Source organism: Oncorhynchus mykiss, chromosome 2 (genome assembly GCF_057628025.1).
Source record: "Oncorhynchus mykiss isolate SJ-2025 chromosome 2, ASM5762802v1, whole genome shotgun sequence".
Taxonomy (NCBI): domain Eukaryota; kingdom Metazoa; phylum Chordata; class Actinopteri; order Salmoniformes; family Salmonidae; genus Oncorhynchus; species Oncorhynchus mykiss.
In genome coordinates this window covers 39,943,427-40,004,374 of record NC_143023.1, presented here as the reverse complement: position 1 = coordinate 40,004,374, position 60,948 = coordinate 39,943,427, and the positions used below count along the sequence as shown (strand labels likewise).

At 41.6% G+C, this 60,948-nt stretch overlaps 1 protein-coding gene across 1 annotated transcript; it reads right to left on the bottom strand.

Moving 5' to 3' along the window:
- Positions 1-23,462: 23,462 nt before the first annotated feature.
- Positions 23,463-40,643, bottom strand: LOC110489685 (sal-like protein 3). Its single transcript, XM_021562456.3, has 4 exons — positions 39,102-40,643; positions 25,749-28,874; positions 25,201-25,544; positions 23,463-25,042 (listed from the first exon to the last, which is right to left on the bottom strand). The coding sequence occupies exons 1-4, from the start codon at positions 39,181-39,183 to the stop codon at positions 24,602-24,604; spliced, it is 3,993 nt and encodes a 1,330-aa protein (XP_021418131.3). The 5' UTR covers positions 39,184-40,643; the 3' UTR covers positions 23,463-24,601.
- Positions 40,644-60,948: the final 20,305 nt, after the last annotated feature.

Genomic DNA, 60,948 nt, shown 5'->3' with positions numbered 1-60,948 from the left:
AAGAGAAAGGCCATAATGTATTATTCCAGCCCAGGTGCAATTTGGATTTTGGCCACTAGATGGCAGTGTATGTGCAAAGTTTTAGACTGATCCAATGGACCATTGCATTTCTGTTCAAAATGTTGTATCAAGACTGCCCAAATGTGCCTAATTTGTTCATTAATAACTTTAAAAAATTGTGCACTCTCCTCAAACAATAGCATGGTATTATTTCACTGTAATAGCTACTGTAAATTGAACAGTGCAGTTAGATTATTAACTTTAATATATTTGTAGGCCCTGTCAAATTCCCCTATTCCACCCCATCTAGCCCTCCCTTTGCCAGTTGACCATCTGCCCAAAACATGAGCATTTGTAATATGCCCACCTAGGCTGGCAGTGATTCACCAGTGTTAGAGGGGGGGGGGGGGGGTCGTTCCATATCCAGATGCCAAGTGTTTCACATTATCACGTACACAGAGTTACACGTGTATACGTTAACCTACACTACCAGAAAACCCAGCTCCTCCAGCTAGTCACTGCAGCATGCTGTAACACTGAGGTCAGCTCGCTCCAAATCATCATTCTACATCATCACACAAATGGATTAGGGTTAGGGCCATGACCCCTTACTTGATCAATAAGCAAACACAATCACTGCCCTTTTACTAACATCCATGCGACACTGCAGAAAAGGGCTAATGAGGAAAGCTGTAAGCAGTTGTTAATGCAACCAAATACAGGCTACACTAGGCCTTCACAAATGGAAACCGCCTGTGTCTAAATCTTCCAAAAGTGGAATACCTCAAAATGATTGAACTGGTAGAGGTTAACACTTTCTCCCACAGCCGTGTTTCCTTTCTTCATTTTAATTTCTCCTTCTCCTCACTCATGTTAATTCATCCCCCCTCTCCTGTAGGAGTGCTGGTCTGGAGGCCTTGCCAAGGCAGGCGAGGTCACTGCCAATTATATCCATTTAATACCCACTTATGTCTGCAACGACATCTTCTTGCCGGGGTCACGGATACCAGTCAGGTGGATTCGCCCTGCACTTTATCCAATAATCTTAGCGAATATGGCCCGGGATATTGCAAAAGATCAATGTCATTAATGAGGCTACATAGAATGCATTTGATTATGGGCATAATTAAGGTTAAGGCAGGCACGATCAAGGCCTCGTTCTTCACCGTACCCAGAGAGCCTAAACCAGAGAACCTAAAGAAACTGCTGTGACTTATTTAATTCCTCCATAGATGGCAACCACAATAATAGCTATATAGATTTAATTCCTCTAAGAATTTATGAAAAAGAGACATTTATTTTGATCACTTCTGTAAGCCAGACCTAATTATATGTTTGTGAAATAACAGAGTACATTTTAACAAAGGAAAAGGTGCATGCATTATCTAAATAGACACCTATCAACCCGGGCAGTCTCCTTACCTGTGGCAAAAATAGCAGGCGATCTCATTGGCTGTAGTGTGTGTCTGAGGGCCTGTGAAACGCGACACTGGGGAGACTGCATTAAGAGAATGAGCTTTTAATAATTCTGTCACAGGGCCCGGGGAATATCAGACTGGGATCGCTTTACAGCCCAGCTGAAGACCTTGCTAGCTACCCATCTCTCCTGCTGGACTCATTAAACCCACTGATGACTTTATCTCTGAGCCGTCAAGATCACTTTCCCCCCCCAATAGAAACCTGTTTGACTTTTTGAACCGCCAGACACTTTAGGAGGGATATTGTCTACCTGTGATCTCTTGCCTAGTACATGGCAAGAAGGTAATATGAACCAAACATAATAGTGGTAATAGTGGGATGAGTCATCTGTTTTTTCCCAATGACCGCTTTTTCAAGAGGCCAAAAGGGGTCCACTGAATGGACTGAAATATTGCCCAGAAATGCCCTCATTGGACAGAAAGGTGGACACCTGCCCATGTCCATCAGCAAAAGCATACAATTTTATGGTATGCTTGGAGAGGAAGTTTAAGTAAATTATTATATGGTTTCAGAAATATACAGGCAATACAAACCTCTTCCCTGGGACCAGTGTCCTTGGAAACCTATTACGAGGGTTGTGACAAGAACAGCCGAAATGACATGACTGAGGAGCATTTCTGTGGCTTGTATTGGATTGCAGTGCCCTGAAACACAAGCCCGTTTGGTAACAGGGTACAGCCACTTAAGATGGCCGGATAGCCACGATGATGGACAGTTTAATTTTTTATATAATATAATCTTTGGGTCATACCATTCATCAGGGGGGAAAGGGGAGATGCAGAGGTCTGAGGACTGGCATTAGAACATTAGAATTTTTGAGACAGAATTAGAAGATCCATTTGATTTGTTCTTACTGAATACATACCAGGGACTAAGGTAATTAAAAATCTCTACCGTCGTACAACATTGGTAAACACTGTTTGGCACAGTATGTAACAGTGTCAGACATGAGATCGTGGAACTGATCATTGTTATAGGTTTTGGTTTCCCCATTTCTGTTTTGAGGTTGGACTTTAGCACGTATAGCACGTTAGCACGTTGTGCGCACCGATTGGTGTCACTTCGTTAGTCAGTATGTGTTACACCTGTGCTGGCTTGTCCAGCTCGTTAGTCAGAAGGTGTTTCACCTGTGATGGCCCAGGTGATATTTAAGAGTGGCTGGCACAGTGCTCCAGTTGTCTTGAGAGAGGTGGAGGGTCAACAACTTTAGTTAGCACTCTCTAGTTGATGTTTAGAAAAACATTCCTTTATTTGCGCTTCCCTGTTTTTGGTTTGCTCCAGATTGTGGTTTGCTTCCTGTTTATTATTATTTTTATTTCACATTTATTTAACCAGGTAGGCTAGTGAAGAACAAGTTTTAAATTGCAACTGCGACTTACAAATTGCAACTTGCAACTTACAACAACAGAGTTACACATGGAATAAACAAACATACAATAATACAGTATAAAAATATACAGCGTGTGCAAATGAGGTAGGATAAGATAGGTAAGGCAATAAGTAGGCCATGGTGGCAAAGTAATTACAATGTAGCAATTAAACACTGGAATGGTAGGATGTGCAGAAGATGAATGTGCAAGTAGAGATACTGGGGTGCAAAGGAGCCAGATATATAAATAAATACAGTATAGGGATGAGGTAGATCGGATGGGCTGTGGATAGGCCCAGGGATGGGCTGTCAGCTGCTCTGACAGATGGTGCTTAAAGCTAGTGAAGGAGGTAAGAGCCTCCAGCTTCAGAGATGTTTGCAGTTCATTCCAGTCATTGGCAGTAGAGAACTGGATGGAGAGGTGGCCAAAGGAAGAATTGGCTTTGGGGGTGACCAGTGAGATATACCTGCTGGAGCGCGTGCTATGGGTGGGTGCTGCTATGGTGACCAGTGAGCTGAGATAAGGCGGGGCTTTACCTAGCAGAGACTTGTAGATGACCTGGAGCCAGTGGGTTTAGTGACGAGTATGTAGCGAGGGCCAGCCCTTTGGTGACAAAACGGATGGCACTGTGGTAGACTGTATCCAATTTGTTGAGTGGAGTGTTGGAGGCTATTTTGTAAATGAAATCGCCAAAGTCGAGGATTGGTAGGATGGTCAGTTTTACGAGGGTATGTTTGGCAGCATGAGTGCAGGATGCTTTGTTGTGAAATAGGAAGCCGATTCTAGATTTAATTTTGGATTGGAGATGTTTAATGTGAGTCTGGAAGGAGAGTTTACAGTCTAACCAGACACCTAGGTATTTGTAGTTATCCACATATTTTAAGTCAGAGCCGTCCAGAGTAGTGATGCTGGATGGGCGGGCAGATGCGGGCAGCGATCGGTTGAAGAGCATGCATTTAGCTTTACTAGCATGTAAGAGCAGTTGGAGGCCACGGAAGGAGAGTTGTGTGGCATTGAAGCTCATCTGGAGGTTAGTTAACACAGTGTCCAAAGAAGGGCCAGAAGTATACAGAATGGTGTCGTCTGCATAGAGGTGGATCAATGAATCACCAGCCTGCGAGAGCGACATCATTGATGTATACAGAGAAGAGTCGGCCTGAGAATTGAACCCTGTGGCACCCCCATAGAGACTGACAGAGGTCCGGACAACAGGCCCTCCGATTTGACACACTGAACTCTATCAGAGAAGTAGTTGGTGAACCAGCAATGATTTGAGAAACCAAGGCTGTTGAGTCTGCCAATACGAATGTTGTGATTGACAGAGTCGAAAGCCTTTGCCAGATTGATGAATATGGCTGCACAGTAATGTCTCCTATCAATGGCGGTTATGATATCGTTTAGGACCTTGAGTGTGGCTGAGGTGCACCCATGACCAGCTCTGAAACCAGATTGCGGAGAAGTTATGGTGAGATTCAAAATGATCGGTAATCTGTTTGTTAACTTGGCTTTCAAAGACCTTAGAAAGGCAGGGTAGAATAGATATAGGTCTGTAGCAGTTTGGGTCTAGAGTGTCTCCCCCTTTAACTTTGTCTTTAACTTTTCCCCTGTCTTTAACTTTGGTGTCGGTTTTTCTTTTGTTTGTCTCTTAGTGGGAAAATGTTGTGTGCACTCATGGTGGGCTTATTTTAGGTTTCAGTTGTTGCTAGTAAAATTTCAGTGAACACCTCCTGGAGTGTCTTTCAGAACCCCTCCTAAAAACCATGCCTGTTTCGTTTTTGGTTGTTGTCAGTGACGCTTTATTTCCCCCTTCTGTTTGAGTGACATTATTTGGTTTTCTTGCTGGGGAACGTAACATCATGCCTTGACGTTGTAACACAAACCAGGTGCACAGATAATGATAGACTCCTTTCTGTGTTTGCAAACATTGCCGCAAGAGGGCAATGTGCCCAAGTTGGTGGCAGAACACGGGAGTTCTTATAGAACACCTGCAAAAAAAGCCTCTATTTACATGTTCATGTTGCATTCATTTTGGATTATAATTAGATTTTAAGGCTTGTGTGAATGTCCTACTTAATATAATGTTTGCGTCGTCATCGCAAATCAACTGCACTATATGTTAAAAGCATTTCATCTTCAACCAGTAAAATGTCTATTTGGCTAGCTTTTGCTACAGCCTATGTCAATGAGTGTTAGCATTCTAGCTAACAACTGCTGCATCCAAAATAATTATTTTGCAAAGATCACAACCAAATCATAGCGACTGTTCAAGCAAGAATCAAAACATCATTGTGAGCGTATGAGAACCCCAAAAAGTTATTTTGTTTTAGAAGTCATGAAAATGTAAATCTAGGCATTGTTGATTGGGATCAGATGGTAATGGCTTTCTTACTGCAGCCAAGAGTCACACGCATCTTTACGTGACGTCAGTGTGTCCTGTACTGGAAAGGGCTCTGTTGCCATTACACATTTTGTGTCTACTTATATAACCTCTATAACCATAATACCAAATGTTTCATCCAGGGCCAGCTCTAGCCTAAAATGTTGCAGTTTTAAAAAACGTAGCGATTTTATAACAAATGTCATGCAATTCTAATCATTTCTCCATGGGGCAGAGAAATGCTTTGCTGTTTCATTTCTATACATTTTGTAATGACCTATGCCATGTTAATGTGATATCTGAGTGAGAATGACTACGGCCTAGTCAGTATTCAGCCATGATTACTACGCGTTTAGATTGGTAGGTAGTCTAGCCATCTATCTAAAAATTGTTAGCTGACATGGCTAATTTAGTGACTGTCAGTGACTGACATAACTAGAGAGAAACTGCTGATTTTGAAATTGCACCTGTGCTACCTATGTGGTTTGAGGAGTTCGAGGGTCAACTCTGAGTTCAACTCGGGAAAACCGGCAACAGGAAAGTGGTTCACCTTTTATTCAGTTACATTTATATGGTAAATAGTCCTTCAGAACTAACCTGCATCCGGGCAGGCTAACTCAGGACTAACTCCGTTTATCCTAAACGAAGTGTCTGAGCCATGAGTTGAGCACCAATTCAATTGGATATCCTCCCTCTCGTAAAGATTGCGTAATCACCCCCTTCATTTGAAGAAGACGACTGAATAATATTTGTATTAATCAAAAGTTTTTGTTGTGTGTAAAAAAAAGAAAGAAAGTCATGTTAAAATACCTATCACGTTACACATTTAGACAGAATGCATTTGAAACGTCACTCACAGTAAAACTTGTGTATGACTTAATACAATTATTTTATAGTAGTGGGATAAAAGTTGCTTGTGCAATTGATAAGCACACCACATACGGCATTAACAATAAGTAATACAATAAAGATGGCCTATTTCACACCACAGAACTGCTGAATTTTCTAAACTTTCCTTTCATTGTGATTTTAGTACAAATCAAAATGTGGCACTGACTCGCACATGGATTGATGTTTCAGCATTGTCTCAATGAAGATTTCAGCGTTCCTCTTGTCACGTGCGACATGTACGCCCAGTTACAAGCCTGCTAAAGTCAGTGGCATGTGGATGAGAAATATCCACCGTAGTAGTGCTGATGAAGCCTGAGATGTAATGTGAAGCTAACTGAAGCTGCCTAGATTCAGAAAACCCTGAGTAGATCCATCTTAAATTGTAGTATACCACTCTCAATAGTAAGTTGAGACCCCAACTAAGTTCTTAAAAAAAAAAAAGAGGGCCCCCCATCTGGGGGCCCTAAGCAACCGCTTATGTTGCTAAAGCCTGGAACCGGCCCCTGGTTTCAAATCCTTTCAAGTATTCTTTTTTTCAATTGAAGTCCATATGTTCCTTGTAGATTACAGTAAACACACTTGACGGAAAATGGCAGGGGAAAAAGTGCTGCATGATGTGTAACTGATTTTAGTTTATTGCAGATTACCAAACCACAGTAAATGAACACGTTAAGACCCATCTCGGTTACCCATCAAGCTGCTGTATAGCCGCTATGTTAAATGTAGGGGGTAAGCTCATATATCTAATTATACAATAGCCAAAGATTTTTTTGTTAATGAAATGGAAGGAGTGTAATTGAAAACGTCAACATAATTATTGAGGCAGGTAGCCTAGTGGTTAGAGTGTTGTGCCAGTGATCGAAAGGTTGCTAGATCGAATCCCTGAGCTGACAAGGTAAAAATCTGTCGTTCTGCCCCTGAGAAAGGCAGTTAACCCACTGTTCCTAGGCCGTTATTGTAAATAAGAATTTGTTCTTAACTGACTTGCCTAGTTAAATAAAATAAAATAAATTGTTTAAAAAAATTGCTTGGCTGGTGCTGGCTTCGGAAAATTGCACATATAGGAAGGGTTCCCAGCAGGGTACCAATGAGTTATGAATCATAGCATTTTCAAAATGTTAAACTACACACGCACACCAGAGTGGAGTCAAACAGAACAGCACATTGTTTATGATAGACCCCATAGGTATAATATATTCCATTAGGCTACAATGTCAAGTTTATAGGTGGTATTCTTAAAATAAACACAATTAAAATGTCATCTTAATGTGCTTTTACAACACAATTGCTGTGACTTAATACAATGTTGCATCGGTTATTACTGTGTAGTGACATAGGTTTCCTGTCAATTTAAACCAAAGTGATAGCCTATTAAGTTTTATTTAGCCTCAAGAAAAATATCAAACACACGTGGAAAAGGGGTAAGAACTAGTGAGGACATGAAATACAACCTGGGCCATCCTTGCGTCCCTTTATAACGTAAGTAGAGCAGTATAGACATAGTTAGCCAGGTCAAGTAGGTACATGGCAGCACGGCTAACAATGTTTGTCACAACTTCGCTGTTTCCTGCCCGAGCCCAAATGAGAGAAGTCAGAGAAATATGGAATTACCATGAGTTATTTATGACATTGAAACCTAAGAGCTTCCTTTATGAAATCATCTCGGAGTGATGGGGTATTACTTTTCATTGTGGTGCATCTGATATCATTTCAAATGGGTTAACATCAAAGTCAATTGTGTAATGTATGAGTAGTTTTGCACACATTCAATCAAAATACAGATTTGTATCTTGCGTCACCCTGATTGACTTGAGCGGATTGTTGTGTAACAGATACAGAGGCTGTCATGGTCATTATGGATTTTTCTATTTAAGCAACAAGATCCGGAAAAAAGTTCAAACTGACGTCACTGCCAGAGGAAATGTGATGGACTATGAACGTTGGCTCAGATATTAAATGGAAAAATTGTACTTGAAGGAGAACACTTTCACATTATGTTTGAATATTGTACTTTCTCAAAGCACAATGCATGGACATATCAATACTGTCAAAATACCATGTTTGTTATAGCTTTCATTTCTAAGGAGGGACGAGAGAGACTCTATGAGAGGGAACACTGTTAATTACTAGATTATTTGTCAAGAAAAAAATCTTATGAAGAAATAAGACTTGTACTTTATTTTTTTTTAAAGGCAATAAGCACACTTCTCCCCTCCATCCCTTTCCCATTATAATGCTAGTCTTGCTATTGCAGCAGGTGTACACCCTATAATCAGCGTGGAAAGCCTACACCAAGCACAGAGACATACAGGGGGATGCAATCAATGGCACTCCATAGTTAATGAACTTTCTGACCTTTAGGAAAATGTACACTGCTTAACCAGATTCGGTGTATTTAATAATTCAGTTGGAGGGAGAGAAGCAACACTGCACTCAATAAAGTGAAGAATGTTCGTCTTGCTAAAGACGTACATGGTTGACATGTTATTGCTTTAACCAGACCATTTATTTATATTTTATCATTATGGACCCATCCGCTTTAGTGCATTTTAATTTAAAGAAAAGACTAAGTGGATCTCAAGCATTTGCTTAGCATTAAACTAATGGGAAAATCTATGTAGGAAATTAAAAACCCAGTGAGGGTCCAGCACATAAGAGAGCATTTTGGATTTTTAGTATGTGAGCCGTGACAAGCTCCCAGAATCTCCATGTATGAGATTTACTACCATTACTACACTTAAACAACAGTCAGAAACATGCGGTGATGCACCGCGCTTGATCTGCCATTGAGATCTTCTGAATGAGAGATCATCGAATGCATTATTGACGAGCTTCAGTTTTGAGTTTCATCTCTAGAGGAAATTATAAGGTGTAATGCAATGGCCTGCTGTGATCATGGGGCAGCAGGTAGCCTAGGGGTTAGATCATTAGGCCAGTACCCGAAAGGTTGCTAGATTGAATCCCTGAGCTGACAAGGTAAAAAATGTCGTCCTGCCCCTGAACAAGGCAGTTAACCCACTGTTCCTAGGCCGTCATTGTAAATAAGAATTTGTTCTTAACTGACTTGCCTAGTTAAATAAAATAAAAAATAATGGATGGCTGTGTGCCGGCTCACACACAGGCTGCTATTGTGGCAAACTGTTGCTGCTCATACATTCACTGTATAACGGAATGTCTTTAGTTAGACGGTTGTGGTAAGATCAGTACTCAATCTGCAGGCCTCCACCACTAGCCATGCTCTGGCCAAATTCTTCTGTCATTTCAGAAACCTCCACCTGTTGCATGTGGGCAGAAGGTAAACCTACTCTTCAGTTTGTGGTTTTCACTGAAGCAGAAGACGGTTAAAAGGAGCCGTGCTGTTTTCCCCTGGTGGCGCCAATGTCATGTTACCCTAAGATTATGATGGAGAAAATGAAAACGGAAAAGATCATTATCAGCAAGGTAGTCAGTTGTATTACTAAAGCAACTGGGCAAATAGCAAAACACTTTAGACCTATGTCAGACACAGTGTGTATGACTGTACCCTAACAAATTGACTCTTTTACCATACAGTACACCCCATATATACATTATGAAGCAAACTAACGAATTTCCTCATTGCCAAGAAAATATTTCAGAATTCAAAGAGCACATTATGCCATTGGTTTGTTGTTATTGCTCAGTGCTTACATGTTTCTTGGCTTGCACATGTGATCAATATCTGGAGGCAATTCTAAGCGTGATCAGTTTGGATAGATTATTGCCTGAAAGGGGGCTTCTGCATTGATTCCCTCATGTCAATCATTGAGTGGCTCTCAAATTTCCAGACATCAGCAAGTAATGCGCAATCATTTGGCCAGTGGATTTTAGAGCACTGTGGATTTACACATAACAGATAAAGAATAGGAAAATACAAAGCCATGTCAGGTTGGGGCAACACAATGGTGGTAGATGTGGTGCTATCCCAAAACATTGTCAAATGCTTTAAGACCCAGTGAAAAACACTATGGAAATGCAATTCCTTCTTCGTTCAAGTCATCTGAAGAACTCAGTCTTATCATGTCTTTATAACCTCAGCACAGGTCAATAACACCCTTCCTCTTAAAAATAAATGACAAAAAAAGAGGGGGAAAAGGGAAACATGAAGTGGTGTTTGTATTGGCCTCCCTACCCACTCCCCTGCCATGTGCCAAAAGTTTGGCTACTTCCTGAGTCATGGGAGAGATTATTTGCACAAATGAAAATATGTTTAAATAATGGAAATTGGGATCAAAGTGTCATTCTGCTTGAATGATTCCTGTTTTTAATCCCTAAAAACTAAGCACATGGAAAGTACTGGAAAGCATTCAAATGGTTGGCTGTGAAAAATCCAATTTGTTCATTAGAGGTGAAATCAATGTGGCGTTTCATGTGGAGATACTACCGTGATAGTCAAATTGTGGTGAGGCTATATGCCAATATCATAGTCAAAAGCACTCATTATCAAACCAGTGCATAGGAATAACAAAAACAAGTTCAAAAATATTTGGAGACAAAATATGGAATACATACCTGGAATTTGATGATATTACAAAAAAACAGTAGATTTCACACACATACTGTAAGGACTCGTAGATCAACAACAAAAAATGTGCTTATAGCCATCAAGACATGCAATTACTGGGAACTCTATAGTCCGATACAAACAACACGGCTAAACTGGACGATTTAAAAACTGAGATTAATCGATATGTATCATTCTCTAACTCGATTGTAAAACTCAATTTTCTCATAATGGCCCCTGCTAATGAGGAAGCTCCAGCAGGTCATGTGACTAGAGTGGGCCTAATCATTGGAGTGTTACAGTAAGTCATGACAGTTTATTGGCGTAAAATTCCATAATGGCACCAATCAATAGCCACGAGGAGGCTTTCACGCCAACTCCCGGATTTGACATATTTGAATAACTACTACAGAGGGAGAATGAGGGGCAGTAATTGAGGCTCATCGTCAGTGAGAAAAGAGACGATAGCATCTGATGTGATTTTCATGCTAATTTGACAAAGTTGACAAATTATGGACTGACATTGGTCATGTATAGGTGAAAGACCTGGACTGTAATCATGAAAAAAAAATAAGAACAGTGCCCCCTTTTTAGTGTCAAATCTAGGTGACCTCTTGAGCCACTTGTACTTATACACCAAGGAGTTGTCCGTTTCATCATCATGAGACTAAAAAACAATGACGGAATGGAGATTTAATTTCTTCATGAACAGTACATATTTTGCATACTACCGTTTTTCAAAAATTTTGGGATACCTTGATGCCCAAGGGAGGTGGACCATAGACAGAAAGGTTGGGTGAATAACTGATTCAATTAAGGTCCTCAACCCCCTCTGATGCCCCTAACCCCCTCCCTGAGTACCATGGGAATAAGGTAGGGCTGGAGGGAGCCGGGGTGGGAGATAAAAGGCCACATCAGAATGATGATCTCTATTGATCGGCAACCTTGGCCCCACAGAGGAGGTCCAGCATTCGTCACGTCGAAGCTGAACCCAATAGCTGATCCACGCTGCCTCTGATGGATGGAGCCTGCTCTCCAAGTTTGTTTAATTGATGACATGTTCCTTTTGAGGTGGACCACCACTATGTTCTACTCATTCATTGATTTTCCAAAACACATTTTTTTCCTCTTTTCTCTCCTTTTTTTTCATGACCGAACTGCACAAGATAAACTCCCCACTTTGACAAGCCCCCACACCAAGTGGTGTATCCTTCAAGAGGCTCACGGCCAGCCAGTTAGATCCTTGAGCACCACTGATGAATGTACCTATTTGTTAGTGTGGAGGCCTGCTTGGTGTTTCCACTTGAAAGTATTATGAGAATTGATTAAAAGGAAAAGTTTTTTTTCCCCCTCTTCTCATATCTCTATTCCCCAATCATGGATAACTGAGTCACTGATGGTGAGGCGCAAGGCTGAGTTGAGATTAATCTGAAGCGTAAACTCACACGCATGCACATGTCACATGTTGCCCTCCTTTATATTTTCCCTTTGGTTTGCAGTGATCTTTAAGTTATTTAGTGCCTTAATTTATACTTTTACATGATTGTCTATGTTGTTGTGTTTCTCCCTCTTGTATTTCCTAATTGATTTGTTGTAGACTTATCTCCTTTGGCTGGTCTCTTGGCCATCTTAACTACCCACCAGCAGCATGGATTATCTCTGGGACTGAACGTATGGCTAGTGTTAGCCAGACAGTGTTGGGGAGTAGTGAACTACATCTGGCTCAACTAGTAGTAATTTAACTACATTTTGCAGTAGCATAGTGGTAGTTGAACTAAATGAATATCTTGATAGTGTTTTCAGTAGTTAATACAGTAAGTAAACTATTTTCTTAAGGGTAGCTTTAGTGTAGCTTAACTTCTTCCAGTGTGAAGTAATTGGTAGCTTGGAAAACTCAACTTTCACAGTAGCTTCCCCAACACTGGAAACAGAATTGCTTACAGCTGCACTGTGGTCAGACAAGCTTCCTGTTTAGATTAAGACACTGTGGAACCGGGCACGAGATATGGCTCGGAAAATGTACCTCTATCCAGGGATGAGAAATGCGTTTCCCCCCGAATTGTCCCATTATCCCAACTGTTACACCGAGAAGATTGAATGACTTCTTGTTTTTTAGTAAATTGTCGTTTTTCATCCTTATGCTAGCTAGCAGTACCCACAGCAGCCATTATGGAATGGCACGTCGTGTTGAACATCAAAGGAGCTGAATGGCTGATAGCATAAGCCACAGCAGGCCTTTTGGAATGGAGGTATCAGCCATTCAGCTCCTTTGATGTTCAACGCGATGTGTCATTCCATAATGGCTGCTGTGGGTACTGCTAGCTAGCACAAGGACAAAAAAGGTACAATTCCGAACCATATCTCGCACCTGCTCCACTGTGTCTTAATCTAAACAGGAAGTCTGTCCCCAGTGCCAGCTGTAAGCCAGCATAGGGTCGGAATCTAGTCTTTCTAGGTTGGTGTGAATGTGTGTGTGAATGGTGTGAACCAAAGAATGTTTAATTAAAAATCCTTGAAACCTGTATAACCTTTACTATGTGGTGGCCTGGGATCTCAGAATCCGTTTTTGACACACACACGTACGTACATACACACACGTACACACACATATACAGTCCATGTGGAGTATCAGTTTCAGATGGGGAATACCTCACCGCAGTGATTGGCAATAACATGAACTGTTTTATTTACGTAAAAATTCCCGAAGTAATTTGTTCCATTTCAATTCCGAGTATATTTTCCTTTTCAAATTAGGTAATTTACAAACGCATGTTTAAAGTGTTTTTCACCAATTATTTGCTGAGACATTTTCAAGTTCTCAAGCCTTTGAGGCCTCTTGTACTCTAGCTACAGTTGAATACTGTTGATTTGTCCACCACAAACTAATCTTATGAAGGTAAAGTAAATGAGAAAACTTTGTGAAATAACACCATCACATTATGCTACTGTAAATGTGCACACTCTGGAGAGAATCTAACACTTGTGTGAGGAAGTAATCCTTACCTGAACACATCACTAACCACTGTGTGTAGACAATGGTATATGATCAAATACCTAAACATTCAAGTGGGAGCAGGTATCAAACAAAACAGTGAATTGTGTTGTGAAACTCCAGCGCAGTTGTCCATCAACGTTTGGACAGAGAACCCGATATGAGCAGCTAATGTGTTGGACCTGTTTAAGAGGCTGACATGTAACCATGCCTAAGAGGTTCTTAACAATCCACACAGGAAAGAATTTGAATTGGTAAATCACACAATCCTATACTAGGGGATCTGGAGTGCGTAACTTTGTCATCTCGAGGGCCGCTGTGAAAACTAACACTTACTAAAGCAGCCAAGCGACCAGTCAAGCGGCAGCCTTTGGCCTTCTGAGGGAAATTCCAGCCTGAGGGGAGATTCAGAGTTTCCAGAATATTATTCAATGGTATTGTCAGAGAAGGCTAACTATCTGGGCAACAATGCCAACCAGAGAGAGGGGGTAGTCTCTCTTTCTATTGAAACAGGTGATGCAGGCTGATTCAGGCAAAACACAAACTAAAGCAGGAAGTACCAGTGACTCGCTCAATACCGAAGTGGTCAGATGTTGCGGATGCTATGGTACAGGACTGTTTTGCTGGCACAGAAAGGGAATAAGTTCTGGCATTCATCCAATGGCATTGGTAGTATGCCAACTCAGTCATCGGCTTCATTAAGTGCATCAACGACGTCGTCCCCACAGTAACATATCGTACATATCCCAACCAGAAGCCATGGATTACAGGCAACATCCGCACCGAGCTAAAGGCTAGAGCTGCCACTTTCAAGGAGCGGGACACTAATCCTGACGCTTATGAGAAATTCCGCTATGCCATCAGACGAACAATCAAACAGGCAGTGTCAATACAGGATTAAGATTGAATCCTACTACACCAACTCTGACGCTCGTCGGATGTGGCAGGGCTTGCAAACTATTAAAGACTACAAAGGGAAACCAGGCCGTGAGCTGCCCATTGACACGAGCTTACCAGACAGGTAATTGCCTTTTATGCTCGCTTTGAGGCAAGCAACACTGAAGCATGCATGAGAGCACCAGCTGTTCCGGACGACTGTGATCACGCTCTCCATAACCAATGTGAGAAAGACCTTTAAATATGTCAACATTCACAAGGCTGTGTTGCCAGATGGATTACAAGGATGTGTAATCAGAGCAGGCGCAGACCAACTGGCAAGTGTCTTCACTGACATTTTCAACCTCTCCCTGACTGAGTCTGAAATACCTACGTGTTTCAAGCAGACCACAATAGTCATGTACCCAAGAAAGCAAAGGTAACCTGCCTAAATGACTACCGCCGCATATAACTGCCATCGGTAGTCATAAAGTGCTTTAAAAGGCTGGTCATGGCTCACATCAACACCATCATCCCGGAAACCCTTGATCCACTCCAATTTGCATACCGCCCTAACAGATCCACACTAACCTTTCCCACCTGGCATTCAACACCATAGTGCCCACAAAGCTCATCACAAAGCTATGGACCCTAGGACTAAACACCTCCCTCTGCAACTGGTTTCTGGACTTCCTGACGCGCCGCCCCTAGGTGGTAAGGGTAGGCAACAACACATCTGCAACGCAGATCCTCAACACGGGGGTCCCTCAGGGGTGCGTGCTTAGTCCCTTCATGTACTCCCAGTTCACCTACCACTGCATGGCCAATTACGACTCCAACATCATCAAGTTTGCTGACGACACAACAGTGGTAGGCCTATTCACCGACAACGATGAGACAGCCTATAGAGAGGAGTTAGGAGACCTGACAGTGTAGTGCCAGGACATCAACCTCTCCCTCAACGTGACCAAGACAAAGGAGCTGATCGTGGAGTACAGGAAAAGGAGGGCCGAACATGCCCCCATTCACATCGACTGGGCCGTAGTGGAGCGGGTCGAGAGTTTCAAGTTCCTTGGTGTCCATATCACCAGCAAACTATCATGGTCCACACACACCAAGACAGTCGTTAAGAGGACACGACAACACCTTTTCCCCACTCAGACACTCAAAGTTCTACTGCTGCACCATCGAGAGCATCCTGACCAGTTGCATCACCGCCTGGTATGGAAACTGCTCGGCATCCGACCGTGAGGTGCTACAAAGAAAAGTGCGTATGGCGCAGTACATCACTGGGGCCAAGCTTCCTGCCATCCCAAAAATTGTCAGACTCCAGACACCCAAGTAATAGAATGTTTGTTCTGCTACCACATGGCAAGCAGAACCGGAGCGACAAGTCTAGGTCCAAAAGGTTCATAAACAGCTTTTACCCCCAAGCCATAAGACTGCTGATCAATTAATCAAATGGCCACCCGGCTAATTTAAATGGACTATTCCCCCCCAAAATTATACTGTTGCTACTCGCTGTTTATTATCTATGCACTTTACCCCTACCTGCAAGTACAAATGACCTAGACTAACCTGTTCCCCCGCACATTGACTCAGTACTGGTACCCCCTGTATATATCCCCATTATTGTTATTTATTGTTACTTTTTATTTTATTTTTTACTTCAGTTAATTTAGTAAATATTTTCTTAACTCTATTTTATTAAAACTGCATTGTTGGTTAAGGGCTTGTAAGTAAGCATTACCTGTTGTATTTGACGTGTGACAAATAACATTTTCATTTATTTGATGATCGGGGTCTGACTGCAGGTCACATGAAAAGGGTGCATTGTTCAAGCTCTAGCGGCATACTCTGAGGTTTTCCATAGGGACGGTCATATCACTTAGGATTACCCTATGGACCATTCCATGTCTTTGTAGTTTAACCTATGTAACAAGTCCAGTGTTACCAAAACCATTTTAACTAGCCTACTAATATTGTCGCACTCGCTAAATCTAGGGGTCTTAGGCCTAGTTAACTGGTCTGTAACCTGATTTATTAAGACATGCATCTATGTGAGAAATCAACATATGCACCTGGGTGTTGAATGTACCCAGGGAAACAGCAACCTTACTTTGGTCCAGGGCCAGCTCTGTCTCTCTTGACCTCTTGGTCAGCCAGTCTAAGCAGATTATTATTTGTTCAGAAGGCGACGACACATAAATATGTACAAAAGGAAAAAATACCCAAGTCATGCCCAAACTAAAGACAAAAAAAATAAAAAATAAATGGCTCTTGGCCACCAAACAAAACCAGCCGCCTCGCGGCTTGCATGCTGACGATCACCTTACCCATAAGAGTCTAAGCCCTGTCTAAGTCAGGGGAGACGGGGGGCGGGGGTTCTACTAAACTATATTGAATTTAAGGTCATACCAAGGATTATGTTTCTATTTGATTTAGAATTTGAAGACCCCTTGAAGTATCAATTTAAAAAAAAAATATATATATATATATATATATATATATATATATATATATATATAAAAACTCTGCTAGTAGCCCATCCAAACACATTGAATAACAGATTCACTACATGGAACAGATTCCCCCCCCCCAAAATAAACAAAAAAAAAATCTAAAAATGAGAGAGCTATAAGAAAGATCAGGAAACATTTGTTTGTTTTATTTGACATGCATTTAACTCCTTATTTGTGTCACTAAACAGTCTCCATAAATACTTCCATACATTTTTTGACTGGTACTGGGAGACCTTCAGACGAGTCTTGAGGCCTGTGGGCATTCTAGAGAAAAACCGATATGTAGGTGTTCGTGAGAGTCTCACCTTTACACAGAGGGGTCATGTTAGTGTGTAGCCGAAACTGTTCAGACGTGACAGACAGAAGTTGGCAGATTGGCTGTACTGAGTCCCAAGACGCTTATCTCATCGTGTTCATGAGAGTCTCATCTTTCCATAAAGGGGTCATAATAGTTTGTAGGCCAAACCGTTCGGACTCTACAGATTTTGTGAGAAGACCGATTTTCGGGCTGTCTCATGTTCAGACCTTAGGGGGTTAATTGGCAGCACCTGATGTGCTTATCAACCCGGCTCAACACCTGGACCAGGTTGCTGCTGCCCCCTGGGGAAATGGAGTGTGGAAGTGTATCCTAGATAATGTTTGTTTTTGCTCTAAAACTAACTTTACCCCCATATCATAACAGCAGTAAAATCAATTAAAAAAAACAGGCATGCTATCAGGGAAAATGGGTTCCCGACTAAGATTTGGCATCAACAGAGTGCACAAACAACAAAAGGAAGGGAAATTGTGCACAAAAAAAACATACTTTTTTTCCGATTTAAAGCACCTATCTAAGATCCAAGGGCCCTGAGAATAGGATTGGATAACTGTCGGGCAGATTTACTCGCTTTGCTCTCGACCACTGCATCATCGTAGGGCCCCCTGCCTCTGGATCAATGGGGATATTTACTGCGCCTGTTTCAGGGAGACTTTCACAGTAGGCAGGGCATTAAACAAACACAAGACAGGCCCTGTCCCAATGACAGGACGCTCTGTCTGTCTAATTGTCTGTCTCTGTCTGTCTGTCTGTCTGCCTACACTGTGTCACGCCCCAAATGCCACGCACATTCACTTAAACGGGTATTAGACCAGCAGGCCGGAGATGGGAGGGCGCTAGGCTATTATTTCAACACGAGACAAAAGACAGTCTGAAAGAAACAGAGAGCGTTTCACTAATAATGCAGGCGCATTTCACTCATAGCCGCGGACTGATATAGCCGTGTGTAGCGCGGGCGGCTATGGTTTCACTCCAGTTTGTTCAGGTTTTGGTAAAACTGCAGATTGTTTGAGGAGACCGGGTTCTAAAGTGTGACGAATGGAGTGACAATAGTGCCATTCTGACACATTTACCTAAACGGTTATACAAACAGTTATACAGCAACAATTATCTTGTATTTGTTAACATCCATAGTAGCTGGTAAACATTTGGCACAACCAAGTGAAAATTCCCTCGCACAAAATGTCAAGTTTATTAAACACTCACTGGTAATATATCTCAGTCTATGTCATTGCAAAGTAAATCATGTTATGATATTGGGTTTATGGGAGTATCAAATGTATACTGAATTGCTAGTTGTGTGTTTTCAACCTCTGCCCTGAATCCCCACGTAACCTCCTGCTCTGCAGGCTGGTGCACCATAATTGAAATCACTTGAGGTAAAATGGCCGTCCTTCACAAAGTGCTTTTATGAAGGTTAAAAAGGCAATCAGCAGTTCAAACAATAACTGCCCCATTACCCCACCACTGTTTTGGTCAAAAGCTGAGGGATCAGGCTGGAGAAATGTAAACACTCTCAAATTCCTTGACCTCTCTCTGGCTGGATGCAAGGACTGACCATCCATGATATCAAAATGATAGTTTAACTATATTTTGAGGCTATACATTGTTTGTTTACATTTACGTTGTTTACAGACATTGGACTAAAGCAAGCTTATATGTTGGGTTCTGATCTCATCAGACATGTCTAAGTTATATTCTTGAAGAATCAATGGGTGTATATATAATTAATTTACAAGTTTTTAAAAAAGCATGCACCAATCGCAGATTGCCCCTTTAAGCTACAGCCTATTGAATTATATTATAAAATGCCATACAACTGCTACTACCCAGGACTTGAACAAAAGTCTATATTTTTATGTCCTGTCTGGAAAATTAAGAATTTTCACTTGGTAATTGCCAGCGCATGAGCTCAAGAACGTGTGGAATGCTGTCCTCAAAAATTTGCCCAAAAATTATCTGACAGCGGTGACAAAATGCAGTTGGGAAATACTTTGCGGCATTCATTTCCACACCAGCACCAAAGTGCACCTCAGGGAAAATTCAACTGACAGTCACAAACAGTTGTGGTATACCCCTGTACAACAAATAAATAGACCATGTGTCGATTAAGGTTGAGAAGAAATCCTATTACGTGTAATAATTATTGTCATGTTGAATGTGGTTAAACTCCTTGTTAACGTGGGGGCTCTGGGTAAGCATGCTTTCAGCCCCTATACTGTCACTCATCGCTAGAGAAAATGATTACATCCAGTCGCCAAAGGCTGATATGCTAATTTGTGAACTTGTTTTACAATAGGTGTTCTATTGTGCTCTGTCCTCACATATTACTTGTTATATGAGTACATACATTTTTCTGCCCTGAGGCCCTCTGATTGGATCAAGTCATTATCATGTCTGCAGCCCCGTAGTCATAGCCATCAGCTGCTTAGAGAGAGGATGCTTGTAAGAGGGAGGGAACAATTATGGCCGAGACATTAACTTCATTTTCATGGACACTGTGGTGTATACATGAGGGATAATAAAAAAAAAGCTGAAATCAGATAATCGTATTTGTCATTTGGAGCTAGTTAAGCGGTTTTATTTTGGTCAAATGCATCATTTCTTTTCATGTTGAGTTGAACGATGTTCTTTTATTAACCGCAATGGAAAATGTGTTTAAAATAGTGTTAGCAATTCACCTAATATTGTATTAAGGAAGTAAAATGGCTACATTAGCGTCCTTCATATCTGCATGTCCTATTGGCAGAGACAAGGCTATGACAGAGAAACATTTGTTCCTCTTGAAATAAGTGCAAATGGAATTTGTTTAACAGGTTTAATTCAATATTTTTTTCTAAATGATCTGTCTGCAAGTGCGTGATAATGTTGGGTTTAATTGTATCTCAAAATAGAAAAACATGATAATAAAGTGTTCATGACTGCGCATGAAGAAAATGACATCCAACCTTGCCTACAACACAGACATAACTGGATAGGAGGGGTATTTAAAATGAGTTGAAAACAAAAGTATCTCAACACTGGAGATTCAATCGCACACCAGCACAGGCAATGTTCATTCTCACCAGATGGCCTTTCTGTGTGATCATCAGCAGTGTGTGCGTGCGTTTGTGTGCGTTCGTGTGTCTGTGCCTGCATGTGGCCCATGTGTGAGGATTAGTGTGACACTCCAGGGGGCGATGCTGGGCGGCCGATCACCAGGGCTCGCTTTCTCTGTCACACACACACACACACACACACACACACACACACACACACACACACACACACACACACACACACACACACACATCATTCTCATTCTCACACATACACACCACAGCAATATGAAGGAATGCATATTGAATGTGATCAAGTAGAGAGAACTTGTCACTACACTGCTGGTAATAGAGGAACATCAGCTTAACATGCAGAAATCTTTCCCTCTGGTACAAACAGAGGTTTTTCATATCTGCCATCGATCATGTGACCTGTCATTGCTGTCATGCCACACTAACAAAGGTATATTCTCTGTGACAAAATGTAATATGTCTGTGACAAATACTCGTTTGGGGCCATGTCATCGCTAAAGGGGAGTGAATCAGTGTCCCACTCCAGCTACATCTGCTAAGGAAGCAGACAATATGCTGATTGCCAACAGAACTTGCTCAAACAAATAGAATAATTTCCAATGGAAATTATTCAACAACAAAAAATCCTTACTTTATTTGAAACAAGTGTATGGAAAAATTGAGAAATTATGTATTATTATTATATCCTGCAGTACTTTGAAACTTAAAAGTACCTTTATTTGAAAGACTTGGAGTTGCAAAGAACACTATCATGTCTTGTTTCAATAGTACAGCAAGAACCAGGGGACCCCATAATCTAAAGCTATACTAAGTGGGTCATAAACCAATATAATAAAATAACAAAAATGTGTTTACACACAAGTGGCTGCACTAAAAGCTCTGAAGGATATTTGCCAACATTAATGTTAGAAATCAAGTGATCGGATTTGTAAATATTATAACTTTTCTGTTACATATCATCGGCATGGAACACTAGATGTAAAACTGCATTGTATACACACAACCAAAATTCATTTTTCCATTTCCATGCAGTGAGCAGTAGGACAAGCAGTACTTACTGTTCCTCAGTTCTGAATAATTTCTATCTTCTAACTGTTTCCGAGAGTCACACACACAGGCACACACACACACATTTTCTAATAATCGAATCACTAATCAGTGTGTGTTTTATGCATACACACATTCACATGTGCACACACACATGTGCACACACACACACACTCTATGATTTGTGACTAAATAATCATACATATGTTGCCAATGTTATCAAGCGATATAAACAAACTTTTACATCACCAATCTATTGTGTTAAGATGAGATCATATCTGTGCAGTGTAAGTGTCCTTTTTTTCAGATACAAGACATCCTAGTCAAGGGAAGCTGGGGGACAGATGCTTGCTAATTATATTATTTCATTATTTTATTTTTTTACTCTTCAAGGAAAAATAAATGTTCCCAAATTGAACATGTTCCCTCTCAGCCTCTATCAGGATTTATATACGTCTTATTCACCATCAATGTGAATAAAACATGTGAATCCAGCTCTTAACTGCTATTCATCCCCAGAAGGACACTACTATTTATTTTATGTTCCCAAAATAAAGGGGCCATTTCAAAGGGACCATCAGGAAAATGCTTTTCCATAAAACAGAAGTATTTTTTTTAACATCACCTCAAAGCAGAAGTTCTGTATTTTTACTGGGCCTACTGATTTCACAAACGACACCTTGGGGATGACAACCTACATTAGGGGAAGAACACTTGTTGATACTTGTGATGATGTTGGAAAAGCTACATGAACTACCCTTACATACATATTTTGCCTATGTTATTACAATACAATAACGTGTCTTTTTGTTTCTCAAAAGTCAACGCCGGCAGTATAAAGGAAAGAAATCATAGCTGCTGAGGGGAAAAAAAATGAAACAAAAAAATATTACAGGAACTAAACTTGGAATCATTTAATATGATGGCTACTGTGGTTGTTTTGATATGTTGATTGGCCGTGATCAAATAGAGATGAAATATATGCCTGTTTTGTAAATAGGGTTCTGTTGGGTAAACTCTTATATAAAAAAAGGTATTATCTAGAACCTGAAAGGGTTATTCAACTGTCCCCATAGGAGAACCCTTTGAATAACCCCTTTTGCCCCCCAGTCATGATGGCATGGTTTCTTCAACTGAATAATGGATTGTAATCATTTCTGGGGAGCAGATTCTGTATTTTATTTGATTCTGTATTTTATCCCCTTCTCATTCTTTCTTCCTGGGGGTGGGCTAAAATGTATTTTTTTGTTGTTGTATTTGCATGTTTCTAGTGTTGAGTGTTCTAGCTTGTCAGTGGAACTTACCTCAACCTCAACTAACCTTATTCTACTTTTTAGACGGTGGACCAAAGTTTCAAGTACAATGGTATTTTCCTAGATTTAATTATTAACCATAGCTCAACATTTAGAATGAGGATTAGTGAAATTGACTATGCAAAAAACGAATGACAGGAACTTGACTTACTGCCAACATCAGGCAGTAAATAGTTGTGTCTGCCTTAATGAGAGTAAAGGATCACAAATGGGACATTTCAACTTGTGTTGTGCAAAGGAGTGGTGTGATTTGTCCATCTATAGACTTGATGGAGAAATGCTACACATGTATTACTTTTAAACTTTTAGGAACTTTCTCTGCATCTTTGGGTTTTCTAAAAACATTCAGCACAAAACTGTAAATATAAATTGTTGAACTCGAGGTCTTGGGTTTCTCTCGAACTCCATGTGACATAAAATGTCCAAACTGCGATTAGTACATTACTAATTGCTTATTTGAAATGTTATTTCAAATATGTCTTTCTAAGTAAATATACAGTAGAATGAGAAAGAGGTATATATAAAAAAAGGCTAGACTATTTGACACTTGTTTTTTTTTTTTACTTCATCTAATTCCATCACAACCTTCTAACCCCTTTTGAAAGAAACCAGGAATCCAGCCTGAAAATAAATAAATAATAACAACAGCAAATGTAGAGAAGGAGACCAGTCAAACACGTGACCTGTTCTCTATTATTATTTTTTTTATTGGAGAAGAATTTGATTGAGTGGATGAGGTTGTACTCAGATGAGTAGCATAAGAGGCCGTACCAGAGGGCCACTCTAGTAGGAGTGGTACGCTGAAAACAATTAAAACCATTTGTGATCGACAACTCAGTCAAAGACGAACGATAAGTCACAGACAAAAACGTCTTGTTTAAAAAGTGCATTCACAAACATGACAAATACTCTCAAAGGATGTCTATTTTCATGTGGTACAAAATATGCATACCTGTTATAGAGTTGTCTGTATTTCTATACACATGTATTTCTTTCAAAAGGTTAAAAGCAGGTTTGTGATAATAGCAGCTTCAGATATCTCCGCTTCTTCACTGTGCATCCAAACATGTTGCACATAGTCTTGGCTGGATATCCAAATAAAACTTCACAATGTGTCTCTGTCGTACAACTGAAATGACATGTTGTCTTTATTGAAAGAGATATTTATAAATGAAGTTTGCAGTTTAGAAAAAAAGGATCAATAAAATGCTGGGGTCATTAAATATATTTTCTTATACCCGCTTTTTTTTGTTGTCAATATCATAAATACTAAAGACACAGGACAATATTATAAGACAATGCTGGGAGACTAAATGTAAAGATTAAAATAGTTGAAACATTTTTTCAAGTTTTCTACTTCATGAGAAAAAAATTGTAGGCGAGCGCAGTAACACCATAATTCCAATTTACTTCAGTCCCTTGCTCTTTGTGTGCAAACATAAACATTAGCCAAACAGCAGCTAGTCAGTCTATGCACGTACAAGAGCTCGCTCAGCTTAATTTTAGTCCTTGCCCATCACAATTGAGTCAAGATATTACTTTTCAAAAATAATCCTTAAAAGCAGTCAAACATACTGATTGAAACCAATAAGTACCATGCAAATCTTGCAAGACGACATATTCTCAAACAAGAGACAAAGTATTCTTCGTACGAGCGAAATATCAATGAGGGGTGAATGGGCGAAAGGCAAAGACCTCTAACCAATACTAAATATTATATTTCAAAAACCAAACCAAATAAAAACGTAATCTGTACATAATATAGTACATAAGAGTTCAAACTGGATTAGCAGTTTCTTTCCTTTCCTTAATAATAATAAAGTCCTTAATTGATCCCAATCTCTTTATTTTCCTCCATAAATCGAGCGAAGGGGCGTCTAGCCCCAACCTCCAGAACTGTCTTATCCAGCCCAGTCATGGGAGGGCTGCTACTGGCATTCACCCGGTCCATACGGTCCATACCTCCTGACATGGCCCCTAGCGAGGTCATACCTCCTCCACCCAGGCTGATGGGCAACTGGGGGATGCCTCCATTCTGGATGACGGAGATCTCGTTGTTCTTCATGGCCAGGCCGTTGGTGATGGCGGCAGCATACTGGTTCCAGAAGCCAGGGTCTACGTTCATGGCCCTCGCCGCCAGGTCCTTCTGAAACATCTCGCTAAACTTCATGGCGTCCCCGCCCAGCAAGGCCATGGGGTTCTCCACGGAGAGACGGCGTCCACGACGGGCTGGTGCATTGTTCCACATGTGGGTGCCCATGTGCACCTGCATTCAGTCAACAGGAAACACAAGGAACAGACATTATTATTCAAGAGCCTCTGGTCTTTTTTCATATTCTTTAAATAACTTTATTTTTGAGGCAGACAAATGTACCCTTCTTCTTATACTTTAAATATATATTATTATTATACTCTCTCTCATACCTTCAGGTTGCCTTTAGTGGTGAAGGCTCTTCCACAGATCGAGCAGCCAAATGGTTTTTCTCCTGTGTGTGTGCGCTCATGGATCTGCAGGGCACTAGCTGAGGAGAAGTTCTTCCCACAGTTGTGGCAGTTGTGCTGCTTGGGGGTGCGACGGGGAGTTGGCGGTGCCAGCATGGGGGTGATACTGGGGCTCATGTTGGTCTGGGGTGCAGAAGCGGGCACTTGGATGCCCACGGGCATGTAAGGACCGTCATTCAGTGACATGGGCTTGCTGTGCCTGTGCCCATTCATCTCCATTTTGATCATGTTGGATGCTGTGTTTAGCAAGCTAGAGTTGCTCAGACCTAGAGAGAGAAAACAAAAAGAGGATATGTTTAGTTGGGAGAACGGAGACATATGTTATTCAAATGACACATGTGGAACACCATGTTTTCAGACATTTCGGGTATCATTCAATTAAATTGCGATTTGTATTAATCTAATTTTCAGAGGAAACAAATGAATTAACAATAAATGAACTATATCAAAGTCAGGATCATTGAATATACCTCTATCTCTGCTCAGGAACATCATGTTGAAGTGGTTCTCCTCCTTGATGAAGTGCCTGCTAGGCTGGGTTATGCTAGCAGTCAGGTCCAATGCCCCATTACCTTCAGACACAGGTGCCGGGGATGGGGTATCTGACTTCTCAGATTTCACTGTAGCCATCCCGTTGTTCTCCTGCCCCTCATCTGCTGCAGTGCTTCTGTTATGGTTGAGTGTGGCTGGGGACTTGGATCGATGACTCTCAGGGTGACTGTGAGCAGGGGAGATGGGCTGCATGGACCCTGAGGACTCAGATAGTGCTGGGCTTCCCACACTCTGGCCTTCCAGGTCCCCCGAGGCATACAGCGAGTCATTGTTGAAGAAGTCGTTCTCCCCTCCAAACTGGCCACAGTTCTGCATGGGCTTCAGCCCAAACGAGCGGCTCATATTGACAGAGGAGTCGATCATCTTCATCTGGTTCTCCAGAGCAGCGATGCTGGAGATGACAGAGGTAGGTGGGGAGCGACCAGGGGACATTCCTGAATATGGATGGAGAGGTTTGGATGGGTCCATCATCTCTTCTCCTTCTTTCAGCTCTGCTTCGTCCTCCATAGCTGCCTCCATCTCATCCAGTAGCTCCTCATCATAGTTGCTCATGGCATCTAAGCTCTTCTCATCAAAGGAGAGGTCGGTGTCCATCTCCTGGAGAGACTCAGGCAGAGGGGTGTTGGGGATCTGGCCCCCCATGTGCATGCGGATGTGCTGCTGCAGGACCACAGCGTTTGTGAACTTCTTCTGGCAGATGGGGCAGGAGTGTTGGACCCGAAGAGGGGGCTTGGAACGATGGACCCCAAAGTGCGTTTTCAGATTGCCCTTGGTGGTGAATGCTCGGCCGCAGACCTTACATTTGAAAGGCCTTTCTCCTGTGTGAATGCGGTAGTGCATCTTAAGGGCGCTCTGGCAGCTGAGCACACGGTGACAGATGACACACTGGTTGGGGTCTGTCATCTTCTTGTCGATGTTCTCCACCAGCTGCTGCAGCTTTGAGGTCTCGGACGTTTGCATAGAGTCCAGAAGGCCGCCGAACGGAAACTTGGCCTTGAACTGATCAGAGATCATGGGGAGGATTGTATGGGAGACAGAGGGGGCAATGATAGGTTCAGTACAGCTGCTAGTGGATGTGGTTGCGGTGACCGTGGTGGCGAGGACCACTTGAGTAACGGTGGTGGTCTTGTTCTCACCAGGCCTGGAAGTGGGGAGGTTTGGGGGTAGGTGGATGCCCTCTGGTTTCAGAATGGGAGGTATGTCGCCCCCTAAGTTGGGCTGCGGAGACTGTGAGGTGGTGATCATGCCTGCTTCTGTGAAGAGGTTAGGTGACAGAGAGGCACATTCGCTGGAGGGAGGGGAGGGCCTCTGGGGTGATCTGCTAAGGGGAGTGAGGCTCGGGGAATCACCGTAGCCTCCCATCATACTGGGGAGAGTTGGGGGGAACTGGAGCCCGGCTGAGGTGGGGACTGTGGGGAGAACAGGTTTGCTGTCCAGCCAGGTGGTCACCGGCTTCTCTGGGGGGAAGGACATACCATACGGAATGCCTGAGCTGGTCGGCACGTTATCCAGGTATTCTGGCACGGGATAAGGGTTCATCTGGACATGCGGGTACTTCTCCTTGTGCCTCTGGAAGTGGACCTTCAGATTGCCCTTGGTGGAGAACCGGTTTCCGCATATGTTGCACTTGAAGGGCCGTTCGCCGGTGTGAGAGCGCAGGTGGATCTGCAGGGCACTGTCACTGCCAAACACCTTGGCACAGAACCTACACTTATGCTTGAAGAAGGGGTCCTCGGAGCTGGGCTTGGTGTCGAAGACAGACACGTTGGGGGGCTTTCCCTTGCGGTGCCTCATCAGAGCGGAGAGTGGGTCAAGTGCATTGGCAGTGGCAGCTATACTGGCTAGCGGGTTCGGGAAGATGACACTACTAGATGAACTGTGAGGTATCAGTGGTAGATTGGAGGGACTGGTGCTCAGGAGGCTGTTGTGGCCTAGTGAAGGGGGGCTGCTGGAATTCCTTGGCAGAGCTGTAATGCTGCTGCTCATGCCTCCTCCAGCAGCGGATCCAGCTCCGCTGCTGCTGTGTGTGATTGAAGTCATGCAGGAAGGCAGTAGAGATGACAGCACATTACCACTGGATGGTGGGAAAGAGGAGTTTGCTGAAGTGGTGTTGGGCATCGGAAAATTTGACTGCTGATTACTACTTTGCTGGGTATGGGAGAAGAGGGGCCCATCTATAGCAGAGGTGAGGGAGGAGGAGCCCAGGCTGTTTAGCGGTGAGGGCAACCTGATGGGCAGCTGGTGGACAGGGGGAGTGATGAAGTTGTGTAACTGTTGTAGTTGGTTGGAAGATGACAGCCCCTGGGAGCCAGCAACTGTGTTGTGGTGGTGGTGGTTCTGGGCCAGCTGGGCGACAGAGGGCTGCCTTTGCATCAACGCCACCTGACTGCGGATCTGTTCGATCAGTTGGAGTTGGTGGATCTGTTGCTGCTGCAGCGCCATCAGCTGGTCCAGGATCATGGGGATGGCCAAGGGGGAGACCCCACTGCCGGCCACCGCGGCACAAACACTCTGGGAGAACTGAGCCACTGCCACGCTGGTGCTGTGTAGTGTCTCCAGAGTGACGTTGGTGCTCGGCATGCTGTAGCTCTTCACAGAGGATGGGGCAGGATCGCTAAGCTGAGGTAGAGCACCATCTGGCTCTGGGGAGGCGTCACTCACTTCGAGGTCCACCGGTTTCTCAGGAGACAGCTCCATGGGCTCGTCCTCCTTCTCCAGGGCACTGCCCCCCTCCAGGGCTATCTCTCCGCCCTCATCGTCCTCACCGGGGCTGTGGCTGCTGCCCTCCCCAGCGTCCTCACTGTCTGCCTGGTCACTATGGCAGCTTGGCGAGGGCGATGGCTCTGCAGGATACTCCCGGGAGGGTTCGGTTTCGTTTTCATTTACTATGAGCACCAGGGGGTTCTTGATGCAGCTCGTCAAGTGTTCGCAGAAATCGGACCACTTGAAGAACTCGGCGCAACACTTCTCACACACGTGGGTCTCCTCACTCCCACTGCGGCTCTCATTCCCACTGTCTGAGTCATCCAGCACTTCTCCTGTGGCTGAGGATAGAAGGTGATGGGAGGGAGACAAAAAAGGAGAATTAATGAATAAATAATCAATAGAATTTCAACACATATTCTGTAGAGCAGTTCTGCAAAGATTTAACCTTTAATACATTTTTTATTTATTTCTTTAACGTGACCAAAATCAATATTATTTTCTTTTCTTTTACTCTGAACAAATTGCCCTAGTTCAACAATTCTCAAGACCCAGTTTTGCACATTCGAGCCCTCTCAATAGAGCCCAGCTAATAATTTTCTTTGCGCAATCCATCAAATTATGAGGGCCTATCAATTGTGGATACTGCCGCTTAATGAAATTCCATAGAAGCCATTGATTTCCAATATTTCATACAATTCACAGCTGCCTCGTCTGTTGGGTACAAATCAGGTCTTTGATGGGCCCATTAGGATTCTCCTATGCTATCAAGCCTCGTCATTTCCACCTGAATTTCAAATGCCTGAGCCTCTTCATTTAGCATTACTAAGGTAATGCATAAGCCCTGCATCTAAAGTGAATAAATAAATGCAACCTTCAGCAACTGCTTGTGACTAGCTGTAATGCAATATGGAAGCCTAGTGTATTCTACTTTGAGAGATATTTATAGGATATGTTTCAAATTAAAATGTATGAGACTTGTTGTTGTTTATTTCTCACAGAATGTACTGGGAAATGTTACCCATAATGTAAATGAGGATGTGAGCCCAAAATATTTTAATTGCCAAAAATTGTGCCCTTATGACATCTTTTGAAATGAGAAACATTCTCTTTTTAAATGAGTAACATGCCGCTTTTGTTACTCAGTTAGGTTTGTTCATCTTTCTTCCTCTCTCTCCCTTTTTGAAATGAGACTCAACAAATGACATGCTTGTGCCATAGCAGCAGTCTCTGATTAGTTACACATGTTTAATCACAGTTGTAAGAAACCACTTCCTCTTCCGCATACTGCCGTCAAGTGCCAAGAAAGCCAGTATGTTCACCCGATCATGGTCCTAATTCACACCTGATCAAACCATGAATGCATGCCTCCTTATCTGTTTATTTTATCTCATGTTCAAGTGGACGCATGGCTGTGTGTGTGTGTGTGTGTGTGTATGGGGCGGGCGGGGGGCAGTGTCTTAATTATTCCCATAGTGGGAGCTTGCTACTCTCCTACATGGAAAACTGCATGCCTGCTTTACTTCAGAGACCCCAGCCACAATGACTTGACACCCATAGACACCTAATTAGAACAGCAAGGAAATGTGCAGAGGTTTTCTAGCTCCTTCTACTCAGAAACATAATTTGCTTGTTTTGAAGTGCTTAACATGTGTGTAAAAAAAATCACAAGGAGAGAATTAGTGGGTGTGGATGTGAGTGAAACCTTTGAAAACATCAAATGGTCAAATGTAAAGACATGGACCACCTTTTAGGTTACTATGGTTCAGTGGTTTCTTTCAACCTGAAAATGCATTTCAAGACTATTTATTTCCAATTAGTATATTATGTAATTTAATATGTGTATGTATGTATGTATATATATATATATGTGTGTGTGTGTGTGTGTGTGTGTGTAAGTCACAATAATAATAGAACTTTAAATATTAACATCAAATTTAACTCAATAAAAATAAAAAGATAGTTAATTGTCTGATGATTTGCGAAAGAAAATAAATCAAACAGATCCACTACAAATGCTTTTTCACCCAGTAGCAGGGAGTGAAGATATTAAAGTAGTATTCCCACACAAACCCTAACATAATTCAAAATGCCATCCCAGGGAGTCATGTTTATATTGCGTGTGTGTGTGTGTGTGTGTGTGTGTGTGTGTGTGTGTGTGTGTGTGTGTGTGTGTGTGTGTGTGAGAGAGAGAGATAATAGGGTATTGTAGGTGCTTATGTGTGAGCGTGTTTGCTTGTGAGGGCAAAGGAACAAACACAGGTGAAATGAAAATCAAAGCAAAACCAAACATGGCACTTCTCCAGGGATCCACTCAGCCACAAGTCAACTAATGGGAGGAACATACTAGGACACATGCGTATGGAGTCTGGAGTCTGGTTCGGGTGGCATTTTTTTTGTTCAAAAGTATTTTCCAAATGTCAGAACATACATGTCTTCCATCCCCAATATTAAAAAAAATGTGTCCTCCTTTTTACTATTTAGACAAAAGTTGTGGCCATGGCCAAAATAGGCTGTGGATGAGGGTGTACTATACAGGTGTTCCTGGAACACACACACCAACAACATGAATATAAACTACGTACCTTCCCCTTTCCATAAATTATCCCTCTTTTCTCTCCAAATCAATCCAAACGTTTTACATTTCACAGACTACAGTGGTTCGTTCAACACGCAGAAAACATTGAGAGAACCTATGTTGCTCTGTGCTTCAGTTCATTTCGAAGGGCACGACATCGCCGCCCTGTGTCACGGGCCTTCGTGACGCCTACGTGTCAGTTTAATGAGTCATGAGTGAAATAATTCAGCACTCTTCCTGTAATTTCTGGCCAACGGGATGACTACACTACACCATCAGGGTCCGGTGTCTTTAACTTAATTAATAATCAACAGAAAGGCTTTTGGAAAGGCTATTAGCTCGTCCCCAGGAATACGCTGGGGGCAGAGTGACGCCAGTGGCAGGCATTATTTGATTTCTTCCTGTATGGTGTGACACAATGGCATAAATGAAGATATACAAAATTAAGTTAACGATATGACAACAAACATGACGTGCAGTGGAAGCCAGGCATGAAAGAATTGCGCCAAGTTCATACAGTATTTTTTCCATAAATTGTGTCTTTACATACATTTTTTTTAGTGGTATAGGATACACAGCTTCCATTTGCACAAATGTACCTACGTATACATTTTGTGAAATAGTTATTAACTTCACACGACACCAAAACAAAACTATGAAAAGAGCAATGCCACGTGATTGAAGGCCGAAATCCCTTTAGCCGATCAACGGACACAGGGGCTCATTTCCATAATTTAGGGTGAAAGGTCAATGTTCTCAATGAGTAGGCATTGTAATAAACCGATTTAGTTATTAGCATTTATTATAGCAGTTAATGTCAGTCTCTCATTTCATTCATACAATTTGCTTCGTAAGTGAGTGCCTTTGTTGGCCTATGCCCAAACACACAACATAAATGTTGATGAATAGTGATTTGAGTATTTTAATATCTGTTATAATATCTAAGAATTTTGTTGATTATTTTTTTTGCATGTTCAAGATGAATCTATTGAATGAATCTATTGAGAATTCTCCTTATAGTGAGATTACTGTAAGTCATTGAATTTGAAGGGAAATTATTTTAGGATGTGGATATCACACACTGTACATTTCATTGCATTCCAACAGCATTAAGTTGTAGCGCCTATTCTGGCCATGTCCTTCTGTTCAGAACAATTATATGAACAGGAATCAGAAATTGAGGTATCACTACTTTTCAACAATCCCTTTCTTTGCCACAATGTGTTGGTCTACATAGATGTGTCATAGAAACATAACACCACATTCATTTATTTATTTGATTTACTTTGTGAACTGATTGAAGTCATATGTGTATCATCCATATCCCTATTGCTAAAATAAAAGCAGATGACAGTAGTATAATGCCAATTTTCTATATATATATTTGTTTTGGTTAGTAGGCCTACAATCTGGAATGTACAGTTTGTTACATAGGAATATAATTTCATGACTAAATTTGTGAAGGGTATCGCTGTCTTATTGAGAGAACTAGAGACTTCTTTCTGGAAAGATAAGCATTTGATTTTGGGGTTGATTTTCTCATTCTGGTGCAAATCTTTGCAAATAAAACATATGTGGTAAATGAAACAGATTTTTAGAGATACAAATGAACTGTACTTTTGCAAGCGGAAGTATAATACACATAAGATGTAGGTTGTTATTTAGGCTCTATGCGGCTGAGGCTAGATCTTGTTTAGTGTGTGTGTGTGTGTGTGGGGGGGGGGGGTGTATTGATTTTCTTATAGCATGAGAAAGGAAGGTATTACAAAATCCAATGCGGTTTTCATTTCTTTAAGAGTCTTCCTTTACTCAAATGCAAATATGAAGCTCAACACAATCAATAGAGGGATTGTAAGACTTTGAATCATTGTATCCACTATCTTGCTCGGCAATCTTCGGCATGCTAACTGAAACGGCTAATCTGATCGCTAATATCAAACGAGGTATTCATGCTCTCTACTGATTCAGTGAAAGCCACTGAGCAATGCATTTAGCAAATTATTGAGCAAATTACAAACTCTCCGTTCTTAAAGGTCCAATGCAGCCGTTTTTTATATTAATATCAAATCATTTCTGGGTAACAATGAAGTACCTTACTGTGATTGTTTTCAATTAAAATGGTCAAAAAGACACTCAAATAGATTCTTAGCAAAGAGCGATTTTCCAAGCAAGAATGGTTCTAGGACGGTCTGAGTGGGGAGGGGAAAACAACTGAAAACGAACTGTTATTGGCAGAGAGGTTAGGAACTCTCTTTCTTATTGGTCTTAATCTCCAAATCTCCATCCCACCAAAACAGCCTGAAATTTCAGGTGGTCTTTTCAAAACAGCTCTTACACTAAAATGGCATTATCATAATTTTCTAAATGTCACAGTATTATTCCAACCTCAGTGTGGAAATAAATATAAAATCATGTTTTTGACTGCACTGGGCCTTTAACAATTTCCAGATTCACTAACAGCAGGGCAAACACACACGCCACCCCTTCACCCCAGTCAACATGCAAACACCCGCACGCACGCGCACACACACACACACACACACACACACACTTGCAATTCATATAAACTCAACAATCATGCAAAATAAATAAAAAGCACCTAAAAGGTTTGAAAATATTGTTTATTATACAAGTCACAAAAGCTTTTTACTCAGGAAATTACATTATCTAATTTAAATGCTTCTCCTTTAGCTAAACAAACACTGTTTCTTATGATATCACATGCTTGATGACATGATAACATCGCCTGAACCCTCTACCGAGCACTTCCACTTAGGTCCGAGTTTAGCCTTAATCTCACATCCCCGGACTCGCCAACTCCTCTTCCCCTTTAAAAAGCTTTTTTTTTTTCTCAAGCATTTAGGAGAGCTTAGGATCTTTAAAAGAGAGATGAATCGCTATAGATCCAGCCCAAGCTGTGAGAGAGGGGGGTGAGGAGGAGGGCAAATAAGGATGCCTGCTGGGTTTAAGAATGTTGGAATTCCTGTACGATTTACTTTTTCCATTGCATTATTTTTCTCACTATCTCCCCCCCCCCCCCCCCCATTTCCCTGTTACTTTTACATTCCGTCTACCCTATTTATTTTGTACTACAACTGTCCCATCAAGGTGGCTACGGAGCAGAGGACATTACCAAAATGCCACCCCTCCATAACACACACAGCTGTGACTATCCCTGCTGCCTCCTTCCAAGACGGTGGTGATGTATGTATGCCACGTCTCAAACAGCTCCTCTCTCGGATCTTCTCACCAGCACCGTCACACACATCCCCATCCGCACCTGCAGAGCAGTCCCCCACCAAGCAGAGCTCTCTATTTCACAGGCCTGGCCCTCACGCAGAGTGGTACAGTAATATCCTATCCTCTCTAACAGAGGGGCCTTTGTCACTGCATGCAGATGTGGCCCTAGCCCAAACATTAACGATTTGTTTGTGTAAGCGTATGCAATACATTATTCAATGACGGCGCTCTCTCCGGATGATTGTTTGTCACATGATGTTGCCGAGTTCCTCTTCATCAAGGGGAATTATATTTATTTTGTGTTTTTAAGTGCTAGGGGTTGTAATTAAAAGACAGTCATATTGGGGTTCCATCTTCTTGGAAACATATTTGGCATGGCAGTGTGGGTGGTCCAGAAGCTTCTACCGAAATGGTGAGAGAGGATTAAAACAAAAGCCAAACAAAGCCTCGCTGAAGGGGAAGTGCGGATACAGCCCGTGTTGTCACTGCTTTCAGGACGTTCCCTCACTATATATCATCTTTCCTTTATCCCTTTCAATATGTTTTCCCTCTCTCGGTTCGCTCGTTCATTTGCAAATGTTTAAGTGTTAGCAGACACCCTAACACTCACTTAAAGAGGTTTGACATTATGAATGGTTGGAGAGGATTCACTTTAAATAGTTGTATTTTCAGTTGATAATTGTGTGTGTGTATGCTCCCTCACCCCTGGGGAAAGAGCTCTGAAGGGACTAGATGCAGAGGTAGCAGCATTGAGATGAAAGCCTGTCACTGTCTAGGACAGGGGTAAGCCGCGCTGCCAAGGTCAATGGGACAGATGTTCTAATTGTATTATGAGCTTGACATCGAGCCGCAGCCCCCTGGCAGGGCGAGGTAGGCAAAGGTTAAGTCAGCGAGCTCTATCAAAGCACTTCTAACCAGCCAACTTCAGGGCAAGTGGCTGGGAGGCCTGGGAGGGGGGGGGGGGCAGGCCAGACAGAGGCTTGTTGGCACTGCATGCGATCCTACCTTTTCAGGGCCACCACACAATAGGGCCCTAAAGTGCTACATTGGAAAACCATGTAAACTCCCCACAAAAGCCCTAAGCACAAAAAAAGTCAAATCGAGGCGGGATTTAAATAACTGATAAATCCCAATTGGACACAGGCAGGAGGTGTTAACGCAGGCGAGAGCAACAGCATCATATCTGAATTGCAGAACCAGGAACCCATAAAGATATTACATAAAAATAGATAACTGGATTCATCCAATAACCTTTAGAAAAACATCTACTACTTTATTCCATAGGTATAGCATCTATTTGCTGTAAGCCTATGTTCCATTGCTGTGTTGTGACTGAGAAGTTACACACAATCGGTCAAGTCAGCGACTAACAGAATGGACGTTATGTCCTAACAGTGTACTGAAAGAGGATTGGACCCTCTGAATTCCTTTGTCCAAAAATACACCATTTCAACTTCAGGCACGGTAATCAATAGTGTTGTCAGTAGCTGTACAACGGCAACACGTAAACTGATCACAGTTACGTCATAAAGTGGCACGGTTACTTTAGGTCGTGTCGGCGGAAATGCTGCATTGTAGGGTATCTTATTGAATGGTCTATCACTGTCTTTTGTCCAAAGCTTGAGAAGCCTTCTCTCAGTGAAGCACAGTCTGTCCTGACAACAAGCAAGTCAGTGCATTCTTCCAACAATAGAAAGGATCGTCCATAGCAATCGGCATCAACCTAAAATGTTAAGCAGTATGGCGTCGGTAGTTCTCACACAGCAATCATGTATGGTGTGTGGTCTGTGTGTGTACATGTGTGTGCTTCTCTGCACACACGTGTCTATGAGTGAGTGTAGCGGTGTCTGCAGCCAGGTCACCCATGAAACTAGTCAGTATTGAAATTTACCGTTCGGGAGACATGGACGAATGTCTAATTCTGACGTGAGACTCTGAGAGCTGTTAGCAGCGTGATCCACAGACTGTGTTCATCTTCATCTCTTTTCAAAAGTAAAGACTCACACGACAGAAGGGGAGAGGCGTTCCACTCAAATCTATTTGCCCTAAGAGGAAAATATCCAAGCCAACATCACTGAAGAGAGCTTTCTCATTGACACAGCTGTTTGATATGAGAGAAGGATATGTGAACAGGCCTATGACAGTAGTCTCTTGAGTATGTGTCACATCGAGTACTTCTTTTCTCTTCTTATTGAATTTATTGGAAAGACTGATTTCCTTCCTCCTCCTACTCGCGTAAGCCTCCCTTATAGTTAACGAGGATCATGTCGAAATGAATGTATTCCTTTATAAGGTTATTATTACCCTCTAAAACACAATAGATGGCATATGACAATCAGAACCACGCTATTTTCAGCATATATGCCTGTAATCAATAGATGCCATTTTACTGTCCCTGGTTCTTGACAAACACAAGAGAATGTATTACTAACCTGATATACAGATTATACTTTAATGCTGGCTTAACTCTTGCAATTCATTGCTATAATAAACCAACAAGTGAGGCAAGTGTGATGTATTGTCCAATCAGCTTAGCTAGTAGCTACATTACATTTTTGTGACACTGACTGCCCTATTCATGTGTAACACATGGCATGGTATGATAAGACAATGCATAAATAAATGAATCACAACCCATGCTCAGCATTGTGACTCGATCACCCTAAAATGTTCATATGGAAAGAGGACTGTTATTTGTCCCTAGGGATGACATCACACTGTTTCTATTTTACAGGATCAGTACAATGGATGTGCTGTATGTGCTGGTCAGCGATGGCTCAAGATAATGACAGTTATTTGTCGAGAATACCACGTAAGCTGTATGGATAGTCAATAAGAAAAGCTGACTAACACATTATACTCTTCCTCGATCTAATAGAAAGAGGGAAAATAATATGTTGGTAATTTCAGAATGCTGTTAAAATGACTAGAAAGTTCCTTTGGATTGCGTTAGAAATGTTGGACTCACCCATGGGCACTAGTGGACAAACACTATTTCAGCACAAGAAGAGAAACAAAGAGGTATTATAAATTATCAAATGAATAAGGCCTATTGCATTAAACTTAAATATATTTATATTATTTTTTAAGTTATATAGGAACTTTTCCACGCTGCAGATACTTAAATTGTTTTACAAATAATTATGTAGCTAGATCACGATTCCTGAAATGTAAAATAAATAACAAAACAAACAATGTAAGTAAAATATTGAATGAATCTTTACTGAATAATGAATCATAGACAATTACACATTTATGAATTTACATGTGCATTGGACTACATTATAGACAAATCACGGGACGCTGTCAAAGATTTGTATTCGATAAAGGTTTGTTCAACATTAATATATGGAGGAACAATTTTTATTTAAAAAATGTCCGGATAGGCTATAAAAAAACAAACTGACATGCATTTTCGTTGTGTGTGCTTTGGGTGAAGATTTCACTTTAGTTTTCTAATTAAAATCTTTTACACTCTTCAAGCGCATGCAGCACAGATTACTAGAAAAGAGTGACCCCTTTCACACGGCTAACCCTGTCAACTGATCGTGTAGACATCGGGAGCTATAGGAATCAAACCAAGTGTGATACATTTATGTGAGGGAGTAAACAAAAACATTTCCATGACAAAACATGCTATACACTTAAAACTATCGCAGAATATGCAACCCGCTCCGTTGAATGCCAGGATAGGCATCGACACTGGAAAATAACCTACAGTATGCCGACATAAATAAATCAAAACGACTATGTATTGTCCTCTTTTAGGAAGAAAATGTGATACAATGTAAATACTTTCTCAAAGTCCGAAGCCATAAATATGATGTACAGCGTGGTATGTTCAACATAATTACATTGCTTGCTATTTTAAATGTGTACATCTTGTGTGTGTGTGTCTCTCTCTCTCTCTCTCTGTGTGTGTGTGTGTGTGTGTGTGTGTGTGTGTGTGTGTGTGTGTGTCAGAGAGAGAGAGAGAGCGCGAGACATAGATCCACACAAACTGATGAGGTTGCATTTGAAGAAAACACATTTTTGATCAATATAATACTTGAACGCATATTAAAATAGTTTCAAACTGTATAGTTTCTTGATACGAAAGTGTCTTCAGTGTCTTATGAACCATACTCTGAAACTGGCTCACTTGCACTCGTATAACTTAGTAGGAAATGTATTTGCATGTAAAAACTAAGACACGTATAAAATTGTGTTGTGGGTGTTATCGAATTAACACTGTTAAATGCCAATTTGAGGCCATTGCATTTGCTTGTGTTATGTTGCTTTGTTAGCTAAAATCACAACCAACAACGGTAGGCTATTAAAAGTGCCTTCAAAAGTGTTTTTGATAGTAGCTTAACGTGCTCTGAATAAAGATTGGAATGTCACCAAATGACTTATCTTGTAGTTAAACAGGTAGGCTGGTTCTTGGATTAAGTAAATAAATAGTTCCCAACCCTTTTGGAGGTTGCGTTGGGTTTCACAACATGATGAAACCGGTGGAAGCGATAAGGAGAGCTTTACGCATAAGCAAAGTTTCTCAGGGACCACGACATATAGGTGTACGTACACATTATATTTTAAGTCAAATTAGCGAAATTATAAAGTTAAAAAAAACAGCCGTTTCAACAGAAATTATGTCCCGGTCAAGAGCATGAACAGATGCCTGCTTGTATTCGGAGAAAACAATACATTTGTTAGACTTGGACATGCGTATAAAAAGATTGTCCCATCCGCGCATAGAAGCATGACTTACCATTTTCGGACACCACCCCGGCTATTGTGGGATCCTCGTCCGACTTGAGATGCTGTGGCTTCGCTTGCTTGCGACGGGACATGCTGCTGATACGCTGCGAGATGTTTCTGCTTTTTGCAGATACATCAGCAGCGAGCGAATGAAAAAAAAATGTTCACAAATAGTCTGGTTGCAAAAAATTACGGGAATTAGCTGGTGTTGCTGTTGCGTGGATTGCGCATGTCGGTATATAATTATGATAGTGAATAATGCATTGCGATTAATGGTACTGTGTGAGGGGGATTGGCTGAAGTCCAGCGGACACACACTGGATATGGTAATGAGGGACAGACTAAGCAATTAGCTGCTTCACTCTCAGACTATCTGTCTCTCGTCTCTAGCTATCCACCTCCTCCAACAACACACAAAATCTCGCTTGTTACACCCAGCATTCAGGGGGGTCTACGTCGCGGAAGGTCAGCTTTTCTCCTTTTCTACGGAGCTTAGATTCACCACTGCTGGAGATTCATCGATGCAATTCTTTTCTTGCGTGTATCCCATACTTCAGCCATGCTTTTAAGTAGTATGTTCCACTTGAGTTGTGAACTTGTGATGATTTAGATGACGGAATTCTAAGAGCTTGCCTCAATGCTCATACTTTCCGTCCATCTTTTCCTCCATCTTATTTAGGCTAGATAACTTTTGTCCCCCGACTGAGTACTCCCCCTGAATGTGGCTGTGTGCATCTGAAAGTGTTTTTAATGTCCCTGAAGTGGTTCAGTCTTTTTTAAATCTTCATATAATTGACAGCATCTTCGTTCAAACAACAACAAAAAACTCCTTGCCGATGGACATCAGTCGCCTACACCCGCTAGAAGCGGATGGGACGGATAAAGTTTTTGAGGATGGTTGTGAGTTGTTCCCAGTGCGCCTTGATGATGCAATTCCGTTGTAAAGGGGAATTGTAAAAGTTCGGTTTGATTGCCAGTGGATAAGCAAGGAACATACTCGTTCGAATTGCCACTCAAAGTTTGATGTGCGTCTTCTCAGAATCGGCGCGCCTTGTCGGAGTTATGAAGTATGAAATAGTTATTTGCCTCTATACGCACCTAATCGTTTGTATAATGAGCGTTTATAAAAAAAAAGAAAATACACCCCAACTAGCGCTGGGTGGCTAGGTGTGCTCTTCCCCCTCGTGGTGCTTTGCTCCCGGCTGCGCGTTTGTCTCGAGCTGCTCTCCAAAGTCCCCTCTCTCTTCCGCCAGTTGCTCGCCGAAGACCCCGGTCCTTTCCAAAGAGCTTTAGAATTTTTTTTCTGATCGATCTACGTTCTAATATGTCGGACATGAAAGTCGTTTTCGACTTCACTTGATGGTTCGTAACAGGAGCACTACTCGGGAGGTTTGATGTAGCCGTTGCTGCCCTCGCCTTTAGCTCCGTGTGTGGGGACTGCGCTGTGTGTGAGAGAGTTAAACCTTGGGCTAGGTTCAGCCCATTGCGTTGAGCGACCGCTAGGATGTACCACACCGTTACAGTTAAAGTCAGAAGCTTCACACTAGGCTATGGATTCCACGACGGCGCGATTTGATATCATATAGCCACATGTTTCCAAACATCAAACATCGGCATCATCGGTTTGTCTAAGGTGTCGTAAATAAAATGAATCTGAAAATGGGTCTGACTCTATGCATGTCTGATTAGATTTCGTTTCCCTGTAGCTTCTAACATGAATTTATTGCGAACGATTTGCTCTATATTTTATCATATAGGCCTAGTGTTTTTTTGTGTGTTTTTAAATGTACATAATGTGGAAGAAAACATTGGAAACAAAAATGTTGACACAGAGTTCATTTGTATTTCATTGTACATTTGACACCGTTGATGCTGTGCTGGATGGAGGCCTATTTTGATACACTAATAATTTAAAAAAAAGCATATCCACAAAAAGCAGTCTACAATAACATGTTTGGTGTGTAACGTGTTTTAGTTCAGTTTCAGTTCAAGATAGGCTATAACAAACAATCAATAATGTATTTTCATCTGTGAAATAATATAGCGTGTTTTATTCTCTTCCTCAGTGTTCTCCTGTGTTAAATAAACATGCCCTGGCTACATTTTCTTGCAAATTGTGATTTTCATTGTAGCCTAGTAACCTACTTTGCAAGGGTGGGACTTGGGGTGATGGGGAGGGGTTCATTCGGAGGAAGGGCTGTATGAGTGACAAACACCTGTGTTGCCATATTTTGTCAATCTCTGTATGGTTTACGTCCAACATTTTTTTATTCGATTTTCAAAATTCAGATTGTTTTAATCACGTAGAAAACGGTAAGTAATAATTAATTTAGTTATTTTTCATATCATAGTAGACTGTCAGTTTGTTTCTCTTCCCTGATGTAGAAACGAACACGAATTAACATTTCCCCGTCGTGCATGGATGCCATTCTAACACCTGAATATGTCCTTACTGTGAAATTATACATAGCCCTTTAAATATCCCCCCCCCCCCCCCAAAAAAAAAAACCAACAACAATTACATCAATAAAAGTGCAGTTTTCCTATTGTCCCTAAATCAAACAGCTGCCTATCAGCCAAATGCAAATAATCTGATAATGTGATAATATCTTAACATATGTCAGTTAACCTAAGAAGATTATAAGTGACATTGTTAGGTTATCGTTTAATTTCCTATAGTGCACCTTGTTAGGGGATCCTCTGGGTTTGCTTTCAAGATAGGCCTACCGCTGAGTTTTCCATTGCATTGGACTGGGTCTTTTCCCCTGTGTCTAACATGTAGTGCGATACATTTTCATTGACAACAAGGTCATCCAATGAGCAAATTTGTAAGAAATTCCATCATCCCCTTAGAAGTTATGTCCAAAAGGATGTTATTATCTGGTATTAATAGATGCAGCCCTGAGAAGACAAAATCAGCTATTGATAATTGCAAGGAGTATACCGCAGCTACTGTATTGATCGGCGTGTCCTCCATTCCCCTGGTATAGAGAGATAAGAAGACAGACTCTTTAGAGCAATATCATTTATTTTGACCTATCTGCTTGCTACAGACTTATGATGAATAGCTAGAGTGGCTAAAGTCCTTTATCACAAAAGTTGCCCCTTGATATAATATTGATTCTTTATAACTAGCTTGCCACACAAAAATCAAACTGTCCACTTGGCCATCATCATCATCAATATCATCACAAAGGCAGAGGAATGAAGATCCCCTGTGCCTTCTAAAGGGAGCTCTCACAATCTCATCTCTAATCTTTATTTCGCTGATGATGAAAGGAAAAGAAAAGAGACAAAATGCTATTTAATCCTGTACACACACACACCGTGTGTAGGGAGACACAATTCGATCAGTAGTATTGTCGACTGGAGAGGCTTCTGTTGAAATTGTTAATTCATTTTACGTGCGTTTTTGATTGATGTATCCTGTTGGCGCGCGCGTCTCATCTCCTGTCTCCACAAACGTCAATCTCCAAAAATGACAACACTGTTCAAGTTCAAACCTACCGTAACCTTCTGTCAGTTTCACCTGCGTGAGACTAGCACTGTGGGAGGCACTTGCCAAGTGACTTGGTTCACTGATTCATCACGTTAAAATAACTAATACTCTGGGCCTTCCGCCCACTCCTTCACTCCAAAACGAGATTCCTGTTACCATTCTTATGATGCAGTTATGGCGTTTTCTTTGGAGATTGAGTTGGATATTTATTTAAGGGAGCATCGGGGTTGATAAATGTGTAGCTTAGTTTGCATTGGATTAAACAAATATGGAGATTTAATCAATAACACGAATAGCCTACCAAACACATGCATAACATATAAGTATAACTATTTTGTAAACCTAATATGGGAAATCCAACTCTTCTGCCCTTTAAAACTGTTAGCATAATGATGACTGTATTAGGCCAACAATAAAATGTTTGTTGCACATACGCTATTAACGGTGAACTGTCTGTATCCGCTCCTCGAGGGCGAGTGCACTGGTAAAAGGGAGGGCGAGAATGAGGGAAACAAGAAACACGTAATCACCCAAATAACCGTTTTAGTCCTTTCCCCCTGGATTTGTGTCTTAAGGTAAGAACAGGGCACTTCTACTGCTGGTACTGTATTGTTAACATAAAATGTACCGGCTGACTTTTATTCCATACTCTTTCCAAACACCCTGCGCTGAACAGATAGCATACAGTATATACTTCAAAGGATACTCCGGAGGCCACGAGACTGTTCCAATGGGACTTGAAGGGTAAGTGTTGCTTTACAGTCGTAGTTGTAAAGGGGAGGTAGCCTATTGCATGCATAGTGATGAATAAGAACATTTAAGTAATCTTCGTCATTTATCCTATATAGAGGTGTGGTAACAAACGTGTTTGTATGGGGAGGTCATTTATCTGTTGGAGGTAATACATCATAATTAATCACGGTATTTTGAGGCAAATATCTGAAGTAGTCAGTGTTTCGTTACGTCTGTGAATGAAACCATGCGTAGTCGTTCATGTCTCTTGAGCATATTTGGTAAAGCACAGAAAGAGTTCCCATTGCTGTGATTTCTAATCTGATAGGATGCGTTTTACAAGCCGCCTCCAGCACCAATGCGCATAGTTTTGTCTGGGGCTAAACATTTCATCATAGGCCACAGCTGTGAAGTAAGTTGTCTTGCTGGTCTTTGTTTCTGATATGGAGATGAAATAGATTACTATATCCAATACAAATATTACAGTGGTCTTTTTTATGAAATGCTTTTGTATTTGTTCTTAGCCATCCTCTTTTGTGGATGTATTATATTACAGACCCATACCAGTTCATGTCATGGTACTCCACATGTATTTGTTTATGTTTAAATCTGTGGTTAATGTTTCATTTTGAGGACACCACACCTTAACACCAGCTCTCACAGGCTCACATCAGAATTAGATGTTCATCCCCAAACGTCAAATTTCGAAGTTGTTCTAAAAGTCAAATTTCGAAGTGTTTAAGGTTAAGTTCAGGAATTACCTCAAAGGTTAGGCATTAACTCCGAATGGTTAAGGTAGGTGTTAAGGTTTGGGATAGGGCTTCAAACTAAAATATCAAAAACAACTTTCTAATCAGAGTCACATGCCTAGTCATCTGCCAGCCACATCCACAAAGCCCTAGTGTAACATGGCTGGCTAGTTAGCGGTGATGCGCGCTAATAGCGTTTTAATCGGTGACGTTACTTGCTCTGAGACCTTGAAGTAGTGGTTCCCCTTGCTCTGCAAGGGCCGCGGCTTTTGTGGAGCGATGGGTAACGGTGCTTCGTGGGTGTCAGTTGTTGATGTGTGCAGAGGGTCCCTGGTTCGAGCCTGGTTATGGGTGAGGGGATGGACTAAAGTTATACTGTTACATTGGTGCCGTGACCCGGATCACTGGTTGCTGTGGAAAAGGAGGCGGTCAAAAGGGGGCTGAGTGTAACGGATGTGAAATCGCTAGCTAGTTAGCGGAGGTGCACGCTAATAGCGTTTCAATTGGTGACGTCACTTGCTCTGAGACCTTGAAGTAGTGGTTCCCCTTGCTCAGCAAGGGCCGCGGCTTTTGTGGAGTGATGGGTAACGGTGCTTCGTGGGTGTCAGTTGTTGATGTGTGCAGAGGGTCCCTGGTTCGAGCCCGGTTATGGGTGAGGGGACGGACTAAAGTTATACTGTTACATTGGTGCCGTGACCCGGATCACTGGTGGCTGTGGAAAAGGAGGAGGTCAAAAGGGGGCTGAGTGTAACGGATGTGAAATGGCTAGCTAGTTAGCGGAGGTGCGCGCTAATAGCATTTCAATCGGTGACGTCACTTGCTCTGAGACCTTGAAGTAGTGGTTCCCCTTGCTCAGCAAGGGCCGCGGCTTTTGTGGAGCGATGGGTAACAATGCTTCGTGGGTGACTGTTGTTGATGTGTGCAGAGGATCCCTGGTTCGAGCCTGGGTATGGGCGAGGGGACGGACTAAAGTTATACTGTTACACTAGCAAAACCGAAACCTACTTGAAGGTAACAGTACTCACTGTTGCCCCTAGTGGCCGGCTTCCACGTCCTCTCCCGACATGGATACCGACTTGTATCATGGGTGGGTGACCTGGCTGTGAATGCCAGGTACAAAGACACACATAAGCATATATATACAGACTGCTCAAATTTGTTGGTACCCCTTCCACAAATAACAAAGGATGCACAATCTTCTCTGAAATAACTTGAAACTGACAAAAGTAATTGGCATCCACCATTGTGTATTCCATATTTAATAGAAATCAGACTTTGCTTTAGATTTTTTTTTATTCAACATATTGTAACTAATAAAACAAATCAATTGCATGGACAAAAATGATGGGACCCTTAACCTAATATTTTTTTGCACAACCCTTAGAGGCAATCACTGCAATCAAACATTTTCTGTAGCTCTCAATGAGACTTCTACACCTGTTAACAGGTAGTTTGGCCCACTCTTCCTGAGCAAACTACTCCAGCTGTCTCAGGATTGATGGGTGCCTTCTCCAGACTGCAAGTTTCAGCTCTTTCCATAGATGTTCGACAGGATTCAGATCAGGACTCATAGAAGGCCACTTCAGGATAGTCCAATATTTTGTTCTTATCCATTCTTCGGTGCTTTTAGCTGTGTGTTTGGGCTTGTTATCCTGTTAGAGGACCCATGACCTGCGACTGAAACATAGCCTTCTGACACTGGGCAGTACGTTTTGCTCCAGAATGCCTTGATAGGCTTGAGATTTCATTGTGCCCTGCACAGATTCAAGGCACCCTGTGCCATGCGCAGCAAAGCAGCCCCAAAACATAACCGAGCCTCCATGTTTCACTGTACTGTAGGTATGGCGTTCTTTTCACCTGTGAACATAGAGCTGATGTGACTTGCCAAAAAGCTCCAGTTTTGACTCATCTGTCCAAAGGACATTCTCCCAGAAGGATTGTGGCTTGTCAATATGCATTTTAGCAAATTCCAGTCTGGCTTTTTTATGTTTTTCTTTCAAAAGTGGAGTCCTACTGGGTCATCTTCCATGGAGCCAACTTTCGCTCAAAAAGCGACGGATGGTGCGATCAGAAACTGACCTACCTTCACCTTGGAGTTCAGCTTGTATCTCTTTGGCAGTTATCCTTGGTTCTTTTTCTACCACTCACACTATCCTTCTGTTCAATCTGGGGAAGATGTTCCTCGGACCTTACACTTCTTAATAATGTTTGCAACTGTCGTCACAGGAACATCAAGCTGCTTGGAGATGGTCTTGTAGCCTTTACCATGCTTGTCTATTTTCTTTCTGATCTCCTCAGGCAAATCTTTCCTTTGCTTTCTCTGGTTCATGGTCAGTGTGGTGCACACAATGATACCAAACAGCACAGTGACTACTTTTCTACATCTAAATAGGCTGAATTACTAATTACAATATTGGAGACGTGTGATACTAATTAAATGAACAAATTAGTTTGAAATATCAAAACCTTTTCCACCTCAGGAGACTGAAAAGATTTGGTATAGGTCCCCAGATCCTTAAAAGGGTCTACAGCTGCACCATCAAGAGCATCCTGACCGGTTGCATCACCGCCTGGTATGGCAACTGCTCGGCATCTGACCGTAAGCCTCTACAGAGGGTAGTGCGAACGGCCCAGTAGGGCCAAGCTTCCTGCCATCCAGGACCTATATAATAGGCGGTATCAGAGGGAAGCCTGTAAAATTGTCATAGACTCCAGTCACCCAAGTTATAGACTGTTTTCTCTGCTACCACACAGCAAGCAATACCGGAGTGCCAGGTCTAGGACCAAAAGGCTACTCAACAGCTTCTATTCCCAAGCCATAAGACTGCTGAAGAATTCATCAAATTGCCACCGGATAATTTACATTGAACCCCCCCCTCCCTCCCTTTTGTACACTGCTGCTACTCACTGTTTGTTTGTTATCTATGCATAGTCACTTCTCCCCCACCTACATGTACAGATTACCTCAACTAGCCTGTAACCCTGCACACTGACTCAGTACCGGTGCCCCCTGCCCTGTATATAGCCTCGTTATTGTTATTCTTATTGTGTTACTTTTTTTTATTACTATTTTATTTTAGCCTACTTGGTAAATATTTTCTTAACTCTTCTTGAACTGCACTGTTGGTTAGGGGCTTGTAAGTAAGCATTTCACGGTAAAGTCTAAGCTTGTTGTATTAGACGCATGTGACAAATAAAGTTTGATTTGATATTTTTCTCTTTGCTTTTTTGAGCTGTTCTTGCCATAATATGGTCTTGGTCTGTTACCAAATAGGGCTATCTTCTGTATCCCACCCCTACCTTGTCATAACACAACTGATTGGCTCAAATGCATTAAGAAGGAAAGAAATTCCAGAAATGAACTTTTAACAAGGCACACCTGCTAATTGATATGCATTCCAGGTGGCTACCTAATGAAGCTGTTTGAGAGAATGCCAAGTGTGTGCAAAGGGTGGCTACTTGGAAGAATTTCAAATATATTTTGACTTGTTTAACACTTTTTTGGTTACTACATGATTCCATATGTGTTATTTCATAGTTTGGATGTCTTCACTATTATTCTGCAAAGAAGAAAATAGTAAAAATAAAGAAAATCCCTGGAATGAGTAGGTGTGTCCAAACCTTTGACTGGTACTGTATATATATATATATAGATATATATATATACAGTGCCTTGCGAAAGTATTCGGCCCCCTTGAACTTTGCGACCTTTTGCCACATTTCAGGCTTCAAACATAAAGATATAAAACTGTATTTTTTTGTGAAGAATCAACAACAAGTGGGACACAATCATGAAGTGGAACGACATTTATTGGATATTTCAAACTTTTTTAACAAATCAAAAACTGAAAAATTGGGCGTGCAAAATTATTCAGCCCCCTTAAGTTAATACTTTGTAGCGCCACCTTTTGCTGTGATTACAGCTGTAAGTCGCTTGGGGTATGTCTCTATCAGTTTTGCACATCGAGAGTCTGACATTTTTTCACATTCCTCCTTGCAAAACAGCTCGAGCTCAGTGAGGTTGGATGGAGAGCATTTGTGAACAGCAGTTTTCAGTTCTTTCCACAGATTCTCGATTGGATTCAGGTCTGGACTTTGACTTGGCCATTCTAACACCTGGATATGTTTATTTTTGAACCATTCCATTGTAGATTTTGCTTTATGTTTTGGATCATTGTCTTGTTGGAAGACAAATCTCCGTTCCAGTCTCAGGTCTTTTGCAGACTCCATCAGGTTTTCTTCCAGAATGGTCCTGTATTTGGCTCCATCCATCTTCCCATCAATTTTAACCATCTTCCCTGTCCCTGCTGAAGAAAAGCAGGCCCAAACCATGATGCTGCCACCACCATGTTTGACAGTGGGGATGGTGTGTTCAGCTGTGTTGCTTTTACGCCAAACATAACGTTTTGCATTGTTGCCAAAAAGTTCAATTTTGGTTTCATCTGACCAGAGCACCTTCTTCCACATGTTTGGTGTGTCTCCCAGGTGGCTTGTGGCAAACTTTAAACAACACTTTTTATGGATATCTTTAAGAAATGGCTTTCTTCTTGCCACTCTTCCATAAAGGCCAGATTTGTGCAATATACGACTGATTGTTGTCCTATGGACAGAGTCTCCCACCTCAGCTGTAGATCTCTGCAGTTCATCCAGAGTGATCATGGGCCTCTTGGCTGCATCTCTGATCAGTCTTCTCCTTGTATGAGCTGAAAGTTTAGAGGGACGGCCAGGTCTTGGTAGATTTGCAGTGGTCTGATACTCCTTCCTTTTCAATATTATCGCTTGCACAGTGCTCCTTGGGATGTTTAAAGCTTGGGAAATCTTTTTGTATCCAAATCCGGCTTTAAACTTCTTCACAACAGTATCTCGGACCTGCCTGGTGTGTTCCTTGTTCTTCATGATGCTCTCTGCGCTTTTAACGGACCTCTGACACTATCACCGTGCAGGTGCATTTATACGGAGACTTGATTACACACAGGTGGATTGTATTTATCATCATTAGTCATTTAGGTCAACATTGGATCATTCAGAGATCCTCACTGAACATCTGGAGAGAGTTTGCTGCACTGAAAGTAAAGGGGCTGAATAATTTTGCACACCCAATTTTTCAGTTTTTGATTTGTTAAAAAAGTTTGAAATATCCAATAAATGTCGTTCCACTTCATGATTGTGTCCCACTTGTTGTTGATTCTTCACAAAAAAATACAGTTTTATATCTTTATGTTTGAAGCCTGAAATGTGGCAAAAGGTCGCAAAGTTCAAGGGGGCCGAATACTTTCGCAAGGCACTGTATATATATATATATATATATATATATAATCAGATCCTTGCAATAGTGTGCAACTGCAGCCTGCAGTTTGGGGCGTTCCTGTGTCCTTCACCCTGCCACCCCCCAGCATCCCATTGGTTCCTGCATGAACCCCCTCGAGCACGCCATCTTCATGCTTGTGTGACACTTATGAATCTGCACAACAGAAGGGTGAAGGACATTGTGTACCGGTCGCCCCCGCCGCCCTCTAGTACAGCAGTGACACCGTGTGCTAGCTTGCTAGGTATTTGACTATTTATATGAACAATACTGTCTGATTTACGTATCAGATGTTATAGCATAATCAGTATTAAGTGATTTGACCCAAAACTGCATGGTGATCATGACATGTTTACCCTGTTTCAAATTAGGCGAGATTAACTATAGATAAGTCAAATTTGATCTGACTGGCCCAACAAGCCTAATTAAAATGAATTGAATTGACCAATTTAATCTGTTACTGTAATTACATTTGTAGCTTGGGTGTAATTGGACTTTGAGTTGGCACGGTAGACACAGTGAAATGTTCATCGTTTCCAAGAAAGAACATGTCAAATTGGTTGTGAAAGGCGACCTGACGCATTGACAGGACTCCTGTGTTACCAGCTCAGCACACAAACAAAGCATATTTGGTGGATCTGTCAGTGTCAGACAATATTGTGGCACGTGTTGGGAAGCGAGATGAAGCGCCCTGAAGACAGAGTGATGAATGAGATGGCAATATATAGATATTTTTAAGGTGCAAGCCAAACAGAGAGAGGGTAGGGCATAAGAGGATGGCAGAGAACATTCAGGGATGAGTCACTGACAGAGGTAGAAAGAAGAGCAGTATTTAGAAGGAAAGAGAGTAGGGTCTAGTGTGAGAAGGTTATACCGGACACTTGACTGTGTTCTTCCTGTGGCATGTAATGTCATGTAATGCAATGTGTCAGTTTCATCATAGTGTGATTCTGATCCTTGTCCCAGGGGTCAGGGCTATGGCATATTATACTCGGACCAGGGTTGGGATAAATTCCATTTAAATTCCAGTCAATTCCAAAGTACACAGAAATTCCAATTATTTTCAATGAGGAACATTTAGAATTAGAATAGGGTTTACTTTCCGAATTGACTGGAATTTTAAATGGAATTGACCCCAACACTGACTCGGACTATACCTTTGACTGAGAGAGTTCAACTCAGCCCATTGAAATGTGAGTAGTCAAGGTTTCCTGAGTCAGTTCTAAAACTTCAATAAATCCTCCTCTAAAATGATGGGCCCTACTAGACTTTTAGACTAACTTTAATCTTAAATCCTCAAGGATGAACCTCTCACACTCCAGAACGCTTCACCATCCTAGTGAATGCTGCTCCCTGCTAATGTAGTCTGGATCACTTAGTGCAATGATTGAACCAGGGCCTAACATACTATATCCTGTATATTTTCACCACATATAGAGAAGTATCATAGTAATGTTTTTAAAAATCATTTTACAATGTACTTATTTGAATTGCTTTAGAATCCATGTCAAATTCTGGCAATACGACAGAAAATCACATTGAAAGATATAGTTATATTGATTCTTTCTGCCTCTCTCTGTTTTTTGTCTGTTGGAAAGTGTGGTCTGGGATGTCAGTGACGAGTGACTGAATATGAAATAATGCTGTGAGTTTCACAGGCATGAAATCAGGAGCATCTCTTTTACGATAAAGCAGTTTGTGTATGTGAGAGCATGTGTGGGGCCATCTACTAAAATTGGTCTGGTCACCCCAGATCCACGGTAGAATTTGACGTTCATCCAGGTCCCCAGAAGATCGGGAGATAACTTGAATAATGGCCACACAAAACATTTCTAAAAAACACTCTAGCTGTCACGCCACGACCTTAGAGAGCCGTTTTATTTCTGTTGGCCTGATATGGTTCCCAATCAGTGACGGCTGTTTATCGTTGTCTCTGATTGGGGATCATATTTAGGCAGCCCTTTTCCCACTTTCTGGTGTCTTGATCTTGACTATGTTTAGTTGCCTGTCTGCACTAATTTGTATAGCTTCACGTTTTATTCGTTGGTTTTGTTAAGTGTTTCATTCATTAAAAGAGAATGTACGCATACCACGCTGCACCTTGGTCTCACTATTACGATGATCGTGACACTAGCAAGGTGCGAGCATACATTGCTAGGCACTCGTTTTTAGTTTTCTTGTTGTAAAACCAATTCCAAACCTTAGCCCTTAACTTACAGGTCACAAGCAAATGTTTCCCTGTTTCTCCAAACCTTTCTTTATACAAATGCTAAATACATCATAAAATGATCTGCAATAATATAATGGTCAAGGTAGATTTAGTCTACTTGACATAACACCCAGAGGCACAGCTAGCTGTCAACATGATCCTTTGTAATACTCGGTAATGATAGTTCAGTTATAGGATTTTATTGCACAACCTGCTCACCTGCTCGATATTGTACTGTTGAGAACAAAATCGGAACACTATTTCACGTTTTACATTTGTATTTCAAAGTAGATTTCAATTTTCACTAGTGCTGTACTGTGACATTCGTGGTCAGTCAGATTTATGTAAATTCACCAGGGGAGATCTTGATCATGGATGTTCTTGGCTAACTTAACCGCACTTGGGCTAGCTCATTTGTATTAGCTAGCTATCCAGCTAGCATACCTTGTGTCCACAGTACAATTGGCAGAAAGGGACTAGCTAGCTAAATATGGTCAAATTTGAGCAGAAATTGCTGAATTATTTTCATGTGGTAATCAGCCACATTTTGGTTAGCTAGTTAGCTTACTGGCTGCAGCACTGATGGCTGTACACTGACAAAATATATAAATGCAACATTTTCAAGGATTTTACTGAGTTACAGTTCATACATGGACATTGAAATACATTAGGCCTGAATCTATAGACTTCACATGACTGTTGATACAGATTGATCTGTTGATCACAGAAACCTTTCAAAAAAGGTAGGGGAGTGGATCAGAAAACCAGTCAGTATCTGGTGTGGCCACCATTTGCCTCATGTAGCGTGTCACATAGAGTTGATCAGGTTGTTGATTGTGGCCTGTGGAATGTTGTCCCACTCTTCTTCAATGGCTGTGCGAAGTTGCTGGATATTGGTGGATACTGGAACACGCTGTTGTACACGTCAATCCAGAGCATTCCAAACATGCTCTATGGGTGACATGTCCGGTGAGAATGCAGGCCAAGGAAGAACTGGGACTTTTTCAGCTTCCAGGAATTGTATACAGATCCTTGCGACATGGGGCAGGTCATTATCATGCTGAAACATAAGGTGTGGCGGTGGATGAATAGCAGGACAATGGGCCTCAGGATCTCGTCACAGTATCTCTATGCATTCAAATTACCATCGATAATATGCAATTGTATTAATTGTCCATAGCTTATGCCTGCCCGTACCATCAACCCACCCGCTACCATTGTAACTCTGTTCACAACTTTGACATCACCAAACCGCTCGCCCACACGACGCATGTCTGCCATCTGCCCGGTGAAGTTGACACTGGGATTCATCTGTGGAGAGCACACTTCTCCAGTGTGCCAGTGGTCATCAAAGGTGAGCATTTGCCCACTGAAGTCAGTTACGACGCTGAACTGCAGTCAGTTCAAGACCCTGGTGAGGACGACGAGCATTAATGTGAGCTCCACTAAGACAGTATTTGACAGTTTGTCCAGTAATTATTCTGTTGTGCAAACCCACAGTTTCCTCAACTGTCGGGTGGCTGGTCTCAGAATATCCCGCAAGAGACGAAGCCGGTTGTGGAGGTCCCGGGCTGGCGAGATTACACGTGGTCTGCGGTTGTGAGGCCAGTTGGACGTGCTGCCAAATTCTCTAAAACAATTTTGGATGTGGCTTATGTTAGAGAAATTAACATTCAATGACCTGCAAACAGCTCTGGTGGACATGCCTGCAGTCAGCATGACAATTGCGTGATCCCTCAAGACTTCAGACATCTGTTGCATTGTGTTGTGTGACAAAACTGCACGTTTTAGAGGGGCCTTTTATTGTCCCCAGCACAAGGTGCACCTGTGTAATGATCCTGCTGTTTAATCAGCTTCTTGATATGCCTTTCCTGTCAGGTGGTTAGATTATCTTGGCAAAGAAGAAATGCTCTCAAATAAATCAAATCAAACCTAATCAAAAGATCGTACAGTGAAATGCTTACTTACAAGCCCTTACCCAACAATGCAGTTAAGAAAAATGTGTCAAGTAAAACAAAAGAAAGTAACACATATTTAAAGAGCAGCAGTAAAATAACAATAGCGAGACTATATACAAGGGGTACAGAGTCAATGTGCAGGGGCACCGGTTAGTCGAGGTAATTGAGGTAATATGTACATGTAGGTAGAGTTAAAGTGGCTATGCATAAATAATAAACAGAATAGCAGCAGCATAAGGGGAGAGGAGGTAATGCACATAGTCTGGGTAGCCATTTGATTAGCTGTTCAGGGGTAGAAGCTGTTGAGAAGCTTTTTGGTCCTGATCTTGGTGCTCTGATACCGCTTGCCGTGCGGTAGCAGAGAGAACAGTCTATGGCTAGGGTGGCTGGAGTCTTTGACATTTTTTATGGCCTTCCTCTGACACCGCCTGGTATAGATGTCCTGGATGGCAGGAAGCTTGGCCCCAGTGATGTACTGGGCTGTACGCACTACCCTCTGTGGTGCCTTGCAGTCGGAGGCTGAGCAGTTGCCATACCAGGCAGTGAAGCAACCAGTGCTCTCGATGGTGCAGCTGTAGATCTTTTTGAGGATCTGAGGACCCATGTCAAATCTCCTGAAGGGGAATAGATTTAGGTTTTGTCATGTCCTCTTCACGACTGTCTTGGTGTGCTTGGACCATGATAGTTTGTTGGTGATGTGGACACCAAGGAACTTGAAGCTCTCAACTTGAAGTGGTCCTTCTTTTCCTGTAGTCCACAATCAAATTTGTGCACCAAAGTTGAGAGAAATAAACTTTCCATGCATATGGAACATTTCTGGGATCTTTTATTTAAACTCATGAAACATGTGACTAATACTTTACATGTTGCGTTTATATTTTAGTTCAATGTACATGTGTTGTGTCATACATCAAGTCTTATCAATTAAAATACACCGTCTGGCTTTAACTAGCTAGATCATATCTCATTATTTGCATGTGATTAATTATTGTTGACGTGTATGTTTATTTCCCAGATATACAAGTGTCTTCTCACATCATGTCAGTATCGCTTGTTTAATTTCTGATACAGAAAATGACTCAAAGCCTTGTCTCTGGCTTGTGTTCCTGGCAGTAAGCCATAGTTCTTTTTATTTTTGCCCTCAAATGATGTAATCCTTTCATTCTATGGCCAGAAAATGACATCTTCACCAAAAAGTAGAAATAGACAAAAATGTTGTTGAGCCTTATTTAATGAAGCCTAAATGAGCATTATTATTTAGTGTTGTGTTTTTTGTGGAGACCTTTGCCTGTCTCCTTTAACCATTCAGAAATGTTTAAACTTAACCGTCGAGTTGTTTCTGCTTTAACCCTATCCCAAACCTTAGCCCTTAACCAGTCAGAATTAATGCCTAAACTTAACCACGTCAAAACTCGACATTTGTCCCAGAACGTCGGGAGGTGAAGTCAGACCGTGAGATCTTATTGTGTGTGTGTGTGTGTGCGCGCAAGAGGGTGCTTGCATGGGTGTGTACACATCTGTGCGTGTGTGCATGCATACGTGTGTATGGAGTATATGTGTGTGGCAGAGGTGGCCGTTAGATATACCCAGGAACATAGCCAGTGTGGAGGAGAGGTTGTACAGCAACTAGTTCCGAGGCCTTGGTCTGGTCAGCTGTGGCTCTATTGCCATTTCCAAGAACAATGAGCAGAAAAGGGCTAAAGCCTCAATGATGACACTTAATCGCATTGGAATTCCTTGCCTGATCTTGGAAAGATATTAACCACTCGACAGGTGACACCGGGTGCATGGGTGCTTATGTGTCTCCCTGCATTTTCGTCTGTGTTTTTCTGTGTGTGCTTGTGTGCATGCACACACACATCTAAAGTCGTTTTTGAGTTCAGTCTTTAATATGTAAGTGCATTTTAGAAGAAAAAAAATGACAAGGACATTATGAATCATTTTACGATTGTTTGTTTAATAAACGATGAATTGATTGCTATTAAGAGATGTGAAATAACAAAGAGGGACTTCTGGAAAATCTCCGTTGATGTTTTATACACCAACATTCAAGTATAGTGACAATTTCCTTGTTCATAATTGTAACATAAGTTAATATACTGTACAGTAAGTGATGCTAAACGTACCCAACTTAAATCTGAGAAGTCTAGCATAAGAGAGGCATGTTAGCATAGGAGATGTACTTATGGTGGTTGAATATAGTGAGGCTGAGAGACTGTCTGTGTTGGACAGGAGGCAGACCATTGGGGGCAGGGATCTGGGGTCTCTAGACTAGTGATATGTGTGCCACATTGTCTGTTCAATAGAAGCCTTTGCATTTTTAAACAGCATCAGTTACCTCAAACTGTCATTGTTTGGTCACCATTGGCCTTGCTTAATCCTGGTAAGTGCATATCTGACAGTGTAGGGAGGGATGGATAGTGTTCAGGTGACTTAACTAGCCATGTGTTTTATTAGAAATTAATATCACAGTCATTGTTTATAGAGGGTAGGGGTTAAAAAGGTGCATGTGTTTGCACACTCTTGTGTGTGTGCATGTGTGGCGTTTGAGAAAGAGAGCGATTGCCCACACAGATTCTTTAAACATGAGAAGTTAGTTCTTGTTGTAATGAATGCACCAATCCGCTAAGCTGGAAAATGTGTGTTCCTGCGAGCTCTCCTCCAATGACTGTTTCCTTTCAATCCACATTACCTTATCTGGCATCAGCCATAATTTATTGAACTCCCTTGGTCTCTACCACGGAGGTGGGTTTCAATACAAACAAGTAGGGTCTATTGAAAGGCTCGGCAGCCCTTGGGTGCCCTAAAGGCAGAAGCAAAAAGTAACTTAAGCTGATACTACTCAATGCGAACAAATGGGTTGTCTGGAAGCTGGTAAATGGAGAAAAAACTGTGTTGCTCACCGAAGTCCATGGGACCAATCCACATACATCCAATCCACATAAATCAGAGAACACTGCACTCATCTTAGATGGAGGAATTTTATTTTTACATTTAACCTTTTTTTAACTAGGCAAGTCCTCTTATTTACAATGATGGCCTACCGGGGACCAGTTGGTTAACTGTCTTGTTCAGGGCCAGAGCGACAGAATTTATCGAGATTATCGAGAATAATATGATACAAAAAAAGAAAGCGATCTGTATTTAGAACTTTCACAGAGAGAACAAAACTGTCAATATTCCAAGGCCCCCCCCCCCCCCCCCCCCCCCCACATTTGCAGAATGGAATACCACGAAAACAACAAGAAAAAAGAGCTGCAGACAGGACTGTGGAAAGGCAGAGCGTTACTGTGATAAAGCGACAGCATCAATTAGAACAACATGGTGTATATGAATCAAAAGGCTAATTAAAAAAGCCCAGGTCACTGTGGCTGCAGCTGGAAACAGCTTTGTGTAAGTGTTCTTGACTTGTTGAATTCATGTCTGGGTTTGCCAGGTCCCGTCTGCTACCTCTCTGTCTTCTACTCTCTCTCTCCCTGGAGAGTGTAATCCAGTATCACTTCTTACACTTGGCTGTGCAATCCTCGTCTTTTGAATCTATAGTAACGTTACCTAAAACGTTAATTCCTCACAGAAGCATGCAGCGTTTGTCTTTAAAAAAAAAATGGTTTCCAAGTCTCGTATTTCACAGGGCACTTCACAATGTCATGAGCTATTTTGAAAATTGTACCACTGGCACGGAAATGTATAAATCACATATAGCATCTGAGGTGTTTCAGAAACAGGGTTACTCATGCAGTGTAGGTGTGTTAATGTTCCATGTTCCTATCTGTCTGCCTTGTGTTTTGGAGGCCTGCCAGATTGAAGAGGAAGAGCACCTATTTTGCTGGGAGGTAATTGCTACACAGAAGCCTTTTGATTGCCAGGATCTTTCACTGGGAACAGCCCCGGCTCCCCTTTCCACCTACACCCACCAACAACCTGATTACAAATCAACTTATTGATTTGATGAGTGCAAGATGTTTGCTAATAACTGCTCTCATACCATCTGTTAATCTTTGTTGTGATTAAAGAGGTAATCCCAATATCCATTATTCCCAATGACACTGCCAGGATCTTTCTCTTACGCAAGGGAGAGCAGCTCCAAGGATATCGGTGATCTCCGACTGCGATTGAGAAATCGGCTCCCACCTTCCGCACAACAAACGTGATACAAAAATAATTACAACCCGCACTAAAAGTCCATTACCTCTTATAATCACACAAAATGATTTTTCTTAAATATGATAATAAATCACAGGGCAGATCAATAGCCGGAAGACCAACTGCTATGCACTGATAACGTATCAATCAATATTTAGTATTTCGATTTTAATTAATACCCGACCAGCGTCTAGAGGCCTGTTAAGAGAGAAAATATTATCTCTAAACTGAGAGACAATAAATAAATAGATGAAAAGAATAGAACCCTGTTAGCATGCTCAAGTTGCTCCTTATATCTGTCATCGATTAGTTAGTTGTTTAGCTGTGATTAAGGTGCTAGGAAATTATTTAAAAGAGGGGTAGTGTGTGTGTGTCTGGTGGGAGGGGACAGGCAATGTCAGCATCTACAGATGGCCATGTCTCCAGAGCATGCTGGGTATTGAGGCGGGAAAAGCATCACTAAGCACCTGCAGCCAGGATACAAAAACATCCCTGACCACACACACACACACAGACACACAGACACACAGACACACACACAGACACACACAGACACACACACACACACACACACACACACACACACACACACACACACACACACACACACACACACACACACACACACACACACACACACTCTAAAACATCCTTATTATTGATAGGATTACTATAATCCAATTTACACTAACACAATGTTTGGTTTATTACATAACATGGCTATTAACAAGATATCAAAGAAATACCATGTAAACATGTAAAACCTGTCATTTGTATTAACACTAACTTAAATTAAAGCATCCAGTAAGATCAAGGATGTCATTGTATTTCAGTTCTTGAGTCTTGTCATTCACATCATTAACGTACCTCATATACTGCTGAGCCATTCAATTGAGTTCATTATAGATCAACTGAACAATGCTATACTTAATTTGCAGTATATTCCACAATCTAAATCACACAGACCTAAGGTTTAGCATTAATTGAAGTTCATTTCCTGAACTACTTTGCACTGTACAGTAAAACCCACAATTAATTTGCCATGGCATGACTCTACAGAAACACTTAACAAAATAGTTTTAGAGCATTTAGTCATTAAATCCTGACTATGTTGCACGCACACTTTAAAGAAGCAGTGTACGGGGTAATCTTTCCTTGGTTTTAACTGGTAAATCACTGCTTAAACATAGGACGGCCAACTGTTTTTAAATTGGATGGCCACCACATTTGCAATCATTTTTCTTGATAAAGAGATTCAAATAGATAAATATTGTGCAGTGCATTCAGAAACTATTCAGACCCCTTCCCCTTTTCCACATTTTGTTATATTACGGGCCTTTTTCTAAAATGGATTAATTAAAATAAAAATCCTCACAGACAATACCCTATAACGACAAAGAGAAAATCCTACAAAAAAAATCCTACAGACAATACCCTATAACGACAAAGAGAAAACAGGTTTTTATATACAGTTGGAGTCACTCGTTTTTCAACCACTCCACAAATTTCTTGTTAACAAACTATAGGTTGGCAAGTCGGTTAGGACATTTAGGACTTTGTGCATAACACAAGTAATTTTTCCCAAAATTGTTTACAGACAGATTAATTCACTGTATCACAATTCCAGTGGGTCAGAAGTTTACATACACTAAGTTGACTGTGCCTTTAAGCAGTTTGGAAAATTCCAGACAATAATGTCAGGGCTTAAGAAGCTTCTGATAGGCTAATTGACATAATTTGAGTCAATTGGAAGTGTACCTGTAGATGTATTTCCAGGCCAACCTTCAAACACAGTGCCTCTTTGCTTGAAATCATGGGAAAATCAAAATAAATCAGCCAAGACCTCAGCAAAAAAATTGTAGACCCCCACAAGTCTGGTTCATCCTTGGGAGCAATTTCCAAATGCCTGAAGGTACCACGTTCATCTGTACAATCAATAGTACGCAAGTATAAACACCATGGGACCATGCAGCCGTCACACCGCTCAGGAAGGAGACCTAGAGATTAAGGTACTTTGGTGCGAAAAGTGCAAATCAATCCCAGAACAACAGCAAAGGACCTTGTGGAGATGCTGGAGGAAACAGGTACAAAAGTATCTATATCAACAGAAATTGAAAGGCCACTGCTCCAAAACTGCTATAAAAAAGCCAGACTACAGTTTGCAACTGCACATAGGGACAAAGATGGTACTTTTGGGAGAAGTGTCCTCTCTTCTGATGAAACAAAAATATAACTATTTGGCCATAATGACCATTGTTATGTTTGGGGGAAAAAGGGGGAGGCAAGCTGAAGAACACCATCCCAACTGTGAAGCATGGGGGTGGTAGCATCATATTGTGGGGATGCTTTCCTGCACTAGGGACTGGTGCACTTCACAAAATAGATGGCATCATGAGGGACGAAAATGATGTGGATATATTGAAGCAACATCTCAAGACATCAGTCTGGAAGTTAAAGCTTGGTTGCAAATGCGTCTTCCAAACGGACAATGACCCAAAGCATACTTCCAAAGTTGAGGCAAAATGGTATTGGTATTGGAGTGGCCATCACAAAGCCTGGACCTCAATCCCATAGCAAATTTGTGGGCAGACCTGAAAAAGCTTGTGTGAGAAAGGAGGCCTACAAACCGGACTCATTTACACCAGGAGGAATGGGCCAAAATTCACCCACCTTATTGTGGGAAGCTTGTGGAAGGCTACCTGAAACGTTTGACCCAAGTTAAACAATTTAAAGGCAATGCTACCAAATACTAATTGATTGAGTGTAATTGAGTGTATGTAAACTTCTGACCCACTGGGAATGTGATGAAAGAAATAAAAGCTGAAATAAATAATTATTTCTACAGTTATTCTGACATTTCACATTCTTAGACAGGGCATATGTACTAAGATTAAATGTCAGAAATTATGAAAAACTGAGTTTAAATGTATTTGGCTGAGGTGTATGTAAACTCCCGACTTGAACTGTATAAAAAAAACAGAAACCATATTTACATACGCTACCATTCAAAAGTTTGGGGTCACTTAGAAATGTCCTTGTTTAAAAAAATAAGACATTTTTGGTCCATTTTTAAAATAACATAAAATCATAAATACACCGTAGACATTCTTAATTTTGGAAATGACGATTGTAGCTGGAAATGGCAGATTTTTAATGGAATATCTACATAGGCGTACAGAGGCCCATTATCAGCAACCATCACTCTGGTGTTCTAATGGCACGTTGTGTTAGCTAATCCACAACTGAGCAAGAGGAGAAGTAC

Excerpts from the sequence above, each read along its gene's own strand:
- LOC110489685 (XM_021562456.3), bottom strand. The coding sequence starts at position 39,183 with ATGTCCCGTCGCAAGCAAGCGAAGCCACAGCATCTCAAGTCGGACGAG. Across the intron at positions 28,875-39,101 it reads CGGGGTGGTGTCCGAAAATG|CCACAGGAGAAGTGCTGGAT; the intron begins GTAAGTCATGCT and ends TTCTATCCTCAG. Across the intron at positions 25,043-25,200 it reads CCACTAAAGGCAACCTGAAG|GTGCACATGGGCACCCACAT; the intron begins GTATGAGAGAGA and ends GACTGAATGCAG.